This window comes from Vigna umbellata, chromosome 3 (genome assembly GCF_029865625.1).
Source record: "Vigna umbellata cultivar VRB3 chromosome 3, Vumbellata_1.0, whole genome shotgun sequence".
Taxonomy (NCBI): Eukaryota; Viridiplantae; Streptophyta; class Magnoliopsida; order Fabales; family Fabaceae; genus Vigna; species Vigna umbellata.
In genome coordinates this window covers 6,015,472-6,087,560 of record NC_142167.1, presented here as the reverse complement: position 1 = coordinate 6,087,560, position 72,089 = coordinate 6,015,472, and the positions used below count along the sequence as shown (strand labels likewise).

The 72,089-nt window shown below is 33.0% G+C and overlaps 6 protein-coding genes and 1 non-coding gene across 13 annotated transcripts in view; 5 read left to right on the top strand and 2 right to left on the bottom strand.

Moving 5' to 3' along the window:
* Positions 1-6,790: 6,790 nt before the first annotated feature.
* LOC148201494 (uncharacterized) lies at positions 6,791-12,149 on the bottom strand. Of its 3 annotated transcripts, none has more exons than XM_088109906.1 (4): positions 11,229-12,149; positions 10,380-11,115; positions 8,046-8,121; positions 6,791-7,955 (listed from the first exon to the last, which is right to left on the bottom strand). In XM_088109906.1, the coding sequence occupies exons 1-4, from the start codon at positions 11,615-11,617 to the stop codon at positions 7,066-7,068; spliced, it is 2,091 nt and encodes a 696-aa protein (XP_087966032.1). In that variant the 5' UTR covers positions 11,618-12,149; the 3' UTR covers positions 6,791-7,065. The 3 variants fall into 3 exon arrangements, with proteins under 3 accessions (XP_087966032.1, XP_087966031.1, XP_087966030.1); XM_088109905.1 differs by having other exon boundaries at positions 6,791-6,832; positions 7,053-8,121; positions 11,229-12,146; XM_088109904.1 differs by having other exon boundaries at positions 6,791-8,121; positions 11,229-12,144.
* A 7,016-nt stretch (positions 12,150-19,165) lies between these two features.
* On the top strand, positions 19,166-24,209 carry LOC148201493 (protein N-terminal asparagine amidohydrolase-like). Of its 3 annotated transcripts, none has more exons than XM_088110907.1 (9): positions 19,166-19,367; positions 20,529-20,705; positions 21,434-21,498; positions 21,583-21,682; positions 21,803-21,841; positions 21,939-22,130; positions 22,384-22,562; positions 22,843-22,962; positions 23,744-24,209. In XM_088110907.1, exons 1-9 carry the CDS (start codon positions 19,305-19,307, stop codon positions 23,754-23,756), a joined length of 948 nt encoding a protein of 315 aa, XP_087967033.1. In that variant the 5' UTR covers positions 19,166-19,304; the 3' UTR covers positions 23,757-24,209. The 3 variants fall into 3 exon arrangements, with proteins under 3 accessions (XP_087967033.1, XP_087967032.1, XP_087967034.1); XM_088110906.1 differs by having other exon boundaries at positions 19,170-19,367; positions 23,740-24,162; XM_088110908.1 differs by lacking the exon at positions 19,166-19,367 and adding an exon at positions 19,378-20,332 and having other exon boundaries at positions 23,740-24,162.
* A 10,246-nt stretch (positions 24,210-34,455) lies between these two features.
* On the top strand, positions 34,456-34,535 carry TRNAL-UAG (transfer RNA leucine (anticodon UAG)). Its single transcript has one exon. It is a non-coding gene; the product is annotated as a tRNA-Leu (tRNA).
* Positions 34,536-43,006: 8,471 nt separating this feature from the next.
* On the top strand, positions 43,007-45,940 carry LOC148201492 (exopolygalacturonase-like). Its single transcript, XM_088109853.1, has 4 exons — positions 43,007-43,168; positions 43,886-44,185; positions 44,904-45,431; positions 45,511-45,940. The coding sequence occupies exons 1-4, from the start codon at positions 43,052-43,054 to the stop codon at positions 45,778-45,780; spliced, it is 1,215 nt and encodes a 404-aa protein (XP_087965979.1). The 5' UTR covers positions 43,007-43,051; the 3' UTR covers positions 45,781-45,940.
* Positions 45,941-46,616: 676 nt separating this feature from the next.
* On the top strand, positions 46,617-50,299 carry LOC124843406 (TFIIB zinc-binding protein). The gene is made up of 5 exons (XM_047320147.2): positions 46,617-46,923; positions 47,061-47,101; positions 47,770-47,829; positions 47,937-47,993; positions 48,085-50,299. Exons 1-5 carry the CDS (start codon positions 46,806-46,808, stop codon positions 48,157-48,159), a joined length of 351 nt encoding a protein of 116 aa, XP_047176103.1. The 5' UTR covers positions 46,617-46,805; the 3' UTR covers positions 48,160-50,299.
* Positions 50,300-57,563: 7,264 nt separating this feature from the next.
* LOC148201491 (uncharacterized) lies at positions 57,564-64,677 on the top strand. Its single transcript, XM_088108678.1, has 2 exons — positions 57,564-58,509; positions 64,497-64,677. The coding sequence occupies exons 1-2, from the start codon at positions 57,627-57,629 to the stop codon at positions 64,526-64,528; spliced, it is 915 nt and encodes a 304-aa protein (XP_087964804.1). The 5' UTR covers positions 57,564-57,626; the 3' UTR covers positions 64,529-64,677.
* Positions 64,678-66,369: 1,692 nt separating this feature from the next.
* LOC124820007 (structural maintenance of chromosomes domain protein) overlaps positions 66,370-72,089 on the bottom strand; it is a 16,555-nt gene continuing 10,835 nt past the window's right edge. For all 3 annotated transcript variants that reach the window (XR_015784650.1, XR_015784648.1, XR_015784649.1), the window contains exons 5-6: positions 67,584-67,645; positions 66,370-66,690 (exon numbers count right to left, since the gene is read on the bottom strand). The gene's annotated coding sequence lies outside the window, so the exon portion shown is untranslated. The remainder of the gene's footprint in view (positions 66,691-67,583; positions 67,646-72,089) is intronic.

Here is a 72,089-nt window from a genome sequence, read left to right as displayed (position 1 = left end):
GCTTCAGAAATCCCCGCTCAACGCAGGAAGTCAGAAAAATGACTCCTGCCTCAAGACCGCTCGGGGGAAGTCAGAAAAATGGTTTCAGAAATCCCCGCTCAACGCAGGAAGTCAGAAAAATGGCTTCAGACCTACACACCTCTTTTAATAAAGAATTTGCTCGGACTTGGGGAGCTTATGTACTATATGAAGTATACCGATCAGAATTGATTGTCATTAAGCAGGTACTAATAGGTCAGATTTCCTTACGCTCTACAAATATATTGCATTAATGATTAATTATTGGGTTTGATTACCTAAAATATATTGCACTAATGGTTAATCAATGGATGTGGCTTTCACAAGCCTTATAAGTAGACAACTGATGTCCAGGTACAATCATTTTCTTCTATCCTAATAAAATATAGACCTCTTTATGAAACATATCTGACTTGAGCGTCGGAGTGTCTTCTGCAGGTCAACCACCAATCGAAAATGATTACTTGAAGAGTTGGCCGATCAGAGCATAGCAAGGAAGGACGACCGACCCTCGGAATGTTACCGAAAGAGAAAGCATGCTCACTGCCTGCTGGAAAATATCAGTTCCAATCCCAAAAAAGCATCAAGGACACATAAAAATAGGTTGCGCTCAGCTAGCCCTTGTACCAAGTAGTCATGAGCATTTTTGCGTCAAAAACTAGACTCTTTGACATGAACCTGGTGCCGCTGTCATAGGCCACTTATTGCACCAACAACCAACCAGAAATAAGACTCCAACAATTCATAGTTCACTGCTGCAGATTTTGCTAGCCAAAGATAGCCACTACTCAAGTTAAAAACAGTCCACAAATCCAGCAGAAACTGCACCACATTACCTTTGATCAACTTAGCATCGAATTGCAACTCTAACCTGCACCAAAATCTTCTACCAGAGCCAATAAAACTGACACAATTTGCAAGTCTCCAAATTGCCTAAACTGTCTACAACTCACTACCGCATAAGCGATCGATCGAACAACCAAAACTAACTAAAACAAAGCATCAAAATAAGTTGGAAATTTGCACCACAGCCATTGATTTGTTCAAAGGAACCCACAACACCATCTTAGGATGGTTGCACCTAACAAATTCAGAGATATGGCCAGCCAAGAGCAAATTATTAAGCACTACACTATGGTCAAAAATCAATGGTCAGCTATCAAGGGTGCATCTCTATGGTTAACCTATAGCAAAGCAACCAATTCCAGACTTAAAGAAATATAGAGATTCTATGAAACCAAGCCTTCTACATACAATTTGCACATCACTCATTCATCCCTCCTTGAGTTCACGTAAGGACCAACCTTCATAACATAGCAACTCTCATTATTGAAAGTTCACGTCAACTAGAGATAAGGTCAATTTATAATATATAAGTGAGGTGCAAATCTCACCTTATAAGTCGGTTTTGTGGAATTGAGTTAGGTTTAAAATCCACTTCTAATATGGTAACATAGTTAGACTCTATCCTAGCGAGTTTAAGTGGGACATTTCTGTTTTCACTTGTTGTCGGGCCGCTATCGGATCACCCATTATGAAGTGCAAACCTCACCTTACAAGTCGATTTTATGGAATTGAGTTAGGATTAAAGTCCCCTTCTAATACTCATGACACTAACTAATAATAATACACTACTGTAATATACAGTTTTAGGCAAAAGGGCAGCCCTTCAATCGCTCAAAAGTTCTTCACTATGATATAAAACACTATGATATACACTACTGTAATATACAATTTTAGAAACAAACCAACAAGCAGGATACACTCTCCTGTATGGGAAATGCAGCGGCATGAACATGCTGCCCCAAAGGTTAAAAAAAACTCCCAAACTAGGAAGGAAATATAACGTGCCAACCGCTGCTGTTAAAGCATCCGATTACACACTTTGAAAGCATGAATACAAACCATTTTACTTTTTAGTATGAGTTTAATAATATGAATAAGATCTTTTGACTATATGAAATATAACTATTTTATTTTAAGTAAAAAAAAATTAATACTAACTTTTAAATACTTATTCTTTTACAATAAAGTGATTTAGATTTTAATAAAAGAAATAAAATGTTAAATAATTAAAACAATCAAGAGATCATAAAAAGAATATATATATTTATTAATACATAATTATGTGACGTGTGACGTGAAAATAGAAATATTATTCAAACTTAAATACCTTTTCAATATGATTCAGTTTAGCTTTAATATTAATTAAGATACTAAAGATGATAAAATTATTTAAATTAATATATTTAAGGTGTGAGATTAAGTCAAATTATATATATATATATATATATATATATATATATATATATATTGATTTTTTACTTTTGAGGATCAAGTTATGATCTCGTTATGACTAAAATAAATGAATATTTTACTAATTAATAATATATTTTAAAAATAATTAATTATATGTATAAGTATTAATTAAAAATAATGCATAAAAAAATTCTTCTATCAATTAAATAAAATTTTTCTAGTAATTAAAATTGATATCCTTATCAACTCATAAAATTCATACTGTAAATAAATTATAAAAAAAGACTACACATATCGAATTGAATAATGATAACAACATATTGTATTTTATATTGTGTAATATATAAAGCTAAAATTTACATACTAAATATTTAACCAATTAAAACGGAATTGGTGATATCCAACTATTTGAAACAAAATATTCTGAAAAATAAAAGTATACGATTTTTACAATACTGAAAATAAGAAATATTAAGAAAGAATGAATTAAGATTGTATTCTTCTTAGAAAATAAAACATTAATATAATTATATTCTATTGAGTCAACTTTGACTATATTTCAACTTTCTCAAATTCAAGTGCGAGGCATAATTTAGTATGTTTTGAATGACGAAACAGCCACGTTGTGATGATATCGTTACTTTGCAATTTATGATTTTGGAAGATAGTTTTCCAAGGTAAGAGAATATAAATTCTCATAATCATCACAGGCACAAACTTCTACTCCCTCTTCGATATCTTTTGAATCTTTTAATATTGGCAAAAAATATTTTTCAACTTCTTTTTTATTGAAAAGAAGTCTATTTAAATTAACATTCACATCACTCTTTGTGAGTTTCTTTTTGAGAAGTTCTTCACTATGATATAAAACATAATTTCTGAAGTTTGCAAATGATGTATAAGAAGGCTTATCGCCATTCTTATGAATCAAATATTCTTGAGAACAAAAACAATCTTTTGACAATCCTTCAACAATTTTTGGAAATGCTTCGTTACTTGGCTTCATATTCTTTTCATCAAAACCTTCCAAATGAAAAGGAAAAAAAATATTAATATACATAATAAAAAGTTTTTATATTGAATAATCTAGAACAATCTTTTAATCTATTAATCAAGTATAAAATCATGTGTTTATCATGATATTTACGAACAATGTTAATGTTAATTTAATGAGAACAAGCGCCTGGTGTAAGACCGAGCACCACTTAATACGAGTGCTTGGTGTAAGACCGAGCACTACTTAGTACGAGCGCTTGATGTAAGACCGAGCACTGCTAAACTTATAGAAGAAAGGCTTGATAAATGTAATAAGATACCATTTAACTAGTGTTCAAGAATGAACGAAATATACACATCCATATAGATATACTTAAGTTTATAACAGAATACCAAGGAACGAATATCCTTGGTTGAACGCTTATATACAAATATTATTAAACGAAAACGCTCGGTCCTCAACTGGAATTCCATCCAAATGAAAGAATCCAGTTCCAACCGAGTCCACAAGAAAACCGAACGGTCAAAGACCTTCAGTGACGAACATCAATTTTCATATGGAATTACATACTTAGAATTCTTTATATCAATTCATTTCTCCACATCTATCTTCATAATTTCATACATCCATATCATAGTAAATATTCATACTTCATATAGTAAAAAACATAGCAACAATCATATTCATTCAGCAATTCAACGAGCATGCATCCATTCAAAACGAACATAAAATCAAATTATATAAGCTTCCCCCTCTAACGTGACCGAACGCTTCCAGATATGGTTATTGGTTCACCTCTATAAGTCCTTCTACCCTCAACGCTCAACAATTTCCAAAACTAAACCAAGTGAAAACCAAAACACTATCAGAACCACTCATTTTAGAAGAGTGATCAACACATGAAACCAGAACTTGGTTTGCACGTCCAGGAAAACGCACGACTGAGTGAAGAGAAGAACTTACCAGCTCAGCTTCACAAACTGATCGGTTCAATCGAAAGCCCTTGAGACCAGAAGAGTGGAAATGGTGCCTGAGTGATGATCGGAGAAATGAATGGTTAAGATTTCTTAGAGAGAAGATGAAGAAATCTAGAGAGAATGAGGAGATTTCAGAAGGTTGAAGATAGATGGTGCATGCAGAGAAGTGGCACGAAAATTTGAAAGTTTCAGTTTTACTCCTACCGTCAAAACCGAACGGCCACTCAGCTGCTCACACCTGCCTTCCACTATCTGATTTTCGGATCCCCTTCCTTGACACATGTAATCCAGTAAGATGGAGTTTTTTGGTGGATTTTAATGAGTATGACATAATGTAGTGTATTTTTTCTTATAATTACTAAAATGTCCATCATATATTAAAAACACATATTAAATTATATAGTAAAATATGATAAAAAGTTTGGTGTTAAAAAAATCAAATACACAGTGGATAATCTTATTCAAAATCCACGATATTTCAAGCGAACAAATCCTAGTGTTTGGCTGTCTTTGTATTTATAAATGACGTAGTTACGTATCTTCTAAATAAGAAAATAATATTTCAGTTCAAAAATATTAAAATAATATTAAAAAATAAATATTTTTATCATTTTGTTAAAATGTCTCTAAAATTACAAGATTGGCTAACTAAATCAAACTTCTTATAAAACTTAAGCTAATTCATGAGCATGTAAACTTTGAATCGACCTTTGAACATTCTATCTATCTTTGAATATTAGGTTGAATCTTGAACAACTAGGATGGTACACAGCCCACAACCTTGAGTTAGAGTATCTAAAAGGCTGAAAAAGTTCATTAAGCTCCTTAAGCTCATTTTGAATACTTTCTTGTGAAACTTTTTCACTAGCTCTCTTATCTTATCATTTTTAAATTTGGGGTTATCTCTTTGCATATAGCTATTTTAATTTGCACTTTATCACTCCACTTTTTCTCACATCATCTTCAGGTAAGTTTCTTCCCTTTTTTATTAAATTCGACATCCGTCTATAGTACATAATAATTTATGGCTTAAATTATTTACCCACAAAATGAACAAATTGTTGGTTTTTTTTATTAAAATAACTTATTTCCTGATTTATTAAAATAAAATATTATTATAAAATATTTAAATTTAGTAAAATAAAATATTACTATTAAATATTTACGTGGGTTAATTATAAAATTACTATAAACTATTCAAGTTGGTTAAAATAAAATATTACTATAAAATACTTAAGTTTGTTAAAATAAAATATCACTCTAAAATATTTAAGTTGGTTAATATATACTACTACTATAAAATATTTAAGTTGATTAAAATATAATATTACTTTAAAATACTTAAGTTGGTTAAAATAAAATATTACTTTAAAATATTTAAGTTTGTTAAAATATAATATTACTATAAAATATTTAAGTTGATGAAAATAAAATATTATTATAAAATATTTGAGTTGGTTAAAATAAATTTTTTCTATAAAATATAATTATATTAAAAGTATTAATATTAGATTTCATAAAATATATGTTACTGCTGGGTTCAAAATTGTCCCCATTAGATTCAAAGTTGTCCTCCCATGTGATATTTGAGGAGCATCTCTAGGAGTTGTTCTTACTTTCTGTAGTTGTTCTTGCTCACGGAAGCCATCTCCATCTTTTGTCGCGACTCTTTTGTTTCTTTATGAAACCATTCATGTTCGGCCTGGGCAATATCATTCAATCTTTGCCTTGATGATTTATATTTTTGCAATTTACATTTTAATAGTCTCTTTATAGTCTTACTTTTGCTATTTTAATAGTCTCTGTATAAATATTTGTTTTACATTTCTTACTTTTTCAAAGTGAAACATAAAGTAGAGAATTCGTGAATAATAAGACCTGAGGCATATGTGAAGTGGAGATTTAGTTTGGATGAAGATGTGGCCCTTATAAGAGCTAGAGAGTGGTTGTTTGATTCAAATCTTATCCATGAGGCTTTTGGGGAACAAAGAAGAAAGAGAAGGGTGGAATGGATGAGCTTTGACAAATAGGGTTGCCCGTTGAATAAAAAAAACGATAGTGGGATTCTAAATCGAGAGATCACTTTATCCTATTTTAAATTTAAAATATGGGAGAGGTACAAATTCCAAATATATAGAGACACACAACACACGTTTTCTACTACTAGTATAAAATAAAAGTATAACACATTTATAACTTTATTAATTAGATACACGCAATATTGGTAATTGTAAGAAAAATAAAACACCAAATCATAACGGTCAGTATTAAAAAGATAGTTACCTCTTTAGGCGGTTGTTATCTCTACCTTTAAATTTGATCAATGATGTGTTTCGGTATGAGGGTATATAAAAAAAAATTCTTAGTTTACAGTCGGATCCAATTGTGAATTAAGTTTTATTTTGAAACTGGATTTGATGAAAGAAGAGTGACGATAACTTTACCAGACATAACTTGAAAAATGTTCAATTGGACACAGAATGCTATATACGTGATGGAATGGACTGGTTGCATCAATTGGGGAGTAAAAAGTAAGTGGTGATCAAAACGAGCACAGGCACCTGGCACTGACTATGCTTTCCTGTTAAACCAAAAAATCAAGAAAAGCAGTCCGCGGAAGGACAATGTTGTTACAAGGTTTACCAAATCAAAATACTGTTACATGTACCGGCCAACTGACTACAAGCTACAGCTGATCAATAAATTAGCAGTATAAAACAAAAAAAGAAACCCATGCTTTGGAGATAAAATAATAATAATAATAAATAATAATATACAGAGGAAGGAAAAGAGAGACTAACTATGAAACTTGAATCATTTCTTGGAACGTTTCTTGGGTCGCTTATCTTTGCCAGCACTAGCACTATTTTCCCTCCCACGCTTTGAACTTCCTGCATTTGTCTCTGCTGCCTTCTTTGGAGGTCTACCAACACTCCTCTTCGACTGAGAGCTGTTCTCGATGTTCTTATTCCTTTTATCCGCAGACCCTGATCCCCCTCCAACGCCATGCCTTGATGCCCTTTCTTTCCCTTTATCCCCTTTTACATTATTCACCATTTTCTTCTGCTCTTTGGCACCAACACCACCTCCACCTCCCTTGCTGCTGCTACTACTTCCTCCTCCGGCACCACCACCTTTCACTGCGTCCACTGAAGTATTTCGCTTTATCCGTTTCAAGAAATCTGCAGCAGCACTCCTCTTCTTGTCTGCCCCTCCCTCTGCTTTGCTCTTCTCTGGTTTAAGACTCTCTGATGGCTTGTTACCCGAGGACCCCGCCTTAGGAGTGGAGTTAGAGGGAAGTTTCTTAGTGTTGAGGTTCTTGTTGCTCCTTCTCAGACTTCTCGCTCCAGTGACAGGCTTCTCCTTGGCCTTGGGGGGCTCGTCTTCGTCTGTATCAGAAGAAGAAGGTTTCGTAGGAGGTTTTGAATCAGAAGGTGCCCTTTCCTTCTTGTCGTTGAAGATGGGTTGGTCATTCTTTTGGCCAAAATTGGTCGAGGAAGGTTTCGCTGACATTGAACTGCGTTTGCGGCAAACCAATATGGGACCAGAGGCTTTGTTCTTGGACAAGAGAGAATCTGCTTTGGCTACTGGTATGTTTGGAGGGAGTGAATCGCTCTTCCGGGGGATAGGGTCGGATTGTGCTTGGCCGTGGTTCTTCATCTCGGTGGTGACAAGGCGGTGCAGCTGCCTTGCCGCCTGTGACTCTGGAGAGTCAACGGGGAAGATGACGGTAGCGTTGGTGAACAGGAGGAGGAGGTCGCGGAAGAATGCACTAGTGCATGAGAAATACTGACCTTTCTGGATTCTTGATTGTATGGTTTCCATGTCCAGTGGCTGTTTCACTATGTCTTTGTATCTGTCCGACTCCAGCTGCCACAAGAGACCACACCAAAATATGTTCACTAAATTGTCATAATTGCACGAACCTACATCTAATATCCATTCAAGGTTAAATTTTTAACATGCGAAACAGGTATTTTATCCTGCGAAATCATTGGGCTTTTCGTCAACATGTACAAATACTTATTTTTATTAGCACACGTGTACATATAATGTCCACTCAGGAAACATATATGAGTTTCTAAGGTCTAAGGGTTTGGTCAGATTAAAAATTGAATTATTATAATATAGATAAAACATTTGATTACTTGCAATTAATTTTTGGGATATATTTAGCAATAAAAAGATCTTTAAAATAACCATGAGAGGGCGCACACATCTATGACCGCGCTTTTGCTGTTTCAACGAGAAAGGACGAGCACAGGAACAACCAGGGAAAGGGCACAAAAAGCTACTGTCCATTAGTATTTCCACTACCGTACAGATTTTCTTTTTATTATCAAATCCAAACATTAACAGCTTAGTGCCAATTCGGTAGCATTCCCGTCCCGTCCAATCCACACATTCGATTAGACAAAGAACATTAAATTGATTACATTTTTTAATAAAATACTAATTATAATTATATTATTATATTAACTTAGTTGATATTTACATTTTTATATAACAGTGGAAACACATCTATATCCACGTTTTATCATAATCATTAAAAATAATAATATAATAAAGAAATACTTTTTATGATTTTATTCTAGGCAGTTAATTAAAAATTAATTATACAATTTAAACAGGAAAAATAAATTTATTCATATTAAGAAAGATACGTATAATTTTATTATAGATAATTAATTAAAATTTAAAAGTAATTATAAAATTTATAAAGTAAAATAATAAAATAATTTATATTAAGAAGGGTATTAATATTAATAAAGATAAAATAGGTAAAAACATGTAGACAAAAAAAATGTCATGAGGCAGTTACAAAACTAATAATCTCTATCAAATAGGTATAGATGCATTCTAAATGGATAAATAAATATCATTACAAAATTATTACTCTATCTGTGCGAAATTCATTATTCATAAATATATAATAAAGGAAAATAGATGTTTAGAAAGAAAAAAAAAGTAAACAGTGAATGAAAAATGCAAATAATAACTTGCAATAAGCAGGTTTACTCTAAAAAACAGAAAGTATCCAAATTTAATATTCAGAGAAGACACAGTTGGATGACAAAGACTCGTGAACAAACACGTCACCGCCGCGAAGCATGGGCGCAAGAAAAGGGAACGAAAAAGAAAAGTTTAACCAGAATAATAATTAAAAATAAACTTGGTCTTGGTCAAGTTGTTTATTTTGGGTCGTAGTAAATAGGATTTAGCCCAAAAAGCTCTCCTAGTAGTGGGCTTATGACGATTCGGTCTAAAATAATTTGTGAGCTCGTTGCATGCGGCTGCACTCAAATACTGGGCTCACAAAACTACATATGGTAATATTGATACTTACTTTCCTTCCCACATTTAGGGTAAAATAAAGTAATTTTCTCGTGGGAGAAAATTAAATTGGCCTTATTCATTCTATTTTGGCCATGGGATAATGAGAAGTTATAATAAACATCTTCCAAATTAAAAGACTTCCATGTTTCACATTGAGACCCGACAGATTGTACTCCCATGTTCATAATAATGGGCGGGTGTAGAAAGAAATTTATAAAATTATTTATCCAAATAATGTAATTAATTTTACCTTCTGACATATTAACGATATTAAAAATTCATCTCTTTCTTAAAATAAGTGCCATGAAACAATACGAACACGGCCATGTGTTATCTACCATTTTCGGCCGTGGGAAACTATCAAATCTTTAACTTCACTTTAGTCCTAGAAAAAGAAACTAGAAATGGATCCTCTCATTCGTTTTTCTCTTTATGATGAAATTGAATATATATCATGCTCTTTCAATTTTTATTTTCGATTCGCTCTTTTCTATTCACAAATTCCATACCCATTAAAACCAATCTGTTTCAAAAGTGGTCCCCTTCCGTTGGACAGTCACGATTTTAAAACCTCTTGCTTGCAATTAAATTTTACTTATTTAAAAAAATATATTTAATTTCTTTTAGTTAATTATTAGTGTAGGAAACATTTTGTATATATTCAACGTGCATGTATTAAAAAAAAGTAATTTGTTTTAATAATAAAAGAATGAAAGATTATTATTATTATTATTTAAAATTTGAAAGAAGTGAATTACCGGTTTTATCCACGAAAATAGTAAATGGAATACCTGGCTCTCAAGACGACTCTCGATTAATGAACAATGCTCATGTCCCTTGATCAACTCCAAAATACCAACCAACGGTTCTGATTTAACCGCTACCTCTTCGTTCTCCGGCAGTGTAGAAGCGCCGACTCCGCGACCGTCGCCGCCGGAAACATCTTTTCTACGTCGCGTCTTCCTCTTTCGCGTCAAGCTGGCCGAGCTCTGCACTTCGCTGCTCTCCCTCGTCCCTCCCTCCCCGGAGTGAGCCACCGAGTCGTGCAACTCAGACGAGTCATCATCCTGCTCCACCTTCCTCTCGCCACTCGGAGGCACCGACTCACACGTTGGCACCTTCGCCAAGGCATCGTAGCTTCCATTATTCGATTCCTCCCCAACCGGTTTTCCCTTCCTCGCAACCGGGTCCACTTCTTTTGAACCGGTCTGAACCGGATCCGGTTCGACTTTTAACTTTGCATCACCTTCTCCGGTTTTATCAAACCTCGAACCGGTCGAGTTAGACTCGTTAACTGATTGATTCTCCCGGTCGGATTCGTCGCCCGTTGTTGGCAACATCTTGTCAGCGTTTGCGGTTCTCTCCGGTCCGGAATTCGCCGGTCCAACCTCTTCAACTTCTCCGCCGGTTTTGTCGTTTTCCGGCCGCACTTCGCCGGGAACCGCCAGATCTGGTTTCTCGCCGTCTTTACCGTCATTCTCTTTCGCTTTCTCCTCCTCCAGCCTCTTCACCTCCAACTGCAGCGACCTTGGTATAAAAAAAACGGACCATTAAAAAAAACAAAAATTAAAGAAAAAGGTAAAATTAGATCTAAAACCTAAAAAGAATAAAATATTATCAGAAGAATTTCGGAGATTTACATAATGGAATCGTCGCGCCGCTGGACCTCGCGGCGGAGCTCGTCAACACGGAGTTTACGCAATTCGTCCAGCCAAGGGACGTGATCGGAGTTGTCCCCGGTGGCTTCGCCGTCATGTTGCGGCGGCGTAACACCGTCGTTGCATTGGTCGGCGAATCGGCGGCTGAGATCGTGAAATTTCTGCTCGCAGTGGCGCGCCGTGGCGAGGAGGCGCGTGGCGCGCGACTGAACCTCCATGGCGACGGTGTCCCAGTCCTTGAAGCCATGGCGGTTCACAGCGAACGCTAGCAACAACTCCTCCCACGTGCCCCACGCCTGGTTATTGTTTTGGTTTTGGTTGTTCTCTCTATCAGGTTCTGCCTCTCCCTTGTGGTTTTGGTGGTTTTCCATACGCTACGAGAAAGAAGAAGGAAAAAGAAAAATATGTTGTGGTTTAACCATAAACTGGCTCTTTCCAACACCCGCCTCCTCTTCTCACACCTCTTCAAATCCAATATCTTAATTATTATTTTTTAAAATAATATTTATTTTGAGAAACTAAATTAACTTTAATTAAATAAAATTAAAAGCAGTCATTAGGGTTTTTTCTTGCTTTTTCCATGGCTTAAGGCTCCTAACAAATCTCTCCTAAGCGGTGGTGTGCTTTGAGTTTGTGGCTTTTGGTTGGTAAAAATCTTCCAACTTCATCGTGTCATGGCTTGGGGGCTGGGGTTTTGGACGCGGTGGTGGTGCTCTAGTGTTTTGTGTGTGATAGTTCGAGATTAGAAATTGTAACGTACCAAACCAACACTGTGCACTAACGTCTTCGTTCCACGGGTCTTACTTATCCTCAGCACATTACTCCAATGAAGCACTGAATTGAATTTTGCTTTCTACTTGCGACACTGACCCTTCAAATTGAATCGCCAATTTCTCTCCCTCCTTGTGCTTCGGGTTCTCCTCCAAATTGGACTCTTGACCCGCTTTTGGTTTTTCTTCTACCTTCTGTACTCTCTTCAGTGGCCCAATCTTTAGTACTTCCAATAAAGGCTCTGAAGCCCTGTTGTAATTTAAGTAAAACGAGTTACATGATTCTGTTCTGTCCCTTTTAATAACAAAAAGTAAAACAAATTTTGTGGTTACTGTTTTCAAAACTAAACTCTTTTTTTAATTATAAATTCATTACAACGTATTGTCATTAATGTTGCCCGGCCCATGTTGCACCATGAATCAGTTTATGGAGGGTTTATCTACTCTAAACCGTATATTACTATTAGTATTCATAAAGTATCCATACACACATGTGTGTATATATATATATATATATATAATACTATTTATTAATTTTCCATCAATAATTAGTATACTTAGTTTACTTTAAAAGTAAGTTGGTTACTTCAGAAAATCATTCTACAAGTGTTTAAAGTTTTCGTATAGTTCCTATTTTTCAATTGTGTGATGTAATTAATGGAAAATTTAAGACCTTGAATAACACACTAAATGTAAAAGGAGTAATTTAAAATAATGATAAAAAAAACATTTTATAAAATAGTATTTATAATTTTATACAGAATGTATTAACAAAACCCCACTTATCAATCTGCTAGCTCACTTTAGAGTACTAAAATATTATATCAGGCTGTTCTTACATCTTAAAAAAAATAATTAAAAGTGAGACGTAGAATAAAATTATAACCATTTTTGTTCACTGAAATTAATTGACGAGCTTCAAGTAGAAACGAGACAAATTATAATCAGCAAAGTGCGGTGAAACTTTTGAGTGATAGCTTGAGAAACTGGTGGTGTAAGCAATGTTTTTTTGTTCAAAACATAAATTTATTGTTTTAACTAAAAATTAAATATGGTTGTAAATTTTGTTTATTAACAAAAGTTCAATTTATATTATTATATTTTTGTTTAGGATTTTATAAATATAAAAAATATATTGATTTTAGCATTTAGTTCATTATTATAAAAATCAAAGTGTATATATATAATTGATTGTTGATTGTATTATTAAAAATTAAATATAATCAGTAGTTATATCAATGGATTAACTTTATATTCTGAAAATTCTTAATAAGTTTTTTCTCTTATATACGCATATACACTTTTAAATCAACTAATTATATATTTAAGAAGTGTTTTTCAATATTACACCAAAATGTACAATGATATATGTTGAACTTTTTTTTTGTTTGGAGAACTTATTAATTGAGTATTACACTTGATAAACTTAGTAAAATTTTCTTGCAATAGTTTAACTTTTTTTTTTACCCATAGTTCAAAATTATATCATTTAAACATAAAGGTTTAATCATGATAGTTCCTATTTATGTTGGGTTTTCTCAAATAGGTTTCTTTTTCTGTTTTTTTTCAATTGGATCCCTAAAAATGCAAAATCAGTACAATTGGGTCCCTGATGTTAAATTGGGTTAACGGGTTAAAATTAAGCTGAGTTGTTAATGTGATGTGGAATCAATAATTGACGTGGCACATTCAGAGCAGGTTACGTGGAACATGTGTAATTAAAAAATAAATAACAAGGGTTTATGAGAATTGAATTTAGGGTACTGCAAAACTGAACCCAATTTCTGATTGGAATTGGGTTTAGTTTTGGATTTCATGGTGAGACGCGGAGGCTGCTGGGATTTTATGTGGTTTATGTTGTAAGTTTCAAATGGATTCGTGAAGAAGGAGAGTCGAAGGTGAACTCGTGATGAAGAAGAAGATTTGCGATTGGGTTTTCGCGTAAGAGGGTTTCGTGGCAGCGTATTTCGCGATTCTATTTCTCTGGGTTCTCCTCTCTTTTCAAGTGTTCGCGACTTAGACTTCAATAAGATGAGGAAGATGCAGAAATCTATAATGGCCCAATCGAAGTCACTAAAAGCCTTTATCTGAATGTAGGAGTCAACAACAAAAAAGTCCTTTTGAAGGGCTGGACTTGATGTACTTAAGGATATGCTGCAAAGCCTTCTAATGAAATTTATTAGGTGCTTGCATAAATTGGCTTAACAAATTGACAGTAAAACACAAGTCAGGTCTAGTATTGGTGAGATAAAGTAACTTCCTTATCAATTTGCGATAAGAGTGGGGATTATCTACATAGTTCTTTATTTTATATAGAAAATTTGTATTACTCAAAAAAGGAGTAGAGCATGGCTTGCTTCCTAGCATTCATATTTCTTCAAGAATACCCAAAGCGTATTTCCTTTGATAAAGATGAATACCCTTCTTAAACCTAGCCACTTCAAAGATTATAAAGTATTTAAGCTCTCTTAGATTCTTGATTCGAAATTGATGGTGTAAAAGAGCCTTTATGTGATTAATCTCTGTCATAAAATTTCCTACCAAAATAATGTCATCTACATACACAAGTATGACTGTGAAATTTGTTGATGTTTTATCAATGAAGAGAGAATGATCAGATTTAAGAAAATATCAACATATTTCATAGTCCTACTGGCCCGTTTTCTTAGAAGATATAAGAAAGGTGGATGATTTTTTAAACCATTGCCTACTAGCTCGTTTTAGACCATATAAAGACTTAGTCTTCAAACTTGTACTTTTTCATGAACAATTAAACCAGGTGGTTGCTCGATGTAAACTTTTTCATTTAAGTCTCCATGTAGAAAGACATTGTCCACATCAATTTGGTGTAGGAACCAATTCTTTGAGGCAACAAGGGCAAGTAGTAATCTGACAGTAGTGAGTTTGACAACAAAAGAAAAAGTGTTTAAAAAGTCTATTCCTTATTATTGCGTGTATAACCTTTGTCCATTAAGTGGGCCTTATACCTTTCTATGGTGTCATCTGCCTTGTGTTTGATTTTGTATATCCAGGAGGAAGTTGAGTTAAATACCAAGTACCATATTCTTATAAGGCTTTAATCTCTCTATGCATATCATCCGCTCTCTCAGGGCTGACTTTGGCTTCATCATAGGAATGAGGTTCACTATTGGAAGTTATAGCTATGGTGTATTTTAAGTGTTTCTCAGACAAGGAGTCATAAGATAAAATGTCAGAGATAGGATAAGGAGTTTTGAAACCATTTTTTACACATAAGGATTTAGATGAGGATTGATTAACCTGATGTATGTAGTCATTCAAGTATCTAGGGGTGCTTTTAACTCTGATGGACTTTTTGTGATTATGAACTCTTTCACTTTTAGTAGAAATAATGTTGTTGGTATTATAATTTTCATTAGGGTTTTGGCCATTGTTGTTACTCCCAACCAGGCTTTGTTCATTAACAAAGTTATAACTGCATGAAAGATCGTTAAGAAAAATCATTTTATCCTCTTCATTACCGTAGGTTTCCTTATTGCTTTGCTAGCTTTTGTATGGGAAAATATTTTCATAAAAGATAACATTCCTACTTATAAAAATTTCCACAGTGTTGATGTCAAACATAATGTAACCTTTCATACCATTTTTATAACCAAGAAAAACGCCTTTTCTAGCCCTATGATCTAGTTTATTTATGTTATTTTCCAAAGTGGAAGCAAAGCATAAGCAACCAAAGGTTTTTAATTTGAGATAAGTCGAAGGAGTGTCATACATCATATCATAGGGAGTTATGCCATTAAGGACAGAAAAAAGCCTATTTATTAAATATATGGCATGAAATACAGCATAAGACCAATAAACATTAGGAATATGGATTGAAAAAGCAGGCTACGAGTATGTTCAATATATGCTGGTCTTTACGCTCCACGACAGAGTTTTGTTGGGGAGTTTCAACACAACTTCTTTGGTGGTCAATACCATGAGAGTCATACAAAGAAGTAGAGTTAAACTCATGTTCATTGAATTTTTAATGATTTTTACGATTTTATCAAATTGGTTTTTAATTTTTACTATAAAATTATGCATTAAATCTCTAGTATGACTTTTATTATGTATTAGGAAAGCCTAAGTATGTTTATGACCTTTACAATAAGTATGTTGTAATCATGAACTATAGTATGGAAGTATTTATGACCATGAACATAAGGAATGGAGATAGGCTCATATATCACAATGTATCATTTCAAAGCAATTAGTAGACAAATAATTACTTTTAGGTAAAGGCAATTTATACTATTTGACATAATGACATATACACAAGTAGAATCAGAAGGTGTTTGTACATAAGGGAAAATTTTCCATATCTATTCTATAATTTTGTGTTCAGGGTAGCCTAATTTATAATGCCACATATTAACATTTATACATTCATAAGAGAAAACAAACTTAGGGTTGAAATCTTGGTCAGAAATGGGAAAATATTGCAAGTAATAGAGGACATTGTAGACATTAGCACATTCAATCAACTTTAAGGTAGAATTGTCTTGTATTTGACACATCTTAGAAGAAAAATTTAGGGTGTAGTTTATGTTCCTAGTTAAATTTTGGACAGATATTAGGTTGAAAGAAAAATTTGGAATGTATAAGACATTAAAGATAATAAAATCTTTTGAAAATTGAATGGTTCTTACATGTTGGATAGTGACAATGAAATTATTTGGCGGTTTAACAGATATGAGTTTGATCTTGTGAAAGGTGACAAAATGTTTTTTCTCATAGGTCACATGATCAGTGGTCCTTGTGTCTATAATCTAAGAAAACATACCTTGTTTGTCTTCAGTTGTGTTCCTTTATATTTGACTGATGCTATATGAAGAATTATCAAAGTTTTCTATCATCTTTAGTAACTTCTACATCTGTTATCTGTTATGGAGTAAAGGAGTTGAACGCAATGTTAGTGTTTGTTTGTTTGTTGGGATGTGTCTCTGTGGGACAAAATCACTCTTGTAAACATTGACAGAGTTTCAGTCACTTTGTCTTCCTCTTTCCTGACTGTTATTGTTGTTACCCTTCTTGTACCATGGTGGATAACCATGTTTAGAGTAGCATTCATCCATGATGTGGTTCATCTTTTGATACTAAGAGCATTGTTTCCTATAATTGGGATTTCTTCCTTTCTTTCTTCCTTGGCCGCAAGATCCAGAACCACGTCCATGAGACCTCCAAGTCTATTCTAGTTTCCAGTGATTCTATTTGTCAACAGTGTTTGCCAAAATCCTTGTTTCAATGTTTTGATTGGTGAGGCCAAAAACTTGTTTTTCTTGCCTTTCTTTGCATAATGAGAGTTGACACAATTGATCTTGGGAAAAGACTCCATTAACAAGATTTGTGTTCTCATAGTGTTATAAGTGTCATTTAGGCCCTTTAGGAAACAAACAACATGTTCCACTTCTCTATATTTAAGGGAGATTTTAGACACATCACAACTATAAGGGACATCACAAGTACAACATGGTATGGGTCTAAGAAACTCTAATTCTTCCCATAGGATCTTCAAATCAATAAAGAATTGACTTATGCTTCTTTCTCCCTGTTTAATAGGGTGAATGTCTTGAAATAAGTATGAAATCTTGAACTAAGTCTGAAATCTTGAAATAATCACCTTTTGAAAATGTTTCTTTTAGTTCATCTCATAATTCTTTAGCATCTTCTACATATATGACACTTTCTGCAATCTGTAAAATAATCCAAGATAGGACTATTATTTTACATCTTTCCCAAACATCAAATAAGGGATAATTTCTTTGAGGTTTATTGATTCTTATATCTATGAATTTGATCCTGTTCTTGGAGAGAAGGACTCTTCTCATGTTTTTGCCCCAGGAAGCATAATTGATTTCATTTAGAACTTGAGAGATGAGAGTAAGGCTTGAATTTTCCCCAAGATGCAGGTAGAAGGGGCTGGAAGAGTTGATAGACTGATCCTTATGCTCCATAATACCCAGAACGAAAGAAAAATAAGTTAAACACTAGGATTCAAAGAACTTTGGCCCAATAGAGACAGAGTAAGCAACAAACCTCTTTTGATATCATATCAGAAATGGTATTGGGGTGAAAGGCAAGAGCGGAGAAAACAATCATGATAACAATAAAGAAAATAAACATGAATGTAAAGAGAAAGCTGACAACAAAATTTTTTTTATAGAAGTTGTTAATTTCTTTTTACAAGAAAGAAAAGGAAAACCTTAACTTATACAAGATTCTTGCAAAATAGAAAAAAAAAGTAAAAACTCGAAAACCTAACTTACCACCTATCTAACTAACTAATTATTGCTTCTAAGAAATAATCTCAACCAACATAACCATCCAGATAAAAAAAAATATAATGACTTTCAAACCCTAGAGATATATAAAAAAAAACCTTTAAAATAAATAGACAAATATGGTAATATATCTGTCTAATTTTATTTTTAATTATCGAATCAATTAAGCCTGTTTGCTTTTCAAAAATTACTATCACTCTGTATTTCGTTTTTAAATATATTTTCAGTTGTGTATAAATAATTTATTTCTTCACTTTGTAATTCATTCCATTATTATCTACTTATACCTTATTTCTTTCTAATATGTTATACATTCTATTACTAATATATACAACCTATAACCACTAAAAAATTAATTACATGAACAAATACAATTTATTCAATTTTTGACATTAACAAATACAATTTATTCAATTTTTATAAATTTTTTTTTAATAAATTTCAATACCTATTCTATTTTAAGAATTTTAAAAATTTCTATTAACAAATTTGATATTTTGCTATATTTTAAATTTTTTATTTTTTTTAATAATATTTTTTTTCTAAACAATTTTATATTTCAAACAAAAAACATAAGAAAAACTGTGTATATAGTAGAAGAGTATGGTTCATGTGCATATTATAACAAAAAGATGAGAAAGAGGCTACTGAAAAAAAAATTCTTTTATTTTAGTCCTCTTGTACCGAATCATATTAATTTTAGTCTTTCAAATGTATTTAAACTGCTTCAAAAGTGTGATATACTTCAAAATTAGAGTATTAAAATAAGGTATTTTTTTTTTTAAAAAGAAACAAACTATAACAAATTAGACAAACATAAACAAATGTTATGCATCCTAGGTTTTACTCCAAACAATGAAACAAACATTCGCCACTGACCCACTGAATAAAACAACTGCTCCATCAGCTTGGTTTGAACGCCAACCAAAGCTCACTTTCTTTTGTTTCTTCCTTCTGTGATTAGTTCGCATCAATTCCCAGAAGCCATGATATTTATTGATGGCCATTCATTCTCTATTTCTTCATCTTCCTCACCATCTCAACCTCAGGTCCCTCTTTCTTCCTCTATCAGTCTTTCATCCATTTTCCTTTTCGTGATAATGTAGTTAGAAAACAAATTATGTCACTGCATCATTCTTTACTCACTTTTCTTTTGACTATATATGTTACTAATTTTTTTAGTTTTTAATTAATTGGTGGAATTCTCTGGTGGGCATGCTTTGTTTGGTATTCACATTTTTGTTGACTTATTCTTCTGATAAAGTTTACTTGCTTTAGAAGGAGCACAATCATAGAAGAAAACTTGAAAAGTGTGAGTGAGATCCATTTCTTTAGGAACTTTTCCGAGCGATGTCAGTTTTAGGTTTCGATTATTTAGTTTTGTAATTTAGAGTCTTTTTTTTTTTTAAGTTTTAGTTTCTAAATTTGAAGTCCAAAGCACATAAATCAGTCACGATTTGTAATTCTGAGTTAATTGGGTGAGATAGAGGTGGCCATAGTGGCAGTGGCAGTCATGGTGGTTGTTGTTTTGGATGGGTATTTTTCAGATTGATAAAGTAAGTTATATGGTTTACCCCTAAGGACCGAAAATCAAAGCTACTTTTAGTTCAAGGAATTGAATTAAAAGTGTTTCCAATTTGCATTCAAAAAAGGCAAAAAACTGAAAACTTATGACATTCCTGAATAGGCCTTGGCTCAATCTTCTTTAGCAATTGTCTGTGTTGTTTGGGTTAAATGATATTTGGACCAGTGATATTTTGTTTAATGGTATGATTCATTCATTAGTTTAAGATGGAGAAAATTGAAGGCATGATGAAGAAAACTGAAGGCATGGTGATAGATAAACTAGGGTAAGCTAAAGCTATCAAAAAATAAGAAACAGGCTAAAATTGTATTTCATTTGTGTCCCACACTTGTACAAGCCTGATTGTACTGGATGAAGACCATTAGCCGAGAGGGCCTTTTGACACTTCATTTGGGCCTGTCTGCCTCCTCATTGGGCTTGCTAACAGATGTACATATAACAATTTTGTTTGCATGCTTATTATTTCTTAGCTTATGTTTCAATGCATAGCTTCTGAAAAAATGCATGACATTTTGAGTTGTTGTTTGCATGATTGGAAGTTACAAGGTTTGTGATGCAAGTATAAATATGATTTTAGTATCATTCCATAAGCATGTGAAGACCTGCACTCTATGCTTACGAACAGGGAGATGATATTCTACTTGCTTTGGTGGAAAATCCCAATCTGATATCAGCCACAAGTTCTTTTAAGGCTAACCCAGAGAGGAAGTTCTTGGCATCTGATGAGTCTGGTTCAGAGAGATCAAAGTGGGTTTATATATTCCAGAAAGAATATGCTACAGTTGACCCTACCCTCGTTGATGTAACTTTTTAACCCTCTCTAATGTCATTAAGATATTATACATTACTTCAAATGCGACCATTTCTTGTTTACTTTGTGTATTTCTTTGATCTTTAAAATATGATGCTTTAATTCATGTTTTAGTCTTTATATTACATCAATAACCTCAGGCAGATACTGCTTTCGTAATGTCAATGTTGTTAAATAGTTGCTATAGTGGTGCCTTAGCACTATTGCATTGTGGAATTTCTTGGATCTGCTGTTGTGGCTACTGTGTTTTGCGGCTGACACTCATCCTGCATTCTCTTGTCATTTCTGATGAGTCTCCATCTAATTGAACTTTGAATTAATAGTGTTATTCTTTATGTTTTTTATTTTTATTTGCTTACAACTTAATTTTTGTAAGCATATATATATATATATATATATATATATATATATATATATATATATATATGTATGTATGTATTTATATGTGTGTATGCATGTATATTTCAATTACTACGTGAATTCTGCTAATTTGCCTTCAATTTTGTTTGTGATCTTCTTTGATTACACTGAGTAATCTGAGGAATCGGCAAATCTGCCTGTATGATTGGCAATTTATATGTCAATCTGAGGAATCGGCAAATCTTCTTTGATTACACTGAGTAATCTGAGGAATCGGCAAATCTTCTTTGATTACACAATTTTACTATTCTGTTTTAAAAATGTTATTCATATGCTTCATTTTCCTTCCATATCTCTAGTTTGTTGGCACTGATGAAGCAACAACGTGCGTTGGCCTTGTTATTCGGAACAAAAAAACTGGAATGTAAGGACTAGGAATTTGTGGCTAGACTACCGTATATTAAGTTTCACAATTCTTTTTTTTTATTTTTTATTTCTTTTAATGCAGGACATCAGTTGCTCATATGGATTCGCCAAAAATTGTAGAAATTGGCCTTTCCCAAATGTTATCATCACTTGTTGCAAACAGTCTGGAGACCGAGTTCGAAGTGCTTTTCCTTCTCTTGATCTCTACTTTCTATAGCGGCTTTATGTGATCAATATGTGCAATGACTTCTTTTTGACTTAGATTATCTTCTGAAATAAAAGTTGCTTTGTCCCAACTGCAGGTGCATCTCATAGGGGGGTTTGAAGACGTGTCACTGCAAGTCTGACCAGGGTCTTCTGCTTTGTTTGTGAATTTTCAATTTATAGTTTCCACTCAGACAGTATAATTGTAGTTGGATCGGTTGAACTTTTGTGCAGCAAGGAAATGGTAGTGCAATATCAGAAAGCCCTGCATATTTGGATGGTTATTCCTTTCCTTTGTGTTCAAAGATTGTTCATACTCTATGGTCAAGAGATGAGAAGTTTCACCTCCAAACGTTCTGTGTTCTTGGACATAATACCAGAAGAGATTCTGATGGAAACACATACCCCTTTTTCAATGGATTTGTGGTCAGCTTCTGCTTTAAACTTTTGTCATTACGTCTGGTTCATTTGCAGTATTTGATAAACCTCTTACTTGCTGCTACATAACCCTTATTAAATAAGAAACCACTACTTAAATCACTTTCTTAACTAATTGATTTTTTTAATATATTCTAAAGATATTGTAAAAGCTGTTGTACACTTTTTAGTGAATAATTACATATATGTTCAAACTTTTGAATGGGATCTTTAACTTCTTCCATTCTATGCATCATTTCAGGTGGAGACTGCATCAGGTATTGTCATCCCAGCTATTTTTGATAGAACTTCTAGATGTCCAGATGAGCTTGTCAGAAGAATACGAGTATCTGTTTCTTATGAAGATGCGAATTGGAAAGAAAAGTTACTAGAAACATATGATTGTGGCTCTGACTGTTTCAAAATTGCTCCTTGTCGCTGGTAACTAATGAAGTTTCATGAATTCATTTTCAAGTTTTGTATGTGGAAAATACTTGTGAAGCCAATGCAGAAATAAAATAATATATGAAGAAAACTCCTGTAAAGTGAGCATTTATTATCGTTTATAGAAAAATAATTTTTCCTAGGTCATTCATGATGTTTAAAATTGTTTTATTGGGAAGAATGAATTAAATATTTTCTCTGGTTTGATTTGATATTGATTCCCAAAATCCTTTCTCTTCCATTCTGATACACTGATGCTTGCTGGTTGCTTATCTAGGACTCTTCGTCAATATCATATTGCTCTTTCACTTCTGAACTGTTCTGATTTGGAAATTCTTTCAACATGTTCAACTTCACCTACTGCTGAGGCGCCAGATTTTGTGGATAATTTACGAAGGTAAAACATATGGTTGATTCTAACTTTATGTATTTCAACCTATCATCTTATTTCAAAATTCTGATAGAGGATTAAAAGTATATGTAAGAAAGAATAAAGGTGGGAAGTAGAGAATTCAGTTAGGAGTTAGTTAGAAGAATAGGAGAGTATAAATAAAGAGTTGAGTGAAAAGGGCGGGATTATCAGAATTGTATTTTGTTTGTTGAGTTTACTAGAACTTAGTCCAGTGGAGGGAGATTTGGCTTCCTTGGGTGTTTGCGACACGTTGTATACTTGAATTCATTGAATAAGACGAGTTTATTCAGTAGCTTGGGTCTGTTTTGTGGGAATCATACGTGTTACTGACTTCTGGATTAAAGAAGTCCAACAAATTCAATGCCATCATCCAATCAGTATATGCAACCATACCTAGTCAGGATGAAAATATGTCGTTGTTGTCTTCAGATGATATTTGGAATCATAGTTTTTTAAGATGTTCTTGAAAGATTTTCTTTATTTTATACTTAAATGAGCAGTCTAATTTACACTCTAATTTTTTCTGACAAAAGAAATAAAAAAGAATCTTGTTGCTGCAATTAATTTCAACTGTAAAACTTCAAAAGTTTTTTCATTCATTGCCTTGGTTAATCTTCATTTGTCTTTGAAGATGCTGAAATTGAAACTTTTGGTTCTAATTAAGATTGTAACTATCTGCACTTTTCTATGCAAATATATTCAAATTATTAGATCATATTTGAATCTATGTCCAGCTTATTATAATAACAATCTCATACTCAGGCAGTGGACTTATTTGATTGAGCACCCACACTGGACAGAAACTTTTCTTACGAAGCAGCCGCGCACTTTTACTAGAAGTTCTGATGGAAAGTGGATAAGGTGTTAATGTCATTCCAAGGTGGCTAAGGCTAATCCATTTCAATAATGATTTAGCTTGTTATTGAAAGATTTATTTGTCATTCATGGAAGTTATCGAATTGCAGTCAAGTGGTTTATAATGTCTTAGTTTTAAACTAATATAGTATGTGAAATTAGCATTGTTTTGAAAAGAATTTATGCTAAGAAGAAGATTAGGAATATGATATTGACGGAAGTTCCTAGAAACTGATAAGTGCAACAAAAATAGAGTGAAGATTAGCCATTATTTTTAAAGTTCTATCATAAGTTCAAGATATGGTAAGAAAAACATGTTCTTATGCATTATTTCAGACACAGTTTCTTATTGATTGAAATTATTAGGACTTAAAATACTATGAGAGAATCACTTTCTTCTGAATGTGTTTCAGCTAATGAAACACATTCTCTAGGTAGCAATCAAGCTGTTAATATCAAGTGTATTTATACTTTCTCTATGAAATGACTACCAAAGAACGATTGAAAAATATCAACGGCCAAGAAATGAGTTACTTTTAAGTCTTTCATCTGAAATGGATTGTGATTATAATTACTAGTCATGACCATGGCATCAACATTAGACATAAGATAAATGCAAAGGCCAAATGGAGATCTAAAAGAAAACATAGTGACCAGAACCAATCATATGAACAAAGAAATGAACTTATTTGAGTCATTTAAAAAAAATGTACCCATGATAAAGACCATAGATTTGAATAGAGGTATCAACTTAACCCATGACTACTTATGGGTCAGTCCTAACTTATTCTTAAAAAACCTTCTGTTAGAGAGCTCTTCAAATGAAGGCCAAAAAAAAAAGTTCCAATCCTTAAAGCCCCTTCTTACGTGAATTAAGATCAAGATTAAGTTGGATTTAGTCCCAGTTTCACTATAAAACTTTTATCTTTCGTTAATTTCTTTATAATGTCTCTAATCTACCATTCTTTATATACATTGTCACTTGTTTTCTGCATCTTTATTTTTAAATTCTAATTATTAGTTTTTGTTTTTTTTTTCAAAACATGTAAATTTAGTTTTTCATCAAGGTAAAAAAAATTGATAAATGTTACACTTAATATAAAAATCATTAATATCATGTATTAGGTATTTTTCTCTCAATTCAATTTTATGATGGTAATAAATGTTAATAAATTATAAATTTAGTTATAAAAATTATTAAAATTACAGTATATAACGTCCCAATAAAACATTAATTAAAGCATATTTCGTTCCACACTAATATATATATATTATAAATAAAGCATTTAAGAGCTATGAACAAGTCAAGCTTTCAGCACCGGTCATCCATTATTTTATATACTTTTCTTTCCCAGTAGGTAGTGCATATAGGGTATGTTCACTTGGGGGTGATTGGGAGACATGATTTTGGGAGAGTGATTGAGAGGATTTGAGGGTAATTTTGTGTGTGTTTATTTGAGTGGATTTGGAGGTAATTGAGAGTGGATTTAGAGGTGAAGTTTGTGAGAATTAGAGTAGGATTTGATTGATGTGACAATTTTAAAAAATTTGTTTAATTGGTAGAAATTAAAGATTATCAAAATATCCCTAGGTATTAAAGTAATATAAAATGATATTTGTTAATGTTATATTTAATTGTGAAAATGTTTATTAAGAGTAAAAAATTAAAAATAATTTTTAAAAAGTAATTAAATTATAATTAAGTAAAATGAATTTATTTTAAAATGTAGTATTTGTTTGTAATACAATTTAGTTCCAAGTAGTATGAATTTATTTGTTATGAAAGTGAAATTTATTAATTTTGAATACAGTCGATAATTAAATGAAGTTATAATATTACATGACATAATATAAAAATTGCAAACATAATAACATACAAATATATTTGTAATAGATCATGAGGAAGTTGCTTGAGTGAGGTATGTAAGCAATCTATTGAAACGATATTGTGTCGGCATCCCTATTAAACGTCTTGTATGGGATGGATGTGAAGATAGAAAGTCGAAGCACTGTCTGAATAAATTGTCATCTTGAATGTTCATAGCCCGTAATAAGTTATGAATTTCTTCCGAAGTTGGATCAGATGATTGATTCCTAGTCGTTAACAGTGAATTTCGACGCTCCATGGCCTGTATTTGGCGTTCAAGAGTCGCATATAGTCTTGTTCTTTGAGTAATTACTTCTTCCAATTCATCAATTATTCGTGAATCCATCTGATTTACAGTTCATTAAGTTGACAATATATATAAGTATGAAAACTGATGTGAAAACAAGTACAATTCAAAAATAGGTAATGTAAGAAATCAATCACATAAGTCAAGTATAGGAAAAAAGTCATGTAATACACTGACGGAATAGTAAGCAACTTAATCATCTAAATGGTGAAGACAAATTAGGATTATATCAATATATTATACAATACTACAAGAATAAGTTTGTTAAACCTGATATACCTTCAATAATACCTTCAATCAACTTGAACCAAATGAAGACAAAGCTTAAAAAATCGTAAATCTAGTGAGATTTTAGTAGATCATGACTCAAATAACTTGGCTGCCCTTGAATGAAAAACGGCAAAAGAACCACAAAAAATGTCACTGCAAAGAAAGATAGTCCTTTTTAACACAACCACCTTTCAGAAGTCAACACCCACCCTGCTCTTTGCTAACACCTGTAGGACTATACAAAGTTGTTAACATGGTTGCCACCACTACGAAACTCAGGTATGTAAACACCTTCATACTTCCACAACCTTGGCTACCTTGACAAGTGCACCAGAAAGGTCCACTACGACCTGCACAAGGTTCAGAACAACAACTTCACTTAGGTCGATGATGCTTCACCAAAGTCCTTCACCTACACCTTCACCAAACTCCACCAAGCTTCACCTGCACAACGTTCACAGCAACTTCACGTACCACTTTATTCACAACTCCCTCACCTGCAACACAAACAAAACACAGGGTTAGCTGCATCTACTCCTGCTACGTCAACAACTCTGGTGCATCCTCAGGTTGCTTGGACACACTCTCTTGTATGCTCCATCGACCTCCTCATCTCGGGCTCGTGCATGTACTGGTGCATGGACCTCTCATGTCCTCAACGTTGTTCACGCCCACGAAGCATACCACCAACCATGTTAACATGAAAAAGAACGAATGGAGGAAGCATGGAAGAAAGATGAAGCGTGCTGGAACCGAATCAAGCAACGCCTGTAACCGAATACACCATGCTGATCAAACGCCTGTAACCAAATACAACCAAGCGTAATCGAATAAACCATCCAGCTTTCCTCTCACTCTGCAGCGTATCCGAATACGCACACCCCATAACCGAATACACCTTCCACATCTCAACTTTTTCAACCGAAAACACAACCTTTCACGCTTTGCTTCTCCATCTTCAACGCTTCTTCCTGGTTTGTGGCTTTCGTTCCCCATCTTCAACGTATCTTCATTATCAACAATGGCAGCAACAACGTTCGAGGATCACCACACATCATTCTCCATTTGTCGTCATCATCAAATGGCTACATTTCCACGCTCCAACCTGCAAATATTTAACAAACCTTAACAAGGGACACTGCAATGGACAACTAACCTGATCAATGTGATGAAGCTCTGGTCTTCAATGCACTCAGCACACCCACACTTCTCAAGCACAAAGGAGCTCACGAATGATGAAGGAGAAATCAGGCGACATATACTTCACAACACAGCTGAAATAATAGACCAACTCGCACTTAACACACAAACCAAACATACACCAACCAAGTCTCTTATTAAATGGTCTACGGTCTTCTTCAAGGCTGTTTGAAATTCAAACCAAAGACTGTATTGCCAGGAATCTTTCCTATGCAGTGAGTGCATCTTTCCTGTGTTGGCCATGAATGCTTTTGTGTGTAGTTGTGTCAAAGCAGAGAAGCAGAGAAGCAGAGAATCAAATCTCTACATTACTACGCTGCCAAAGGTACAAAGTTGGCCTGTCAAAGTGTAAAAATTGCACTTGTGAACGCTTATCCAGCAGCCACACTCATGATGCCTCACATTGTTTACTGCAATAATATCTCAGTATAATTGTGCATTACTATTTCTTAAGCATGCCTGGAATCGAGTACCCAGGACTGGAATCTAGTATGATATGTGCATTATTATTTCTTTTTCTCAGTTGATATTATGGTATGTATTAAAGGGAAAAAAGTCATTTCCCTTCAATTCATTGCAAATCTTCACACTTTTGCGAGTGATGCAAAAAGGTAGTATCTCGCAAATCTCTTTAATTGCATCGTCAGAAATCAGCGAAAGTGAACACCATTTTCGTTCCTTTTCATCGCTCGCAAATCCACATGAACATGAACCGTAAATTATGTTCATGTGAACACAACAATAGTGATTTTTGGTGATAAAATAAACTCTTTCTTTTTACGAATGCTGGTCCATTTTTCATTTGCCGAAGGTGCATCTCACGTTTCTCTTTCTGCACCTCCAATGAATCTAATAAAAAAATAAACTAACTAAAAATTTCTAATAAATTAGCTAACTAGAAATAAATCGTATTTTGAAGAAAATATAAATTAATTCAAAATTAAAATGTTATTGATAAACCCGAAATATTATCATGTTTAAAAGCCTTTGATTAATAAAATTTTGTATAAAAATGTTATTACTGGTTCCAATATTTTATTTTATTCTTTTATTTATTTATTTTGTCTGTAATTTCAACTAAAACACTTGCTTTAATATAGAAATATTTATGAAGTAAAAAATTAATTTTATTGGCAAAAAATATAATTACACATGAATCAATTATGGTTATAAGTTATTACTAACAAAAATAAAATAAAAGTTGGTAATATAGTAGAAAATATGAAAAACATTTTAAAATGAATGTGACCCACTATTTTCTTATATTCAAAATGAATATCTTTTTCTAAAAAGAAGTCTATGGGTTGGCCTTGACCTAAACAACTTTTGTAAATATTTTGGTCAATGGACTTTTTCTACAGAGGACTTTCTGGATGGTTATTTTTTGTTCCAACTCATAGTAAGTCAGAACCAAACCATGTAAGAAGGATCAAACCATTTAAGAAGGACCAAATTGACGACTTAGATTTGAGGTGTTTGCACCTTCATACATTTTAAATTTTCAATTTTTACTCTCTTTTTATTTTAAATTCTAAACTACGTAATCCAGAAATATTTTTAAATTATATAATCTGAAATAAAAAATAAAAATTATATTTTAAATTATACAATTTAAATTTTAAATTTTTATATTTTTGATGGTACAATTCATAATATATTTTGTTTATTTTACATTTTGAATTATATAATTTAAAATACAAATTTTATATTTTGAAAAATAAAATAAAATATATGTTCTGTAAAATCCAGAATGTAAAATAAAAAATTATTTCAGATTATATAATTTTGAATTATATAATTTAAAATCTATTTTTATCTTTAAAAAAAACTTCTAGATTGATATATCTAAAAAGGGAAAAATAAGAATATTTTTTTAATATTAAAGTGCAGGAAGAAACTATTATATATCACATGCTTGTAAGGAAATTATTTGTAGAGGTATGTTGCTATAATATATCAATAATGACTTCACGTATATAATTAAGGATATACATATAATCCCACAAGGAAATAAAGGAAAAAATAAGGAGATAAATATAATATTATTTATGACAAGTGTAATATTGTTAAATGTTAAAAATAAAATATCATAATATTTTAATATGTGAAAATAAATAAATAAAATGATAAGATAACATAACTACCTCACCCAATTAACAAAAGAATTAAAGAACAGATAATTGTTTGAAAAATATAGAAATTTTAAGTACTTTATTAGATATTTGATTAAAAAGGGTCCCAAGGAAAAGCTAGAAATGTGATTGAAGAAAACATTTGGTATTCTGTTGTAGGAAAATTATGAGATAATTGTTATACGTGGACCATGAGTACTTTGTTATGGTACTTAATTATTTTGATGTATCATCATAATATTACTCATACGGTTCTTTATGTTATTAAGTGGTTTTATATCTTTAATCGACTTGGTAATTTAATATATTTTAATGTTACAAAAAACTGTATAATCAACTATTAAATACCATGTTTAATGTTACAACTTATAAATTACATTTATGTAATAGAAAAATGAATTAAATTATTTTTCACAATTGTATTTTATATCTTTTGTTTTATGTTTTAGAAAGGCAGTTATTTACTCTATGGAAAAACAAATAAAAAAAATCATATAAAGATGGAAATAAAATCAGTACCTTCATTTTTTTTTCAATCATGAAGAATTGTGAGAAAATATATAATAATCGATTATACGGAAGACAATAGATTATTTGAGTTTAAAAGCTTTGATTTTTATTATTAATTTATATCGTAATTAACAATTAAAACCTTAAATATTAATATCAAATAAAATAATTTATTTTATATACTATTATTTTAAAATTTAACTTTTTATATATTACAAATTTATAATAATTTTTGGTTTACTTTTAATTTTTATTTTATAAAAAATCATATTTTACTTTTAATTATTTTAAACTTTTATTTTATAATTATTTTTAAATATAACAATATATAACTAAATTTATTCAATCACATTTATTACAATTTTTTTACTCAATTCAAACAATCTTATTTTTCATCATCTTTTCCCTAGTTTCCATCCTTTTTCACTCCATCAAATTTATCCCTTCATCCAAATTCATCCAAATGAATATCTAAAATTTAAAATCTTCATCATGAATTTCCGCCCTGTAGTAACTGTTCAACCTGTGTTGTTGTATTAGCCTTAGCACATCATCACCACCGCACTTCGGAACGGTCTCAGAAAACGGTCTCCCCAGATCAACGAGCACATCATACCTACACAAGATATTCAACGGTGTATGAGGAACCCAATCCACAACGATCCACTTGGCGGAACCATTCCATCAATCCCAAACACACCTTTCTCATCAGTCACAAAACCCAATCAACCAGAAAACAAATCCAACATAAAAATGCAAAGGTCACAAGTTTTGATCCAAAACCAACACAATCAGCAAAATAAGGCAAAGAGTCCTTAGAAATTAATCCAAACCAGAATCATAATCATTGTACACATTACAAATTCAGATAACATAGCCGACATGCCAGCTTTACGTTTGCAACCAAAGGCAAAGAGCAGAGGTCCAGAAGTCGCATGTTGTTGAAATTCTTCAGGGTGGAAGAGGTACCGTCCAGAACTGGCAACCCGGAAGGGAGGTGCAGAACCTTATGAGCGATAGGGAATGTATAATGGTCTTTAAGATAGTGATCAGGCAAGTCGGCACGGGCATCACAAAGTTGCCGCATTGCGTCAGCAAAGCAGCTGCCTCCATGATACATCGTCGCGTGGACTTTTTGGTTTGCTATTTCACTAGCGACGGGGATTGCCCGCCGATCGACCCCTTGCTGCCCTCGTACTACGGCGAGGCGCAGATTGGACAACAGCAACGCTGGGCTGAGAAAACTCAACTTTGATGTCCGGGATAGGGTTGGTCGTGGCTTGTAAGTGACCACCCTCCTCTGTGTTATGCTTTCCAAAGGCAGTATCTGGATCAACCTGACTGAAGAATTGATCCTCGCCCCCGGCCTCAGCATCACCTCCCTCTTTTGAGTCGGAAACCGGTATAACAACTTCAGCACCCACGGCATCCATGAGGCTACGAAAACGCTTGGCGGCTCGATGATCCTGGCGGGCCTCAAGAAAGTCAATCTGGGTGTTGCAGTAGTCTTCCAGTGCGGATCGGTTCCCAGGGAGCTCAAGGTGAGCCAGAATAGCCCTTTGCCGGAGCTCAGGACCAAAATCACGAACAACATCAATCAGCATAGCCTCACTGAGTGGACGTGCAGTAACCCCATTCCTACCACATTCAGCAAGATAAGCCTGCCAACAAGCCCGGTTAAACTGGGCGTCAGGTGAGTGGACAAGTGTACCTGCAGGAACAAACATTACCTTGGTGTCGACGATGAAATCCTTCAACTCATCACGAATCCGTTGGACAACTAACTCAGCTTTAGCCAATCTGGCTTCAATTTCAGCACGTCCAGAACTAATTGTAGAAAACATATCATTCTGCTGTGCATGAAACATAGCAACGAACCCCATATCAGAAGCCGTTAAGGCACCACCACCGCGCTTCCCCAGCTTCTCACGCGTGTGCAGCTTGTGCAAAGCCTCTTGACCTTTTTGCTTCTTGAGGAAGCTAAGGAAGTCGTAGAACTGACCGGGTGTGCATAAAGCAAAGGAGTCAAACCACTTCTCGCGGATACCGATAGTGCAGACCTTCTCCAAACGATCTCGGTTATTAAGGTCGCCCAGCTGATGCAACAGTGAGGAGAAAAGACGGGGTGTATGGCCATTGCGAAGATAATTATTACTAGCAAAGAGATCGGCCCGAAAACCGAGAGCGGTCAGAGCAAGGGAAGCACTCTCTATATATACTTCATGGCGAGAAGGAGTAGCTCGCAACTGACTAGGACTGAGGCAAGAAGAAGCCATGAGAGAGGAAGATGAAGAACATACGAGAAGAAAGGAAGATATTTATCCCTCCCACTACAACGCTTTGGCTTCCGCGCCTCTATACTTCTCAAGACAACGCTTCGCATTCAACGTCGTTCCTTTTCTTACAAGGCAACTCTTTCATTTTCTCACTTATCTTACCCTTTCGATTTCTGGACCACATTTATCCCTTCCTACTCACATTCATTTCGATCCTAGATCACTTCAGTCAAACCTACTTCCAAAGTTAAAATTGAACATAATACAGGCAGACTACCTAACAACCTTATGATTCTACAATTCAACTAAAAAGTTCGACTAATGTTACTCCACTGAAACTCTTTGCATACATTTGAGACATAAAAAGACTCCAGGCAGGTACGAACAAGAACCATTCCGCCTTTTTAATAGTTACCTCTAAAACAATGGACAATTAGATTCACGACACATTTGCATACTTATTGTCGAGAATCAAGTTTAACAAAGATCAATATATAATTACTCAGATATTAGATAAGTTAAGTTTCGCATATACAGTATAGGATAAGTTTCGCATATCTAGTTTAGTTCTATTTATATTTATATAAGACGACAAAAATATTCATATTCACGAAAAAAATTTATGATAAATAGTTAATAAATAGTTGGTATACGTAAGGATTTATTATTCCGCTTATTTTAGTACTTACTTATAAACAGGTCAATTGTGGTATATACTACCCATAATTATGAGTATCCATTACTTCTAGAAAATTAAAATTTAATTTTTATTTTATTAAGTTAAATTTAATTAAAATTAAAATTAATTTTTATTTTATTAGATTAAATTTAATTTTAATTAAATTTAACTTAATAATATTTTTTTGTAATTTTATTTTAAAAATTTATAAAATATATCTTTTTAAATATTCTTGGATATTCATAGATACTTATGAGTTTTAAAATACCCACAAGTAATTTTTAAATGAATATCTATCAAATAATAAGTATATTTTTTTTTGTTGTAGATCGGGTAACGGGTAAACATTATTCGTGTCTCACTCAACCCTTTACCATCCCTACACTTACCTAGCACCTTGTACCAAGTACCACCTATTTTATACCCTAAGTACCTCTTGCAAGGTCGAGCACCGGATGTCGAGTGTTGAATCTTATGCCCTCCCTCTCAAAGGTCCAATGTTGCTTGCAAATACCAAATATTGATTATTGAGTGTTGTGTGTTATCTACTAGAGTCTGGTGCCTCACTACCATCTATGAAGAGTCGCATACTTTCTACCATTACCATATACCTTTACTACCTACTGAAGATATTGACAAATCATACGCTGTATAACTTAGTCAAATTTTGGTTAACCAATGTTTTACGTAACAAGTCATTGGGCTATTAAGTTACTCTAATCAGGTTTTCACTTTACTTTTTCATTAATTATCATTTTTACTATTATTTATGACTCTTATAACTGATTTGAGTGTTGGAGAAACTTTTACTCACATAACATCCATTCATTCTATAAAAGACTAGTATCGAGAGATCAAAATAGAGTTCATGAACAAAAATCGAATCAAAGTAGTTTGTGCAACAAAAAACTCTTTACGGATTCTTTTTGTAAGTACAAATTTAAATGTTAAAAAATATACAAATAAAATTATTAACTAATCATATTTTTTAAATGTTATAAAAGAAATAAAATAAAAACACTTTTGAAATGTTGATAATGTGTTAAAGTCAATTTTCTTTTTTAATTTTCAAAAGTAACAAGTTAGTATTTTTTTTAAAAATGTTTTAGTGATATGTTAATAATGTTGTTAAAACCCTTTATCCACATATTTTAAACTGCATTTGTAAAATAAATTTTATATGGTAAACTTTTTTTCCATACTGTTAAAACCCAATAATCTTGTAGACATGCAATATGTAAACCTTTTCTTTCTTCTTTTTAAACACTTTCAACTATTTCTGTTAGTTTTTGTTTGTTTCCTACTATTTCACAATTTATGTTAGGTCCTTATTAACTAATTTATAATTAAGTTTTTAATGGAATAACCAAATAACATCAAAAGACAGTTTGGCCGAGTGGTCTAAGGCGCCAGATTTAGGCTCTGGTCCGAAAGGGCGTGGGTTCAAATCCCACAGCTGTCATTTATTTTTTACTTTTTTTTACTTTTTTTTCCTTTAGTACTCTTAATTTCAAACTTTTGGATGGGCTCTTTGGAGTGTGTCACATTGACCAAGATCCTATATTTTTGCTTTCTGCACCTCACAAATTTCTCTTGTCTCCAAATTTTCAAATAACTACTTTAGCCTTTATAAGAGTGACTTCTAAATTATAATTTCTGAAAATTTTCTGAACAAGATTTCCAAAAAGTATGAAATGCATTTCAAAACAAACTTTTCAGAATTAGAATGAGTTTTCCAGAATGGAAATAACTGCAGAAGGGTGGCAGCAGTAGTGTGGTACAGTGAGAGAGGGTGTTTTAGTTTTTATCTATTAGTTTGGACATGCAGTTAGTAATTGCAGTGGTGCAAGAAGTAATACCCGAGATAATATTTCTATAGTCACTAGACTTTGATAAAAGAAATATTTTGATTAAATATTTTTCTCCTGAAAATAGGCTCTTTGAAGTAATTGTATATATCTCTTAGATTTACTTTTTTTTAATACATACTTTGATTATGTTGAAAATAATTAACAAAATTATCTAAGGGGAAGAGTTGTTAGAAAAGTCATTGCAAGATCCTCATGTTCATTTTTACATCCACATCTCTTTCATAGACTGTGTTTGGATCAAATGAAATGCAATGATTTGAAGGCGTGGAAAGGAGAAAATTTAAGCAGTTATTATCTTCTTTGATATGCGACGAAATTCGAAAAAATGTAATCTAAACATATGCAATGACAAAACAACCTTGAGAAAAAATAAATTATGGATGCCAAATATATGAATAATAATAATAATAATAATAATAATTATTATTATTATTATTATTATTAATAGTAAAATAAATCATAAGAAAATTAATATATATATATATATATATATATATATATATATATATATATAATAATGTTGTAAAAGCTGACAATAAAAATTAAAATCACTAACAAAGGATTTTCTGAAGCGTGTAGATCACTGTCTTTAAGGACTTATCCACAGTGTATTGCGCAAACCTCCATAATACAACAAGAACTTCTCATAATTTCTGAGTATTTCAGAACTAGCAAGGATATCTAAAAAGAGAATAAAATAAACTCAGAATATTTTTAAGGAAAGAAGAAAAGAGAAATAATTGAACCAAAAGAAGAGAGAATAAGAGAAGAATAATTTCTAATGACATTTAGAAATAAAAGAAAGACTCTATTTATAGAGCTAAGAGGGAGCCAACGTGCCCACTAAATTACGAAAAAATCTTGAGGCTTAAGGAAGACTTCAACAAGTTAATCTCGAGCCTTGGGGAAGAGAAAACTCAATCTTTGCGGAAGAAACAGAACGAGAAGCTTGCGGAACAACATCAACGTTCTGATACATTATGTTTTGCAATATAATATTCAAATTTAAAGCCCCAACGTTCAGAACATTATATTTTGCAATATAATATTCAAATTTTATAACAATCCCCCACATATTGCAAAAGATAAGAAACAAAGATTGAAACAAAAGAAAAGAAGAAAAAATATTTTGGGTTTTATAAGATGTAATGCATCAAAGCTGGTATAGCAAACTATATTAACCAGTCCTAGATTGAGAAACTTAACACGCAGTGTAGTTGGTATAGCAAGCTATATGAACCAAAGACACTTGAGTGTGTTAGAGGTTTATCAATCACAAGTTTATCAATCACAATACACCTCCACAATCCTTGTTGTTATCGTTGTAATGCGCTTACTAGGCCATGTGCGTGCCTGATATTCATGAGTGCTCTAGAGATCATGCCAAGATCACATGCAAGCGGTCCCATTTGACACTCATATAGGTGATTTCATCAAGTGTATGATGCAAATCATACACCACCAATAAGGGATATGAAGATAATTAAAAACTTTGTTCAATTACAAAGTTTAACCTCTCAATAATGCAGTCTCTACACTTTCACACACACACACACTAAGAATGGACATATTTGATTTAAAATCAAATTAGTGTTATCAGAACTAACAAGTGACTTGTTTTTACCCATATGAACCTTATTCATGATATCTTCAATCACAAAGGTTGGGTTATCATCACTTGTTTGTTAGCCAGTGGCTTAAGTCTAATTCCCCTCGATGTTTCTAATATCATTTGTCTTCCCAAGGGTTTTATCAGAGGATATGCTAGATTCTATTCTGACTTCACATAGTCAATGAAAATAGTTTCACTCTTTAGCAGTTGTTTCACCAAATTGTGTCTCAATTGTATATGTTTATTCTTTCCATTGTAATTCTTGTTTTTAGCTATAGTTATTTTCGATTGGCAATCATAGTGTATTGACACCGATGAAGTTGGTTTCATTCCTAGTGGAATGTTTGCTAAGAAGTTTTTCAACCACTAAGCCTCACTACCAACCATCTCAAGAGCGACAAACTCAGATTTCATTGTTGATCTTGCAATGATTGTTTGTCTGGCTGATCTCCATGTAATCGCACCACCCCCAAGTGTGAATACATAACCACTAGTGAATTTTGTCTCATATGAATCAGAGATCCAGCTAGCATCACTATACCCTTCTAGTACAACAGGAAATCCACTGTATTTAATGACATAATCCATTGAACCTCTTAAGTATCTAATAAGTCTGGGAAGTGCATCCCAATGTTCTTGATTTGAACATTTAGTGTACATACTTAGTCTACCTACTACAGAAGCAATATCAGGGCTAAAAAAGCTCATCAAGTGCAGTAAGCTCCCAATTATCTAGGCATACTTGAGATAATGATTCTCCTATATTTTTCATTAATTTAGAGTTAGCATCATAAGGGGTACTCGCGGGTTTGAAATCATAATACCCAAACTTCTTAAGAAATTTCTCAATGTATTGTTTTGGGATAGGAATATAATATCTCTCTTCCTTATGATTCTACCTTCTAAAATCACATTGACTTCACCTAGAAGCAACTTATATTTAAGATTCTAGAAACCTTTGTTTTAGAGGCTATCGGATTACATGTGTCAACCATTAGCATGTCGTTCATATATAAATATATAAAGACGTATTCGCTATTTCTAGATTTAGAGTAATATCATTAGGTGAAAAGCCAAACTTATTTCTTCAAGTAATTAAGTAAAATTACCTACACCCCCACAATTTTAAAATATGCAAGATTGGTAAACGAGAAAATACTAGGTTGTACTTCTTCATTTGTAGGTAAAGTATACAAAAAATTACTCAAGTACCTTATCTTCTTATTTCTTTTTCTTTATCAGGAGAGAAAATCTTCTCCACCTTTCCTCAAAAATTACAAAGGCACGACACATGAAAATTAGGGTCATCATCATAACTCCAATAAACTCTAAGTTGTCGCCTCGTCTCTCTCTCCGGAAGTTCTGTCTAGAAAAGATCTCAACTTTTGACACGTCTGAAAATGGTTTCGCAAATACCCTATGAGTTTTGGAAACAAAGATTTGATCCTCCGGGATTGAGTTGTTGATGTCAGCCATAAGTACTTAAGATTGTTGTAAAAGCTGACAATAAAAGAATAAAGATCACGAACAAAGGATTTTCTGTGGCGTGTAGATCACTGTCCTTAAGGACTTATCTGTGGTGTATTGCGCAAGCCCCTAAGAATACAACACGAACTTCTCAGAATTTCTAGGATTTCAGAACTAGCAAGGATCTCTAAAAAGAGAATAAAATAAACCCAAAATATTTTTAGGGAAAGAAGAAAAGAGAAAGAATTGAACTAAGAGAAGAGAGAATGAGAAAATAATAATTTCTGATGATATTTAGGAATGAAAGAAAGGCTCTATTTATAGAGCTAGGAGGGAGCCAACGTGCCTACTAAATCAGGAAAAAATCCCATGGCTTAAGAAAGACTTCAACAACTTAATCCTGTGCCTTGGGGAAGAGAAAACTCAATCTTTGCGGAAGAAACAGAACGAAAAGCTTGCGGAACAACATCAACGTTCTGATACATTATGTTTTGCAATATAATATTCAAATTTAAAGCCCCAACGTTCAAAACATTATATTTTGGAATGTAATATTCAAATTTTATAACAAATAATAATAGTAATATTTACATTTAAATTTATATCACATTTATTTTCAAAGATAAAATTGTAATTATCTAATTTTACCCATTAAAACATTTTTTTTTAATTTATAATACTCATTTTATATTACACACATAATAAACCTACATCATAATCATAACACAACATTTTACTTTACTCATTCGGATATAGAATGAATATCGAATTGTGGTAATTCTTGCACTTGTGGTAACCTCTACTGCTCTGCAAAGCCCTTGCCAATGAGTTTCACCCTACCACTCACAAGTTAAGTCCTCAAACACCCTTTTGCCAACTAAAGAAAGACTCCTCAGGCTAAGACCTCATGCTACTCTCCACGACATAATCATCCTTCGCAACTTGAATTAAGGTTATTGAGAGTGTCAAGATAAACCACCAATACAAAGTTTCACACATTCATACAACAACAACATTGGAAACAACCATGTATCATCTCCACGAGAAGCATGAAATTGCGTCCATACATCATTTACTTAATCAACCACATATTCATCATCATCATGTCCCTCTCATAATCATATATATATATATATATATATATATATATATATATATATATATATATATACTTTACACAAACATTGCATACTATCACATGAAACATCTGATTATACATTAAACAATCAGAAACACTATTACAAGCCATCAGAAGTCACACAATAACACAAATTTTCTTCATAACAGCTTGATACCCACACTAGGCAAGGAAAATGGGTTGAAAACCCTCACCAACAGCTTTAGAAGGGTCCAAAAGCCCCAAAACGACTTAAAGAACATTCAAAACTGATATCCATAAGCCCAAATTTGAGATCCTAAAACTAAAAAACTAAAAGTGTGCTGAGTGGCACTCGGTCCCCCAAAAGGGGCATCCGGTGCCAGACCACTGAATGAGGGCGCTAGGAGGGTGCTTGGGGGCGCATGGGAGCTGCATTAAGTTGAAAAACCTTCTTATTCTGACTTTGGTGACCCTTTATACAAGTTTAAATGGTTCCTACGACTCCTTAGGTACTAAGACACCTCAGAAAACACACCTCTAACTCAAATTGACCACTCCAAACCCAAACTAGCCATTCTAGACTATCTAAACTCACTTCTACCACTTCCTACACCAATTACAACAAACTAAAGGCCTACACAAGTCCTAAATGACTCCACTATAGATTCTAAACTATCCAATTTAGCCCAGACTCTCTAATTCAAAATCTCAGTACTCCAAACATCAATTTTAGCACTTTAACACAACCCAAAACACCAAAATCACTACCAAAACTCACAAATGAACTACCATCTTGTTTCATGACAGATTTCAATCTAACAACACCTCTAACAAATCTCATGACAACACCTAGACAATTACTTTCTTACCTCAACCTCTCTTTATCAAACTCACCCACTTAAAACTCAAGAATTTGACCACTACCCATCCCAAACTCTTTGAATTAAGTTTCAAACAACAATAATTTTCATCACACACAATCATGACAACATAGAACATCAATTTCACATCATTCCAATTATACACATCAAAGTACCAAATATCATTATTTAAACAAAGAAAATACTACACTACTATCACGATTACATTCAATTCATCATACTATTCTCATAGATACTATTTTAACACGATAATCATAATCTAAGCAAGTTCTAACTTCCTTTACCTCATAAAGAACTGCCCAACTCTAAAGAACGTTTCACAGATTGCTTGAAACGCAAGAAATTCTTAGACAGACCTATGAAACACCAAATTGAAAGCGGACAGAGTCCTTAGGACTTTAGATTAACTAAGAATGAGTAGAAGAAGCAAAATTACACATGCAATGACACTTGCTTCTTCCAAAAACAGATTAGGAACAAAAAAAAAATAGTCAAAACTTACTTCTCTATGACAAAAATTGATCGGCTAGAAATATAGACCTTGTCGCCATGATCGATTAGATACTTTTTGATCGTCAAAAAGATGACTCAAGAATTATAACTCTTAGAGAGAAGGTAGAAAACTTTAGAAAAGTGATTTCTAAAAAAATGAAATATTTTAAAATAATAAAACTATTTATAACCATTTAATACTAAAATAATCAAGTATCGCTATTTTTAAACTATCATTACTTCTAAAATGTTGATTTTTCTTTTAAATTTAAAACCATTCCAGTAAAAGAAAACTAAACAAAATGAGAATGAAGTTTTACCGTTTCTTACATTTTAAATCTAATGGCATTGAAAGTAGAAACTGATATTTTATCTTTATCTTATTCTTAAAAAATTTTAAATTAATTTCTTTCATACTTTTCTGTTATAATAAATTGTTTCACAATTTTTTAAATTTCATTATGTGCAAGTCAGCAAGAAAAATATGATAATCTAGCTGGAGAGCAAAGGATGGCAATTTCAATTTGTTGGTTTACATATAATAGAAACAGGCGAAGAAAAAGATAATTATACAATATGAATTCAAATGTTGTTTTTAAGTAATGTGTTTAGAATTTGAGATAATTAAGACAATTTATTATATATTTAAATTAGGGGATGCTAACTAATGTTTTTAGAATTTGAGATAATGAAGACCATTCGAAATATAACTAATAATAATTGATTCTACTATATTTATCTTAAAATATAAAATAATTAATTTATTAGTTAAAATTGATTTTGTTCTATTTATGTTAAAATTTGAAAATTAACTCAACCAATTAAAATAATATAAATTCATATAATAAATTTTTAAAATAAAAAATTTCATTTTTTTTATGTTTACAATGGTTTTTAAAATACTCTTTTTGTCTTTTCTAATTTAAGTTTTTTTTACAGTTGAACTATATTTTAATTTTTAACAATCTTAGAATGAATAACAATCAATTATAAAAGAAAGAAAAATGATATAATAACATTAAAATTATTTTATTGTTTAATTATTTTTCTAACTTTTTTTGTGTTTACACCAAATAAATTACCAGTTAAAGTTATATAATAAGTTAAAGTTATATAACACTTATTAATATTTTTTTCCTCTAAATAATATTTAGAAAATCGTTACTGTTTTATGTTTAGAAAATTATTATAGACATAAAAGATAAAAAATATATTTTTGCCTTTAAAAAAATCTGTTATATGAATTTATACTATTTTAATTAGTAAAATTAATTATTCTAAATTTTAACATAAATATACTGAAATCAATTTAATTAATAAAATTAATGATTTCACATTTTAACATAAAAATATTGGAATCAATAATCCTTAATTATAGCCTAAACTGTGTTATTTCACATTATCATTAAAAAAATCATTTAATTGTTTTAAATTTTACACTTTTTTAAATCTTATAATCAGTATTTTAATATATTGATAAAACATAATTTATTTAACAAGTGAAATTATATTTGTGATTTTTAATAAGTGTATATTATATCTAATAAATATCATATTTATTAACATTATAAATTGTATTGATCCGATCAATTTCTAACGATCAATTATCCATGATATTTTCGACTGAGTTTCTTTGGTCAATCTCCTTTGCACCGATTATTTTAGAGTGAGTTCCTTTGGACAAAGTTATTTTGACCCATTACTTTGGGTGAAGCTCTTGGACCAATCATTCGGACCAAGCTCCTTTGGGCAGAGCTTCTTTGATCAACCACTATGGACCGACTCTTGGACAAATTATTTGTAATTGATCATCCTAATCGAACTACATGACGGATCGGTTAAAGAATGATTAAATTAACAATAGTAATGACAAAACAATCTATTAATGTCAAGTAAAGTATAATTAAGTCGCGATTAGATCGATAAAAAGATAAAAACTCATAATAAATAACTATAAATAAAACTTTAAAATATGACTTTCATATACATGTGTCACTGTATTAATACTGTATTCTATAGGTACCCTTCAACGAACTAGAAAACTCCACCTAGTACTCGTTAAGCTACAAAATACGATATAAACACCTGAGACACGAACATACACTCCACCAAGAATTAACACAGACAAACAATCCAAGAATTGACGGTGTTAAAAACCGAACACAAACGTGACGAATAATCCCGAAACATGAACTAAAAATGTTTGTTACCATTAACGAGTGCAATTATTTATTACATGAATATTGGGTTTATATATATGAATTTGAAAGGAAATCATATATAAATTATGTATATCAATTAAATCAACGAATACAGCATTAATATTATCAAATATACGTTCGTTAACGAGCACAAACTTTTTTACTTTAAATCTAATTATTATTTATTACACTTAAAGAATGCAATAAATAATTTTATATAGAAATATATCTTTTAAACTCATTTCATTTCTTAAGCAATTATATATACGTGCAAAGGGAGTAAACTACGATCATAAAAAGGATAGTTTACGAAGAGAAGAGAGAAGAGAGATTAGATAATATAGAAGAAGAAAAAATGTGTGCGAAGTATTTGTTTATGTTATGTTTATTGGCATATGCTGCAGAAGCACAAAAGGTTTTCAATGTCAAAGACTACGGAGCCATTGAAGACGGCAACACTGATAATAGTGTGGTGAGAATTTTTTTTTCTATATCTTATTATTTTGAACTATGTTTTTGTTGATGTTATTTTTGTTGGAAATTGAACTCTCAAGATAAAGTAAAAAATAAAATATTATATAAAAATAAAAGACTCAATAATCTATTATTTTTAAGTTTTGAATAAAGAGTATCACTCTATTATGTAATTAGACTCAGATTGTATGAACTTCTTTCTTTATTCAATAACTTTGGTTTAAATTTTTTGTAATTAATTTCAAAAAACTATTTTATATGTAAAACTGTGTTAGATATCATTATTAATTTTAAAATATTTAGTTTTGATAATTATATAAAACATCTTTTCTAACCAATTTTTTCAATGAAACATATCTTCACAAAATTGTGATATAACTTTTATGAAAAAATGTTTTATATCACTTTCATAAAATATAGGAACACAATATTTTATAATTTAATTTAGAAATAAAACACATTTATTTTTAAAAAATTTAAAAACAAACTATATTTAACTCCTTCGAAAAAAACAAGTTAAAAAGTACCAAAAACCAAACATCATCACTTATTAGTTATTATGAAGAAAAGTCCAAAAGTAATAATGAAAGGCGTTAATTGTGGATATTTTTAACTCTACATTAAATGAAAATGTTATTAAACCATATAAATAGTGTAGGACAAAAATAAATAATAGTTTATGAAAATTTAATAAAAGTGTTTTATTGTGTGAAAGGCATTTGTGACCGCGTGGAGTGATGCATGCAAGCGGAATGGAGAGACAACAGTGTTGATTCCAAACGGAACGTACATGTTGAAATCTGTTATATTTAACGGTCCTTGCAACGGTTCAATAACGTTCCAAATCAACGGTGTTCTCAAGGCTCCAATTGATCCATCTATGCTTGCTGATCAGAAATGGATAAATTTCAGATATGTTGACAAACTCACCATCAACGGAGGTGGCACTTTCGATGGTCAAGGAACTGCCACGCGCCAAAAATGTCAAAACGATTCATGTCAAATTCTTTTCACGGTACATTTTTCTCTTTCCTTTGATTTTACTTTTAAAAAATAATAAGAAAAATAATTTTTTAACAACCTTTTTTTATAACATTTTAACATTGTGGTAATCGGTGATGGTTTCGTTTTAAATATTTTTTTTAAAAGTAAATTCAAATAAATCAATAAAATAATAACATGTGTTAAAAAATTGTTACAAAAAGTTATCAACATATTAAATTCCCTTTTAAACCCACTTAACTTATTTTTAAAAATAGTCTAATAATTAAAAATAATAAACTTTAATAATCTTATTCTTTTACTAATTTCTTAGAGTGTTAATTCATTGTTTTCTAATTAAAAGAAAATCCTCAAAATATTATAATTAGCCTATTAATTAGATTCTAAGTTGGTTATCAAAATTTTGACTATTAAAAAAATTAGTATATAAATTAATCATTAATATTAATCAGTGATCAATTTTGACATTAATTCTTTTGATAACTAAAGTTTTGATAGTATCAAGAACTAATTTAGACATTAATTTCTTTTATAGTTAAACTTGATAGTTAATGTTATTAATCAATTCAGAGTTTAATTATAATTATTTTAGAAATAAATAATTTTAAGTTTGTAAATTAATATTTAAATTTATCAGAGAGAAATTATTTTTTTATTTCTAAAATGGATTGTTATTTATTTTTTTGTTGTAAGCTTAGACTAATTAACAAACATGTTGTTTGATTGGTTAGAGCATGGTTCTGGACTTCATCACCAACGGTCGCATTGAAAACTTGCATTCTGTTGATAGTAAAGGCGGACATTTCATAGTGTTCGGAAGTGGAAACATGACCTTCTCAAACCTAACCTTAACAAGCCCTGCTAACAACCGAAACACAGATGGAATCAAAACATCTATTACAAATGGAATAAACATCACGAATGTGACAATTGGCACTGGCGATGACTGTGTTGCTATGATTTCTGGCACCAAGAATGTTCGAATTACAAATGTTTTTTGTGGCCCAGGTCACGGAATCAGTGTCGGAAGTCTTGGTGGTGGTGGGAACCCACATGAACTACCCGTGGAAGATGTAGTTGTCAAGAATTGCACTTTCAACGGTTCTATGAATGGTGTCCAAATCAAAACATGGCCCTTTCCATTGAAGACACCTTTAACTGTTTCAAATTTCATCTATGAAGACATTATCATGATTAATGTGCAAAATCCTATCTTCATTAATCAACAATATTGTCCTGAACATAACTGCGACCTTACGGTAAGTTTCTTCTTCTACAACTATTACAAACCTAAAGAAATTGTTGCTGCCATAACATGATTATTTGAATTTACTGCAGAAATCTTCACACGTGCAAATCAGCAATGTTTCATACAAAAATATCAGAGGAAGCAGTGCTACTGATATTGCAGTGAATTTAAATTGCAGTATGGAACTGCCATGTCAAAATGTAACTGTGGAGGATATTGATTTGTCAAGTTCTGGTAGAATTGGAAGACAACATATAAAGAATTATTGTTCTCACGTGAAAGGTTATTCTTATGGCAGACAAATTCCCCCATCTTGTCTTCCCAAGAATGAATTTAGAACAACACCTCTTCCGTATTAGAGCTTCATGAATAAAACAAGTTGCAATTCCGTTTCTTATTTGTTCACAGTGAATATATATAATTAAAAATAACAACCAAGAGTACAAAACATCTATGGAAGCAAGCCTAAAATGATATAAGAATGTCAAAAGCCATATTACAGACTCAAAAAAAAAAGAACAAGAACAAGAACTTCACTATCAAACATGGAAACAGTATGCTAAAATAGAATGAGGACTTTTAAAGTATTCTTATAACAACAAATGGATCCTAAAAATAACTCTACTACTTTTGAAAACCGTAAGAGAAAACTAAAATCAAGGATAACTAAAGCAACAAATGATATAAAAACTAGAATCAACTAATTTGAACTATTAAAGTAAATTTAAATCCCAAAAAAGATATTGAATCACAGGCTTTTGGTAAAAACTAAATAATAAAACATGGCACATGATGTGATAGCAGAAGGATTTGATACTTTGAAAAACATGGCACATCATGATATGAATGAGGTCGGTTTCCCTGTTGTGTGTTGTCTTTATTCCATTGTGCATGTATGCATGCCCATGTATTTTTTTCACATTTAAGCTCATTATTTATGGATAGACAAGTACCACTGATGGATGAGATCGATGCTAAGGTGAGATATGAAGGGGAAAACCATAAATTAGGGCAAATCTAAGCGAAGAAGAGAAGCGAACTTGTTGGTGGCGCACCTCCTTCTTCCGCCTGTGATCCGCCGGTCTGAAAAGATGGGTGGGCGTGGGTGAACCGCTGCACTGGCGTTGCGCTCTCACTCCTGGACTCGCTTGATCTGCGTTATTGGTGGGTGAAGGAAGAATTGGGTTTTTTCGACGGGTTCAATTATCTGACCCGGCCCATGATTTTCTTGTCGAGTTGACGGGTCTGACCCGTTTTGACATCCATCGCAGCCCACATCACAGCCCATTAATTAAAAAAAGTGTTTGCTCCTCCTTTCGTCCGTATAGGGTTTTTGCAGCTTCGTCATCCTCTGCGCTAAACACAACTGTGCATATCACCTCCAATGGCGTATTATTCTTCTAGACTCGATTTCTTTTGCCATTTGTGTGGGACAACGCTAATTGTTCCTTCTTCTGAGTACGCCCAATGCCCTTTATGCAAAACTCTCCGAGACATACAAGGTTAAAACCCTATATTTTCTTTTCTTTCAAATCAAGGCGCATGCTTGTTTTATTGTGGTAACGTGTTCTCGAATTTTTTTGATTGTATATTATGTATAACTTTCTCCAATTGACTAATGCAATATGGTTGTGTTCAGATATTCGTGATAAGGAAATAAGTTACACAATTACTGCTGAGGTATGTTTTATTTCGGTTATCTCACATGACTGTGAATTATTACTATTATTATAGTTTATATGCCAGTGTTCATTTTCTGGACTTACTTATGGTGCTTCATGCACTTTTTTTAAAAGAAAAATGAACATGTCTACCTCCACCTTGACTTCACACATGACTCACGAATTCATGACAGACTTTCTATACCTTTTGTTTAAAACTAATGTTAGTCATGACTATACTTTTTGATATCTCAGCTATGTTGTTGTAATGCCAATAATGTAACAGATCAATTGGTAGTATTGCATTAAAGTAACAGAAGAGCATTCAAGTATATATATACACGATCAGTTCTCATGTTATTGGAATTTGATTAGTGTAGCCATATTGAAATTTGGACCTGGGTTTAGATTTTTAATATCAATGTAGCAATGATAGCAAGTAGAGGTGAAATGATATTGTGAAAATACTGGCACAGTTAGTCAGGATTGCTAACATTTTAGGTGCTAAATTTCCTACCAAGAGTTGCAGCAGCTTAGCTGACCAGCTTGATTCTGTTGACAGATTGCAATTGGTCTCTTATAACTGAAATAAGCTAAATTTGTGATTTACCATGACCATGGACATATTCACTTTATGTAAACTATTGGCAATTCATCTTTAAATAAAAGTAACCTTGTGTTTGGCAGGAGATCAGAAGAGAGCTTGGAATGGAAATAATCGAGGAACAGAAGGTTCAATTATCGAAGGTAATGGCATCATTCCATATTAAATATAGCTTGGTTTTTAAGAAGATATTTGTATGTTTTAAATGTTATTGTTTCTTCTCTAAAAAAAACGTATTATTTCTTGACAGGTCAACAAGAAATGTGAAAAATGTGGCCATGATGAAGCTAACTTTTATACCAGACAGGTATCGTTAGACTTTATAATGTATATTTGGCAATTTGATTTGAATGTTATTTGTAGTCCAGAATTATTTATTTCAATCATTCTATTTTCAGATGAGATCAGCAGATGAAGGGCAAACTACTTTCTATACATGTACCCGTTGTGGTCATCAATCTCAGGAGAATTAGTGGTTTACTTTAAGGCTATCTTTGGAAGGAATGTACCAGGAAAAATAGAATGATCTTTAAGGTTATTTTGTATCTGATAATATGCCGCACCTGACCCCTACTAAGGTTGTTATCTGGACTTGGTTATTAATTAATAAGCCTTTTTACCTTAAATTTCTTTTGTATATCAGCTATAAATAATTAACACTACCTGGAGAAATGGCGTAGCAGTACAACCCAAGTAGGCTAGATTCAACATAAAATTTGGGTTGTCTACTCTGTCGAGCATGAAGTTTAACAAATTAGGTTCCTCATCCTTATATAATAAGATATTTTAGCCTTTTAACTCAGCATTTCCGTTTAACAAATCTTTCCAAACTTCCCATCCTAAAGTTGATTTGAGAATTTTGGTTATGTTGACTCTTCTTCATACGTTTGGTTGCATATTTTACACTTGTCTATTTAGTTTTGGTGCAATGAGGTATATGTCCAGTGGTGAACCTGTATTTAGTATAATTTTTTGTGGCTTGTATTAAAAAAGTAGCTTTAGTCTGTAGCCTTACTTTATGAAATCAAATTGTGTCAAATATGAATTACCAAGAAAACAGTCCTTTGGGTTTCAAGAAGGGGAGAAAAACTGTGAATAATATATCTGTCAAAACTCCTCCATCTGCACTTGTCTTGGCAGAACGATCACTTCTGCAGCAGTGATCTCGAAGTTTGTGAGTTTTCTCATCCTTTCTCACTTGCCCATTTCATTTCAACGTTTCTCTGCATTGGTAATTTAGGGATGCATGTTTCGTATTAGCTTTCTATTTCACCTCTGCGGATGTTGTTTGTTTATAATTCTTTTGGAATGAATGCTGTGTATCTGGGCGATTTCAACTGCTAGATCTAGATTGTATTGTAGTTATTTCATATGTCCTATTTAGATTTCCTATTCTTATACCATTAGGATCGATGAAACATTTCTTAGTGTGTTTGTACCATATAATTGGGTTCGTTTTGTGATTTAATCAGGTGCTATTGCTATTTCTACGAAGAAAAGTTGATTGTGGGTTTTGGGCTTTCCGTTCTCTTTGATGTGTTTATACTCTGGATTCAACAAGTAGGCTAGATTCAACAAGCATGAAAGTTTCGGGTTCCTCATCTTTTTATAATAACTCAGCATCACTGTTTAACAAATCTTTCCAACTTCTGATCCTAAAGTTGATTTGAGAACTTTGGTTATGTTGAATCTTCTTCATACGTTTGGTTGCATAGTTTACCCTTGCCTATTTAGTTTTGATACAATGAGGTATATGAGTGTGGTGAACCTGTATTTAGTGTAATTTTGTGACTTGTATTAAGAAAGTAGCTCCAGTCTGTAGCCTCACTATGAAATTGAAATGTGTCAGTTATGAATTACCAAGAAAACAGTCCTTTTATTAAGAGGTGATTTGGTTTAACAGAACAACTTTGGTATTTTATGTAGACTTTATGGGGGTTTACTTGGTAACTTAATGGTATGCTTGAAGTTTTGTTCAAAGTTAGTGTATATAATGTCGAACTTATAATGCTTAAAATTAATTGGTGTCCTCCAGTTCTATTTTATGTATGATACTATGTGATGTTTCATAGATGGAAAGCCTGTGTAAGTGAGATTTTCCTTTATGCACCTTCTGGTTTTTTCTCCTTATAATTTGCCACTCTCCCTCATACACAAAAACCACATCCCTAAGTTAGGAAAAAAAAATTCAAATCTTATTATATAAATCATTTAATGTTCTTGGCAATCAGGGAACTTGCGAAGCACTTAATAAGTCATGTGGGTGCTGTGGAAGCATTTTGGAAGATGAGGCACAACGTGAACAATGAGAGTCAACATGTGACTTGGTAACTCATGTCTTCTGTCACGTGTGTGCTCTTTGTCATGAGTGTCGTGGGCTCCGTCCCAGGTTACCTCATCCTGGCTGTAATGCTCAACCGGTACTGGTTATGATTCCCCCAGCCGAACAGACCATGGGACGTGAAGCTTGAAGATTCTCCATCATCTTGGAAGTGCTATTCTTGTGTATGTCACTGATGCCTCTATGATTTGATGTTGAACCATGTTATGACTCCATCTAAAATGGATCCTGGCTTTTTCATTTTCTTTTTATAAATAAGAACATTAAACCTATTAATTCTGTTTGCCTCCCTTTTATTTTGTATTATATATAGATTTGAATCATATGAGAGAAATTTTCTCCCAATAACTATGTCTATGGGTAACTAGTATTTAGATAATGAACTCAATGAAAGAATTTGGTACATTTAGTGCGTAATTCTTGTATGGTTATGTACTTTCGGCTTAGGCTTTAAATATTGAAAGGAAGTGTAATGTGAACAAGGGGTGCAGCTTAAATGGTGAAACTATTTTATGACGGAACATATCTAGCTACGGCCTCCACTTTCACGCCTTTCCTTGTCTGGAGGACAGCAAATGGAGTGGTTAACGCATGCTTCTGTTTTGCTAGGGTGACATTTGCTTGACAGGGATCTAAGTAAGTAATTTTCATAGAATAGGTAGTGTTCTTTGCGTCCAAATTGCAAGGTCGAGCACGAAGGATGAGGAATAGTTTCAAAAAAACATAACGAGTGTCAGAGTTTCAGCAGAGTAAAGATTATAGAAATAAAGAAAGGTTATGAAAATTTCTAGGGGAAGCCTAAATTGTGAGTGGAGTCCTTAAGCAAAGTATGAGGGAAGCATTTAGTCTTCCTCTTCCTCTTGATCTTCGTCCTCTACTTCTCCTTCTTTAGCATCATCATCTAAGTCTTCATTGTCGTCACCATGGTCTGTTCTCTGAGCTATTGCTGAATGGTTGCAATTTCTTTGTCCACTGCGACGAATGTTGCCACGTAGGTGGAATGGTTTGAGAATAGCATTGTTAGTTGTTTCAGCACACACTTTTCAAAGTCATTCTTTAGTCTAACAGTTGGGGGCATCATAGGACATGCAAATGTTAACTGTATCCACTTGGTCAGCTTTAGGTTCATCTTTGAAAGTCCGTCCTTTTTCACATTTTCGAAGTCCCATATGATGAAGGGTAGGCTTTGCAATCTTATTTGTGTGATTGTATCCCATGGAGACATCATCATTAAGTTAACGTGAAAAAATTCAAAGACTTTGGAGGAAGACGACAAATGGTAAACTCGCCATAGGTAACCTCATGGTTTTGATGATGGTGTCACTTACCACTTCAAACCAGTTAGTAGGAATTCAGCCTTTGAGTGCATGATTTAGGATCAATGAATACCAGTAGTCAGTCATCCCTCTTCATGCCACCGGCCTTACAGTGTATAGTTCCTGGGTTCATTTGGGTGCCCGAGACAGGCTTGAAAGATTCCCAACTTGTTGAATCCAAGAAAGTTTCGGTGGGATTTTTCACTGCCCAACCGAAATCCAACAATGGACATCCATACCTCATCATCAAGCTCTATATCTACCCTTTTAACTTGGGATGTGATGATTCCATTAACTAAATCAGTCCAAACCTTGATACGAGAGTCTGTTTTGAAATATGAATCCTTCGCAAAAAAACTGAAATTCTAGAAATTTGTGGTTGATTACGCTGTGGAGTCACTAGAAGCATATGAAATTTTGTTACGCTTCTTCATCACTTATCCATCCTTCAACATCTACTTCACTAGCCTGCTTCTTGGCCGCGCATTTGATGCGTTTTGGTTTGGAAGAGGAGGCCAGTAGTGAGGTAGAGAAGGTAACTGATTGAGGTTTGCTGGAGGAAAGAGCAGAGGAAGAAGAACAGAATACAATTTAGGGTTTGTAATGCTAAATGTGAGGGAAAGAGATGGGTGGTTAGCTGAATTAATTTTTGGTCAGCGAAATATATAATCTATGCAGAACGTATTATTTAAAGCGAGAAGTTATGGCAATGGTAAGACAAAGCAAAAAGTTATGTGGGACATATTAAAACAAAAGCAATCACATAACACAGTAAGGCACAAAAAGATTGTGTATTAATCGATTAATTGAAGATATAATCGATTAATAATTGCAGAGATACTTTTCGTACAAATTTTTCATTTTGAACATGGAATGTCTAAGATGCTTAGCTAATTTCTGATTGTGAAATCTTTCTTTTGTAAGTGGTTTGATAAAAATATCAGCTAATTAGGGTGTTTATATATTCAATTTTGCATCCTCTTTGGTACATGGTCCCTAATAAAAGGATGTCTTATTTCTATATGTCTTGTCTAGAATGCATGATTGGATTTTTTTTTTTCGAGATTTATAGCATTGGTATGGTCATATCTAAGAGGTATATGTTCTAAGTAGATGTCATAGTCTTATACTTTGCTTTTGATCTAAATGGAATGTGCACAAGAATTACCAACAACAATGTATTATACTTTAGTGGTTGTGTCACATAAGTTTGCCTTTTAGAATGTCATGATATTAAGGAATACCCTAACAAAGGACAAGTTCCACCGATGTTTTTCCTATATGTTTAATCGTTCCTAAAATCTAAATCGCTATATTCAATGAGTGAAATATTAGCACATATATCATAAGTCTAAGGTTTTAGTTACTTTTAGATATTTTAAAATTCTCTATGTAAGTTTTTAAGACATGATTGAAATCTTGCACATACACACACAAACACTATGCATGATGTTAATATGACTAGCAATCAAGTATAGAAGTGAATTGATCATGCCTCTGTCACTACACTTGTCATTGCCATTTATCGGTGTCAACAGCAGCACTGTCATTATCTATTGTTGTCAGTTTCAATTTTGATTGACGATTACACGATTTTGATCGTCTTGGCCAAGTGACCACCATGTTGCCAGCGACTCATTCATTGAAGCTCCTATGCGCTCTCAACGCCTTTTGAAGTTGTGAATATATCTCTTTTTTTCATCATACATGGTGGCATGTCTCGTCTCCTCTTTGACAAAGATTTAGAGGGTCGGGGTCACTCATTTTTCTCTTTCAGGTTTGTCATTTGTTATCATGCGTCCTGTCTCATCTCAAGCAGTTATTCAGAGCATCGAAGTTGGTTTTTTTTTCCTTTTTCAAGTGTCTTGATTGGAGAATCTTGAACTTTTAAGGTTTCTCTCTTGTTCATCCATGGCTTCTTTCGCTGTTGTTTCTTCTAATCTCCTATTTGTTATCATTGCGTTTGACTCGTCCATATATGTTTTTTCTCCTATGACAAAGATGGATTTTGTAAGTTTTTTATAGCCATGTTGCCTCTTCAACAATGACTTCTTTATTCACTGGATGTCAACAATGCATTCATTAACGATGATTTGTAAGAAGAGATTTACATAGAGCAACCTCCCAGATTTATTGCTCGGGAGAAGTCTTCTGGATTTGTATTTCGTCTTCTATTTTGTCCTCACAAATTATTAATAATATTATGTTACTCGAGTGCAAAAGCAAATATTTTCACTAAGTCTTTATGATTATATTAATAACAAGTTTGATACATACAATTTGTATGCTCTAGTTTGAAGGAAAGTGTTACCTATATTATCTTTATTTTATACTTATCTTTTATCTTTAGTTTGTTTGTTTTTATTTGCTTTAAACCCTCGGATGGTCCTCGTATTTGTAGCGGAATCTCAAGTGGGTCCTCTTGTTGAAAACGATCTTAAGTGGGTCCTAAATTTTAAAAAAGTGAGTCAATTAAGCATTTTCCGTTAAGTGTTGACAGACGATGTTAACTGATGTTGACGTGTTGCACAAATAATATGCTAATGTAACAATGTTTTATTATGTGGAATTTTTATTTAAATGAATAGTTCTTAACGTGGCACAATCTTTCTCATCTAGGTTCTTCCCATCTTCACCAATTCAGAATGTTCGTCATTAAGATTGTAGTTTCTTTTTCAAAAAAAGAAGTCTTGTTTTTGCCCACCATAGGAACAAATTGTTGCCCTAAAATTGAGGGTTGGGCGTTAGACCTATTATGATAACTAGGGATGGCAACGGGTCGGGCACGGGTAGTGCCTACCCGCAACCTGACCCGTCGGATAAAATTGTACCTGCAACCTAACCCGCTACCCGTTGGGTACCCGTTTAAAAAATACTCGCAGGTATTTTAAAACCAGCGGGTACCCGCGGATACCCGCAAAAAATGAAATAAAATTATTTAATACATATTTAAAATAAAATTACAATATATATATATATATATATATATATACATATATATAATATAATCTAAATTAAATATAAATTAAAATTTAATTTTAATTAAATTTAACCTAATAAAATATAATTTTATTTTATTTTTAATTAATTTAATTAAAAAATATATAATTTTTTTTTTAATTTTTCACGGGTAGCAGGTACCCGCGGGGCTGGTAGTATACTACCCGTACCCGACCCGTTTAGAAGCGAGTATTAAAATACCCGTTACCTGCGGGTAGTAAAGATCCACAAATAGTTACTATCTGCCGCAGATTTTATCCGCGGATACCCGTTGTAAGATCCTTGAAAATATTTGTATGTTAAAATGTAAGATCCATGAAAAAAAAAATATTTATAATAGTAAATTTTAACATTTTATTAGTAATAATAATTTTAATGGATAGAAAAATGTAAATTTTTGGATATAAAGTTATAGTAATTTTGGAGGGAGAGCTTCAAATTTTTGATAACTTATTTAGGATTTTTTTAGAAATGTGAATAGTGAATAGTGAATAGTAAATAGTAAATAGTGAATAGTGAATAGTGAATAGTTAAAAAAAAAATATTAAAATAAATTATGGAAGAGAACACTCCACGTAGAATTAATCATTCAGAGATAAGAATGGTGAATAAAAAAATAATTTTTGAATAGTAAAAATGAATAGTAAAAGTGAATAGTAAAAATGAATAGTAAAAATGAATAGTAAAATTTTTGGCTATAAATAGCCAAGGGGGGGAGGCTGAAGATTTACACCAAAATTCTAGAGAAATTGTGAGAGAAGAGAGTTAGAGGAAATTCTAGTTAAAGAGGGGAAATTCTGGAAGTTTCCGGAGAACGGTTTGAGAAGAGGAAACTAAGTATGGAATAGAGGTAAGGGAAGCTAACTTTGAGTATTTATTTTTGTATTATCTTGAGTCTTGAATATGCTATATTTTTCTTTTGTCTGATTTTAAATCTTAAATATGGAGTATTTTGTTTCTGTATGATTTTGAATTTTAAATGAGAATATGTTTTTTTGTGTGTTAATATCCAAGTGTGAAAATTTTAAAATGTGATATTGATTATGTTATGTCAATTGTATGTTATTAGTGGTTTATTTTTTTTTTGGAAGGATTAGAAATTGTCTAACCGGCTCTGCCAGATTCAATTTCTTGTTTCCCCAAACATTTTATTGTTTTCCTTATTTATTTTTATTGTATTTTGGAAGGATTAGAAATTGTCTAACCGGCTCTGCCAGATTCAATTTCTTGATTCCCCAAATTTTTTTTTATTTCCTTCCGTATTTATTTTATTACATTTTTGGAAGGATTAGAAGTTGTCTAACCGGCTCTGCCAGATTCAACTTCTTGTTTCCCCAAACTATTTATTTCTTTACTTATTTATTTTATTGAATTTTTGGAAGGATTAGAAGTTGTCTAACCGGCTCTGCCAGATTCAACTTCTTATTTCCCCAGACATGTATTGTTCTTGTTATTTAATTATATTGTATTGATGGATGGATTAGAAGTTGTCTAACCGGCTCTGCTAGATTCAACTTCTTGTTTCCCCATGAATTTTTATATTAAGATTATTGTTATGATAGTCAAATATTGTATTCTTCTATGACCATTTATAGTAATGTTTTATTATTGTTAATTGTTTATAATTATCTTGTATGAATTCTATTATGGATGTTTATTGTAATGATTTTATTGAATGAGTTTGTTGGCTGAAATTAATCTGGTTGGAAGGTTTGGAATAAGGGTTCTGTAATAGCTTGTATATTGGTATTAAATATATATACAGTGTTTGAGGTTGTTGTGAGAGGAAGTAAAATTAGGCATTTTAAGATTTAGAGCATAAGAAAACAAGGTAGATAAATTAAATAAATAAATTGTTAATTATTGAAGGCCTCCCTTTGTTGGTAGGATAGAGGAACCTTAAAAACCTGAGTTGGCACATCCCTGATCATAGAGCAGCCCTGGCCTGGTCCAGTCAGTTGTGACTAGTCATATGTGCTGGCGTCGAAGGTGAGTTTGATGCGTTCAGACATCTGGGTCCTTTCCGGTGACCAATTGGGGTAAAGAAAAATCTCTACTAGGATGAAAATAAAATAAAACAAGTTGATTGTAGATGCATAATATTATCATGGTAAAAATTTCATATATATTTTATTTATCATTACATTGAGCCCAGACTTTAATATGTAGTTCCTAAGATATGTTGATGTATTTTGGTTGATCCATGATCTTTGTTTGGTGAAAATATGTTGAGTTATACTCGTTATGGGCAAAATGAGTTTATAATATGAAGCATGATATCTGTCAATGTGTTTAATTTATCGATACCAAAACGGGTTATTATGAATTCATGATTAAAGAATGAACATGATTGAGTTAGGTGGATAAGAGGGTATGAATTGTTGGTTTTTATGAAATGTTGGAGTGGATATGAGAAATCATTACTTATGAAATGATGTTTACTACCGGGAGTAGTATGTTCGAGTTATACCATGAGAGTTTGGTATGAGCAAAGTAACACCTGAGATTTATGGAAGCAGGCAGAGAGGGGTCTGACCATAAGGCTTCAGAAAGTAAGACATAGTATGTAAGTGAGGCTTAAGGAAGCAGGCAGAGAGCGGTCTGACCATAAGGCTTCATGAGTAAGCATGGTACACTTGTAAGATTTATGGAAATGAGAAAGATGATTTTGATAATGATGAATTAATGACATCGGAATAATGATATTTTATCAATTGCAGAAATACCTGATTTTAATATTTTTGTTACAAGTTTAATGATTTTATGATATGGTTGGCTTACCCTTATTTGTTTGTACTATGATCATATAACTCATGTTATATGTGATTAGATAATGTTGCAGATGCGGTTGAAAAAGCTTAGAGATGAGAGAGATGCGGGGAAAAACTTTCAGGGATTTTTGTAAAAAGAATAAATTTGTATTGGGAAGATTATGTTGTGTAAAATTTATAAGTTGAAATTTCAATGGTGAAGACTATATTGTTTAAAGTTTGTAAGTTTGGTATTGTACTTTGGAGTAATTGAAATAAAGTTTGATTGTTTATATGAGATATCAAATTAATTTAGTCTCTACTATCAGTAATACCCTTTAAAATATTCGGGTGTTACATTATGGTATCAGAGCAATGGTTTTCGAAAGTATTTTAGGACTATGGGGAGTGAAATTATTATTCTTAGTAAAACTATTAATGGTTATGATGAAAATGACTATTTGGAGGAAATTGATATCATATGCTAAATTGTATTGTTATCTTTTTGAAGAAATCATTTAAACTCGACAAAGATGCAGCAACAACAAGTTGATCAAGTACCTCAAAATCATTCTAGCTTGAATGACTTCTTAAGGCATGATCCAACTAAATTTAATGGGGAGGCTACTCCTGATGAGGCTGACTCTTGGCTAAGGCAGAACGAGAAGATTTTTCGGGTAATAACTTGCTCAGAAGAACAAAAATTAACTTATGCATCATTTCTTTTGGTGGGTGAGGCTGAATATTGGTGGGAAAGTATGCAACAGTTGATGACGGTTCGTGGTGAGACTGTGAATTGGGAGAACTTTAAGATAAGGTTCTTGGAAAAATATTTTCCAAACAGTGCAAAATTTGCAAGGGAGGCGGAGTTTCTGACCTTACAACAAAGAAGGTTATCAGTACAAGAGTACGTAGTAAAATTTAATTATCTCTCGAGGTTTTATACTCAGAATATCACAGAAGAATGGAGATGTCGAAAATTCGAGGGAGGACTAAGGCATGAACTGAAGAAGGTACTTATGCCATTGGAAATACAAGAGTTTCCAGCATTGGTAGAGAAAGCCAGAATGATAGAATTGTTGGAGTTTGATCCAAGTAGAGTTTCCAGACTTGCAAAGGGAGAATCTTCAATGAAATTCAACAAGAAACCTTATGAAAAACCACAATTATCATATCGAGGAACAGTGAAGTGTTTTGAGTGTGGAGGGGCACATTTCAGACGTGACTGCCCTAAACTTACTGGGGAAAGAGTTGAAGGGAAGAGATGTTTCATCTGCAATGATCCAGGACACTTTGCTAATGTCTGTCCAAAGAAAAAGAAGGTGGGAGAACCACAACAACAAGATTCTGCTGAAGTAAAGCCCCGGGCAACAGGAAGAGTATTCGCAATGTCTGCAGAAGAGGCTACTAAGCCAGGTACATTAATCTTACACACCTGTATGCTGTTAGGAGAATGCGTATATGTTTTGTTTGACTCTGGAGCCACACACTCCTTTATATCTCTAGCATGTTTAGAAAGACTCGGATTACCGATGCTTGATCTAGGGTGTGAATTAGTAGTTTCTACACCAGCATCGGGACCAGTTACGACCAGTTCAGTCTGTGTCGGATGCCCGATCCAAATTGCAGGACGCGAGTTCAAAGTGAACTTGATCTGCTTACCCCTTCAAAATCTAGACATTATTTTAGGAATGGATTGGTTGACTGCCAATCACGTTCTTATTGATTGTGGGAAACAAAAGATAGAGTTTCTAAATTTGAACAATTTAGAACTAAGCTCAACTCGAGTCGCTGCGAAGGATATCAAAGATGGAGCTACCTGCTATGTGGTGTTAGCTCAGGAGAAAAGAGAGAATACTGAAGAACAAATCATCGGAATACCTGTGGTAGAAGAATATGTTGATGTTTTTCCAGAAGAAGTGCCAGGTTTACCACCTAGTCGAGAGATCGATTTCACAATAGATCTAGTGCCCGGAGCTGGCCCGGTTTTTATGGCTCCATACAGAATGGCTCCTGCCGAACTAGCAGAGTTGAAAAAGCAAATCGAAGATCTGTTGGAGAAGAAGTTTATCCGTCCAAGTGTGTCTCCATGGGGAGCTCCTGTATTGCTGGTGAAGAAGAAGGATGGAAGTTCAAGGTTGTGCGTGGATTATCGACAGTTGAACAAGGTTACAATAAAGAACAAATATCCTTTGCCAAGAATCGATGATCTATTAGATCAGTTGAGAGGAGCAGAGGTGTTTTCAAAAATTGATCTCAGATCTGGTTACCATCAGATTCTTGTCAAGACGGAAGATGTACAAAAGACGGCTTTCAGATCTCGCTATGGACACTTTGAGTACGTGGTAATGCCGTTTGGTGTGACGAATGCCCCAGCGATTTTTATGGACTACATGAACAGAATATTTCGGTCATGTTTAGATAAGTTCGTGGTAGTATTTATCGACGATATTCTTATCTATTCAGAGAATAAGGAAAAGCATGCAGAACACTTGAGGGTGGCGTTGGAAATTTTAAGAAAACATCAACTGTATGGGAAACTATCAAAGTGTGAGTTCTGGATAGAGAAAGTACAATTTTTGGGTCATGTGATTTCTGCTCAAGGAATCTCAGTGGATCCAGCAAAAGTGGAAGCTGTGCTAAAGTGGGAGCGGCCGAAAACTGTAACTGAAGTACGAAGTTTTGTAGGATTAGCCGGTTATTACCGACGTTTTGTCGAAGGGTTTTCCAAGATTGTAGGTCCTCTAACTCAGTTAACTCGTAAAGATCAACCATTTCTGTGGACTGACAAGTGCGAAGCCAGTTTTGAAAATATGAAGCAACGACTAACATCAGCACCAGTATTAATCATTCCAGACTCTAGCAAATCTTTTGAGGTGTACTGCGATGCGTCATATCAAGGATTGGGGTGCGTTCTAATGCAAGGAAGGAGACCTGTAGCTTATGCATCTAGGCAGTTAAAAGCGCATGAGAAAAACTACCCAACGCATGACATCGAACTTGCAGCAGTAGTATTTGCATTAAAGACATGGAGACACTACCTCTATGGGGCAAGTTTCCAAGTTTTTAGTGACCATAAGAGTCTAAAGTATTTGTTCGATCAAAAGGAATTGAACATGCGACAAAGAAGATGGATGGAATATATGAAGGACTATGACTTCGAGCTTTTATATCACCCAGGAAAAGCCAATGTGGTGGTAGATGCATTGAGTAGGAGACAAGCTCAGATAACAACGATGATGGTGAAGGAATTAGAACTGTTAGAAAAGTTACGTGATATGAACTTGGGGTTGCAGTTAAACCCAGATCACATATGGTGTAGTAATTTAGTAATCACTAGTGACTTCTTAGAACAAGTGAAGGTTGAGCAGTCGATGGATCAAGAGTTGCAGCAAAAGATCAGGTTGTTGGACACCGATCAAGCTAAGGAGTTCGTTCTAAGTAAAGATGGCATACTTCGATTTAAAAACAGAGTGTGTATCCCTGCAAAGAGTGAATTAAAACATTTAATTTTAGACGAAGGCCATAAAAGTCGTCTTAGCATACATCCAGGTATGACTAAGATGTATAAGGACCTGAAAGAGTCATTTTGGTGGAATGGAATGAAGAGGGATGTGGCCGAGTTTGTAGCAGCCTGCTTGGTGTGTCAAAAAGCAAAAGTGGAGCATCAAAAACCGGGAGGGATGTTACGACAGTTAGACATTCCTCAATGGAAGTGGGACAGTATCTCGATGGACTTTGTAACACATTTACCAAAATCATCAAAAGGTCACGATTCTATCTGGGTTATCGTTGATAGACTAACCAAGAGCGCTCACTTTTTCCCATTAATCAACGTATGTCACTAGAAAAGCTGACGGAGTTATACATCGGGGAAGTAGTGAGGTTGCATGGCATACCTACAAGCATTGTGTCAGACAGAGATCCAAGGTTTACTTCAAGGTTTTGGCAGACGCTACAGAAGGCTCTGGGAACACAGTTGAAGATGAGTTCGGCTTATCACCCTCAGACTGATGGTCAAACAGAAAGGACTATTCAATCTTTGGAGGATTTGCTGAGAACTTGTGTATTAGATCATCTTGGAAGTTGGAATGAGATACTACCATTAGTAGAATTTACTTACAACAACAGTTATCATTCCAGTATTGGTATGCCACCATATGAAGCTTTATATGGAAGAAGATGTAGAACACCGTTGTGTTGGTTTCAAGATGGGGAAGCACTGACAGTGGGACCCGAGCTATTACAACAAACCACAGAAAAAATAAAATTAGTCCAAGATCGGATGAAAGCAACTCAAAGTAGACAAAAGTCATATGCCGACAAAGGAAGAAGACCGTTAGAATTTGAAGAAGGAGATCATGTATTCTTACGAGTAACGCCAACTACAGGAGTCGGGAGAGCTATCAAGATGAGGAAACTGACACCAAAATTTCTCGGACCGTATCAAATTCTCAAAAAGATTGGGCCAGTGGCTTATGAGATAGCACTACCACCTCGATTGACATATTTGCATAACGTTTTTCATGTATCCCAACTGCGGAAGTATATTCCAGATCCAAAGCATGTGTTAGAAGTTGATGAAATTCAGGTCAAGGAAAATTTAACAATGGAAGTTGGCCCAGTGCGTATACTAGATGTTCAAATGAAAAAGTTAAGAGGGAAGGATATTCGCACGGTAAAGGTACTTTGGAATGAAGACACACAGGAAATGACTTGGGAATTGGAAGAATTTATGATAAAGGAATATCCATATCTCTTTTGTAAGTAATTTTTTTTTTGTTAAATAGTCTTTGTTTAAATAAATAATTTTCGAGGGCGAAAATAATTGTTGTTGGGGAGATTGTAAGATCCTTGAAAATATTTGTATGTTAAAATGTAAGATCCATGAAAAAAAAAAATATTTATAATAGTAAATTTTAACATTTTATTAGTAATAATAATTTTAATGGATAGAAAAATGTAAATTTTTGGATATAAAGTTATAGTAATTTTGGAGGGAGAGCTTCAAATTTTTGATAACTTATTTAGGATTTTTTTAGAAATGTGAATAGTGAATAGTGAATAGTAAATAGTAAATAGTGAATAGTGAATAGTGAATAGTTAAAAAAAAAAATATTAAAATAAATTATGGAAGAGAACACTCCACGTAGAATTAATCATTCAGAGATAAGAATGGTGAATAAAAAATAATTTTTGAATAGTAAAAATGAATAGTAAAAGTGAATAGTAAAAATGAATAGTAAAAATGAATAGTAAAATTTTTGGCTATAAATAGCCAAGGGGGGGAGGCTGAAGATTTACACCAAAATTCTAGAGAAATTGTGAGAGAAGAGAGTTAGAGGAAATTCTAGTTAAAGAGGGGAAATTCTGGAAGTTTCCGGAGAACGGTTTGAGAAGAGGAAACTAAGTATGGAATAGAGGTAAGGGAAGCTAACTTTGAGTATTTATTTTTGTATTATCTTGAGTCTTGAATATGCTATATTTTTCTTTTGTCTGATTTTAAATCTTAAATATGGAGTATTTTGTTTCTGTATGATTTTGAATTTTAAATGAGAATATGTTTTTTTGTGTGTTAATATCCAAGTGTGAAAATTTTAAAATGTGATATTGATTATGTTATGTCAATTGTATGTTATTAGTGGTTTATTTTTTTTTTGGAAGGATTAGAAATTGTCTAACCGGCTCTGCCAGATTCAATTTCTTGTTTCCCCAAACATTTTATTGTTTTCCTTATTTATTTTTATTGTATTTTGGAAGGATTAGAAATTGTCTAACCGGCTCTGCCAGATTCAATTTCTTGATTCCCCAAATTTTTTTTTATTTCCTTCCGTATTTATTTTATTACATTTTTGGAAGGATTAGAAGTTGTCTAACCGGCTCTGCCAGATTCAACTTCTTGTTTCCCCAAACTATTTATTTCTTTACTTATTTATTTTATTGAATTTTTGGAAGGATTAGAAGTTGTCTAACCGGCTCTGCCAGATTCAACTTCTTATTTCCCCAGACATGTATTGTTCTTGTTATTTAATTATATTGTATTGATGGATGGATTAGAAGTTGTCTAACCGGCTCTGCCAGATTCAACTTCTTGTTTCCCCATGAATTTTTATATTAAGATTATTGTTATGATAGTCAAATATTGTATTCTTCTATGACCATTTATAGTAATGTTTTATTATTGTTAATTGTTTATAATTATCTTGTATGAATTCTATTATGGATGTTTATTGTAATGATTTTATTGAATGAGTTTGTTGGCTGAAATTAATCTGGTTGGAAGGTTTGGAATAAGGGTTCTGTAATAGCTTGTATATTGGTATTAAATATATATACAGTGTTTGAGGTTGTTGTGAGAGGAAGTAAAATTAGGCATTTTAAGATTTAGAGCATAAGAAAACAAGGTAGATAAATTAAATAAATAAATTGTTAATTATTGAAGGCCTCCCTTTGTTGGTAGGATAGAGGAACCTTAAAAACCTGAGTTGGCACATCCCTGATCATAGAGCAGCCCTGGCCTGGTCCAGTCAGTTGTGACTAGTCATATGTGCTGGCGTCGAAGGTGAGTTTGATGCGTTCAGACATCTGGGTCCTTTCCGGTGACCAATTGGGGTAAAGAAAAATCTCTACTAGGATGAAAATAAAATAAAACAAGTTGATTGTAGATGCATAATATTATCATGGTAAAAATTTCATATATATTTTATTTATCATTACATTGAGCCCAGACTTTAATATGTAGTTCCTAAGATATGTTGATGTATTTTGGTTGATCCATGATCTTTGTTTGGTGAAAATATGTTGAGTTATACTCGTTATGGGCAAAATGAGTTTATAATATGAAGCATGATATCTGTCAATGTGTTTAATTTATCGATACCAAAACGGGTTATTATGAATTCATGATTAAAGAATGAACATGATTGAGTTAGGTGGATAAGAGGGTATGAATTGTTGGTTTTTATGAAATGTTGGAGTGGATATGAGAAATCATTACTTATGAAATGATGTTTACTACCGGGAGTAGTATGTTCGAGTTATACCATGAGAGTTTGGTATGAGCAAAGTAACACCTGAGATTTATGGAAGCAGGCAGAGAGGGGTCTGACCATAAGGCTTCAGAAAGTAAGACATAGTATGTAAGTGAGGCTTAAGGAAGCAGGCAGAGAGCGGTCTGACCATAAGGCTTCATGAGTAAGCATGGTACACTTGTAAGATTTATGGAAATGAGAAAGATGATTTTGATAATGATGAATTAATGACATCGGAATAATGATATTTTATCAATTGCAGAAATACCTGATTTTAATATTTTTGTTACAAGTTTAATGATTTTATGATATGGTTGGCTTACCCTTATTTGTTTGTACTATGATCATATAACTCATGTTATATGTGATTAGATAATGTTGCAGATGCGGTTGAAAAAGCTTAGAGATGAGAGAGATGCGGGGAAAAACTTTCAGGGATTTTTGTAAAAAGAATAAATTTGTATTGGGAAGATTATGTTGTGTAAAATTTATAAGTTGAAATTTCAATGGTGAAGACTATATTGTTTAAAGTTTGTAAGTTTGGTATTGTACTTTGGAGTAATTGAAATAAAGTTTGATTGTTTATATGAGATATCAAATTAATTTAGTCTCTACTATCAGTAATACCCTTTAAAATATTCGGGTGTTACACCCGTGCCCGCGGATAAAATTGTCATCCCTAATGATAACGAATCAGAGCCTGCTAACCACCATTTTGATCAAACATTGCAACCTTTTGAACAGATCCAAAATCAGGAAGGTAAGGATTAGTATAGTCTCTGCTCTTGTGATTTTGAAACTTCACACTTAAATCTAAATGTCCAGAATACGTGATCCTAAGGGTACATGGTCCCGTATGCTTAGGAAGAAGATACTTAGGTATACTTCTTCCATCCAAAGCATCTTTCATAGAAGTTGCAATCTTTGCATATGAGAATTGAACAAGTGCTTGAAATCTTGTCTTCTTAAATGTAGTAATCTTATGTACAAATCCAAAGGCTGAAATATCCAAAGACAAGAAATAGTGAATAAAAAAATTGCAGCAGATAAGTTTCGGACATGAAACTGGTGTGCATCCATTGAATTAAAGGAAGTCATGGCCAGAAAACGAAAAAACGTTTTGTCATGTCGAGGAAATCCTAAAACCTAAATCGCACCGCTACAAAACCTCCATTCAACTTCATCGTCAACCATCTTCAATTCAAAACCACAACTAAACTTGCGAAAATCCAAATCGCGAAAGCCAAACCACAAATCTTCTTTCACGAGCCCTGTTTTCTCCTCGTTCAACTTCCATGGCCCTAATTTACATTTTCTCCTTGTTCAACATTTGATGCTGAGATTTGTCAATGAAGAAGAAGCCAAATTTGAAGAAAAAGTGCTTCTGATTAGGGTTATTAGGTGAATTAGTTTTTTTGAAAGCTTTTGACACCTTTTTTTTGACCACTTAATGACAAGGACATAATTGTTACGATTTTTCAAAATTTAAAACTTAATTGAAATCGTTTTCAACAAGAGAATCCACTTAAAATTCCCTTACAAATACGAAAATCATCCAAAAGTTTAAATCTTATTATTTCTTATTTTTATTTTAAACTTAATCCATATTTCTTTATCATGAGAACCTTGTGTGTTTATACAATATTTTGTTAAGTTTTCATACATGGTTTTTAGATGTTGAATACTTTTATAAAATAGAGAAAACATCCTTACGTCTGGACAAGTATACTTATTTTCTAATTTTGATTTATTTTTCCTCAAATATTTTTAAGAAATATTTAATCATTTCTTTTGCATGAAACATATTATCATCAACAAATTAATGTTTTAATGAATATTATATTTTAAAATTCACTTCTCATTCACACGAGTACTTCGATCTTTATTTACCAAAGATAACGCTGTTAAAGATGTTTTACCTTTCATAGTTGATTGCTTCAATCCTCCAAACATTCTCATACCTAATTCTTGTATCGCATACATCAATGCATAAACACTTTTTCTATAATATACTCCGATCACTGCTAAAAGAGTTCCACAAAAACTAATAAAACCCACAGCAATTTGTAACTAAAGAGAAACAATTATCGCTTAAAATTTAATATCTCAACTTTGCAATCTTATTCAATGTCACATTTGAAAATGAGGTACCATATAAAACCAGAAAATTTAATTTTTCAAAAACTCTACCACAATATTTCTCATGTTGCACGCTCCTATTCAAAACTTTTACCTAAACTATACAAAAGTTAAAGCTTTGATTTATTTATTTTTTCAAAAGAGGAACTTGTCAGTTTTTAAAAGACCAACAAACGAACCAAACTAATTATACCATAAATTTAGTGACTAATTGCATAAAACCAAGCATCCTGAATCACAAAAATCAGTAATACGAAGATGTTAAATTTGTACTTTAGTCCTCATATCATGGAAATAGGACTCCCAGGTATATTCTTCTTTTCTTTGGTTTGCTCTATAATTTTGTTCTGCTGGCCCCGCTGGAGTTCTTTTTCAGTAGCTTTTGAGATATCTTCCTTTTTCACCACCATGCATATTCTCTCATTCACTGACACATTAAGTCTTATGTAAGCTTTATCTTTTCTCGTACCATCAATATGTGTAAAAAGGCAAGATACAAATATTTTAATATACTCAAAACAGCAAAACGGATCATACTTGTCATTATAATTAATACACTCCAACCATAAGTTGACTGTTGGCTGTGTTAAGGATGCTCTCCCACCCAAAGGCATTCTCTCATTGTTTTTGCTTTAAAATCATGACATTATCCTTCATTACTTTTTCACTTTCTCCTTTTCTTTACAAATACAAAAGTTTACTTTGTTATGACTATTTTACCCCTATATGAGTGTCAAATAGAATCAAACAACCTTTTTTTTAGAGTAAATGAACATAAATGAGCACATCTCCTAAAGCTTTTGTTGACGTAAACGTAAAGACACGAGTATTTTAAGCGAACATTGAACTGCAGAACGTATTCGCTTCACATATCTAGCATGGATATAGATTATGGTCCTCTTATGAAAATTTTCTTCATAAAATTCTAAAAGAAAAATACAATGAATTTCTTCATAAACTAAAATTAGCTTAAAGAATAAATAGTTAGTAAGAATTCTTCATATTAATTTCTCTAAAAAAAATTACTTTTAGTTCATGCATAGGCTAATTTTAGATTATGGGTAAATTAATTTCATATTTCATTTTTTTTTTCTTTTCTCAGAAGGTGTTAGGGGAGACTATTGAAGAGGATGCAGTGACAGATTCATTAGATAAAGGTGCAGTACATTGCAATGAAGAAGGTGCATTAGTTGTAGGTAGTTGAATACATGATATAGTAGGAGTAATAATAGATCAAATAACTGGGGATGCTAGTGAGAACTGATTAAAAAAGGCAGAGAAAAGTCAGCAAGATTAAACAATGGTGCAAATAGAACATACCTGCAGATCTGAATGATGGAATCAGAGTCAGGGCACAATGTTTGGGCCCAAAATTCATAGCCCTAGATACAAAAATAATTCCATGTCATTACGTGCTAAAAAAGATCATCATTAAATAAAACAAATACATGACGTATACAACACAATAGCAACAAAGATCATTTCCCACTACGCAGAATAAGCTACATGAATCAATTCAGACCACTGAAACCTAGGCCCTTCTTAATACTAAGTTAAATACTCTAATTACTCTTATTCTTAATTACTCTAATTACTCCTAACAAGGGCTTCAATTGGTCGTCATAGATTATCAGAATCCTGACAGATTGTACCATGTTTTCCTCAATAAGTGTAACTCCTATTTTCTCGCCAATATACTCATTCCTCCTAATCTTCATATTCTTTTATGTTCACTTCTATATTGCAACGTTGTCATCTATGCAACACTCGATTGTGCTCTCGTTGACGCCTTATTTCCCATACTTCATTGGTAGTATTGACAGATTCCTTCATACCGTGGTTCAAATTCCAATCCTACAATGACAATAATGAGTCCAAAAAAATAGCACTAATCTGAATCCAGTGGTTACTTCATTAAGAACCTCAAGGGTCTATTTGATACTAAAAAAAATGGTTAGTTTCTTATGAATCTAAAATTGGGAATGTTTGTTTTATTATTTAAAAAGATAACATTCCTAAGAAATATAATTTCCTGGGAATGTTTTCTTAGCAATGTTCCCACAACTTTTTTCCCGTGGGGATCTTTCAACTATATAATTCTCACGACACCCTATGTTTGGAGGAAATGTCATTTTTACCCTTCTTAGCTCATTTAATACAACTATATGCTTTTAAGAATAATCTCTTATTAACTGCAATTCAAATTTTCTTTGATTCACGGAAAACATGCATAAACATTTCAAATTTATGACCACTAACATTTTGGTTATTTTCTGGAATCATGGTTCCTACACATTACAAAGTGGCTTTCAACAGCATACTCAGTCATTAAAAAGCAATTTCTTCAGTGTCGATTCTCTTAAAAAATCAATTCCACCAAAAAAGAAGCAACAAGCAACATCAAATTCCTCTACAAACTTAAGAATTTCTAGAAAAACTCATGCAAATATCCTCCCACCCCCAAAATAAGAACACAAATTCACTAAATCTTTGGATTAATAACTTAACAAGTACCTATAATTGCTAGATCTGAACTGACAATAAGGTAATTCACACTAATGACTTTGACATCCTTTTTTGTACATGACAAGACAGAGTAAAATGTTATAAAGGATTTATTTATACTAAGATGACTTGTCATGCTTCTGAACTTAATGGTTAAAACACCTACAAATGGATGTCATCTAAACAAGCACAAACCAGTTCACCCGATCCAAGCAGAACTTTGATCTAACATAGTAAGAACATTAAATGAGGTGAAACTATTCAATCAACAGACTAGACTAAATCCACAACAAAGAAGCATTAGCATAACCTAAGTTTGGATGGCTAAAGGAGCATTTCCTACATTAAAAGCCATCATGGAATAAGGAAAGGTAAAATACGCAAAGGAATCTCCCATTCAGAAAGCTGCATAACTTACTCAACTAAAATTCTTTGGCTCCAGTGTTGAGTATGTGAAGCTAGCAAAATAGATCAAGCTAAAAATACACTTGGCTGCTTCAAAAAAGCTATAGAAAAATTCCCGAAAGAGAACATCTCTCCTTGAATGAAACCTCACTCAAAACTTGAAAACTATAAAATAGGAATTGTGAGCTTCACATCACAACTGAAGCTTGACCAAAAGGAAACCCCTTATTCTTTTACCTCCGTCTTGTGAGCTTCCAGTATATCAATTACAAACCTAAACCATTCCAGAGATGCTGTACAGGATAATATGTAGGCATAAACAGGTACGCGACCATAAAAGGAAGAAATTTCAATAAAAATAAATTTTATTGGAGAAAATAGGGATCCAGTGAAACTAGAATCATAGCTGTAGCAAGCTCAAAAATGATCTGTCAAACCTATACCACAATACTTTAGTAAGAGGATGGTACTGGACAAAATGGCATTTCACTTCCTTGCTAAACATCACAAGGAACCGAGGAAAATGAGTCTACGGGTCTCTACTCAGTAGAACCAGTTAAAAAATAAAATGAGGAACAAAGGAAGAGTTGTGCTTGAGGAGAAATATTTTCCTTCTTTTGTCATGAGATTGTCTCAAAAACTGACTTGAGAATAAATATGATAAAAGGAACCTGAGTGATCTCTCTTTATTGAGTGAAAAGCTGATACTAAATGAATGCGTACATACAGAAAAAAGAGATGCAATTCTCTCTTACAGAAACCTGTATATAAATTAGACAATTGCAACAATTACGAAGGAAAAACAGAAAAGTCAGTTATATGATTGAAAAATAGACCACTAATATAAGAATGATCCAAATAGAGACAGGCTTCCAAATAGAGACAGGCTTCACAGCGGGTGAAAAAGTCTTACTAAAATCAAACCCAGGTTGCTGATTGAAACCCTCAGCAAACAACCATGACATATATCTTTGTAAAGTACCATATGAATTTTCTTTAACTCTAAAAACCCATTTGCATCCTATGGCAGTTCTATGTGGAGGAACAGGAACAAGAGTCCTGGCTTTATTGCATTGTAAAGCAAGAAATTCTTCTTTCATAGCAGAGAACAAATGTCAATAACAAAAAGCTTGTTTGATGGTTTTAGGTGCAATATCAGCAGCAAGAAGAGTAGGACGAATATAAGATTTCACTATACCAGATTTTGATCTGGTTTGCCTAGGGTTGGTATTGAAAGGTCTAGAAGGAGGAGAAATTTCAGTGTGAGAAACAGTGAAGGGATTAAACAACAGAGGGGAGACTCTAGAAGAGGATGTAGTGACAAAGATTACTAGATCAAGGTGCAGTAGAATGCAATGAAGAAGGTGCAGTAGCCGTAGGTAGTTGAGTAGATGAAATAGTAGGAATAATAGATGAAATAACCGGGAAGAAGTAGGTGGTTGTAAAGCAGGTGTGAAAAGCTCAGGATATGGAAACCTGTTTTCATTGAAAAGCACATCTTTAGATATGTATATCCTGCCAGAATGAGACAAACACTTCTAAACACTTAAGATTGAAAAGAAATAATTCTTGAAGGCTTAATTGATCCCTCTCACAATCTTCTATTTATAAGAATAAATTGATACACAAATACATGATAAATAGGATAACCCTAGACACAATATAATCATGATAAATAGGGTAATCCTAGACACAATATAATCATGATAAATAGGGTAACCCTTGACACACTATAATGATGATAAAATAGGATAAATATCCTAACACTCCCCCTCAAGCTGGAGCATACAAATTGTATGTACCAAGCTTGGAACAAATAAACTCAATCCGAGGACCCCTTAATGACTTAGTCAATACATCTGCGAGTTGATCGTTTGAACCAATAAACTCAGTACATATTTCTTTGGTCAACAACTTTTCACGAACAAAATGACAATCAATTTCTATATGTTTAGTCCTCTCGTGAAACACTGGATTTGATGCAATGTGGAGAGCAGCTTGATTGTCGCAATACATCTTCATAGTATGGATGTCACAAAATTTAAGCTCTTGAAGGAATTGTTTCACCCATATAAGTTCACATGTTAATGATGCCATTGCCCTATACTCGGCTTCCGCGGTTGATCGAGCTACTACATTATGTTTCTTACTTTTCCATGAAATAATGTTTCCTCCCAGAAAAACACAATATCCTATTGTAGACCGTCTATCAATAGGTGAACCTGCCCAATCTGCATCACAATACCCAGAGACATGAATGCTTCCTTTATCTTCATATAACAATCCTTGCCCGGGAGCCTTCTTTACATACCTTAGAATGCGAATGAGAGCATTCCAATGGTCAACACATGGAGCCTGCATGAACTGACTAACCACTCCAACTGCAAAGGATAGATCTGGCCTTGTAATAGTGAGATAAATCAGTTTGCCAACCAGCCTCCTATACCTCTCTGGATCGGAGAATAATTCACCTTCTTCTGTCCTTAATTTCTGGTTTGGGTCCATGGGACTGTCTACCGGTCTACAATCAATCATGCATGTTTCTTGTAATATATCAAGGGCATACTTCCTTTGGGAGATTACAACTCCATCTTTTGATTGCGCTACTTCAATGCCTAAGAAGTATTTGAGACTTCCAAGATCCTTGGTTTGAAAATGTCTACACAAGTACTCTTTTAGTTGAGATATTCCAACAGCATCATTTCCTGTAATGACAATATCATCAACATATACTATTAAGTAAACACATTTCCCGAGAGAAGAATGACAATAAAAAACTGAATGGTCTGCTTCACTGCGTTTTAGCCCAAATTTTTGAACAATGGAGCTAAACTTTCCAAACCAAGCACGTGGGGATTGCTTGAGGCCATATAGAGATCGATGCAATTTGCATACCATACCAGACTCCCCCTGAGC

Bases quoted from the DNA above. Each gene is read 5' to 3' on its own strand.
- LOC148201494 (XM_088109905.1), bottom strand. From the start codon at position 11,617: ATGGAAAACCACCAAAACCACAAGGGAGAGGCAGAACCTGATAGAGAG. The intron at 11,116-11,228 runs GTAAATCTCCGA...TTTTATACCAAG, and splicing joins CGGCGCGACGATTCCATTAT to GTCGCTGCAGTTGGAGGTGA. The intron at 8,122-10,379 runs GTATTCCATTTA...CTCTTGTGGCAG, and splicing joins AGAGTCGTCTTGAGAGCCAG to CTGGAGTCGGACAGATACAA.
- LOC148201493 (XM_088110908.1), top strand. From the start codon at position 20,255: ATGAAGACCATTAGCCGAGAGGGCCTTTTGACACTTCATTTGGGCCTG. The intron at 22,131-22,383 runs GTCAGCTTCTGC...GCATCATTTCAG, and splicing joins CCTTTTTCAATGGATTTGTG to GTGGAGACTGCATCAGGTAT. The intron at 22,563-22,842 runs GTAACTAATGAA...TTGCTTATCTAG, and splicing joins AAAATTGCTCCTTGTCGCTG to GACTCTTCGTCAATATCATA.
- LOC148201492 (XM_088109853.1), top strand. From the start codon at position 43,052: ATGTGTGCGAAGTATTTGTTTATGTTATGTTTATTGGCATATGCTGCA. The intron at 43,169-43,885 runs GTGAGAATTTTT...ATTGTGTGAAAG, and splicing joins GCAACACTGATAATAGTGTG to GCATTTGTGACCGCGTGGAG. The intron at 45,432-45,510 runs GTAAGTTTCTTC...AATTTACTGCAG, and splicing joins AACATAACTGCGACCTTACG to AAATCTTCACACGTGCAAAT.
- LOC124843406 (XM_047320147.2), top strand. From the start codon at position 46,806: ATGGCGTATTATTCTTCTAGACTCGATTTCTTTTGCCATTTGTGTGGG. The intron at 46,924-47,060 runs GTTAAAACCCTA...GGTTGTGTTCAG, and splicing joins AACTCTCCGAGACATACAAG to ATATTCGTGATAAGGAAATA. The intron at 47,994-48,084 runs GTATCGTTAGAC...TTCTATTTTCAG, and splicing joins CTAACTTTTATACCAGACAG to ATGAGATCAGCAGATGAAGG.
- LOC148201491 (XM_088108678.1), top strand. From the start codon at position 57,627: ATGCAGCAACAACAAGTTGATCAAGTACCTCAAAATCATTCTAGCTTG. The intron at 58,510-64,496 runs GTACATTAATCT...ATATGTGATTAG, and splicing joins AGAAGAGGCTACTAAGCCAG to ATAATGTTGCAGATGCGGTT.